The sequence below is a fragment of the Mobula hypostoma genome, unplaced genomic scaffold (assembly GCF_963921235.1).
Source record: "Mobula hypostoma unplaced genomic scaffold, sMobHyp1.1 scaffold_148, whole genome shotgun sequence".
In the NCBI taxonomy this organism is placed as follows: domain Eukaryota; kingdom Metazoa; phylum Chordata; class Chondrichthyes; order Myliobatiformes; family Myliobatidae; genus Mobula; species Mobula hypostoma.
Genome location: NW_026948264.1, coordinates 1,891 through 73,979, shown reverse-complemented (window position 1 = coordinate 73,979; position 72,089 = coordinate 1,891). Strand labels below are relative to the sequence as shown.

Below are 72,089 nucleotides of genomic sequence, written 5' to 3'. Positions count from 1 at the left end.
GTCTATTCTCCTAGAAGGTACTTCACAGCGCTTATAGTCTTACCAGTGCCCTCGTTGTCCCATCACTCCTCTTCTTCCTAAACCCGTCGGTGCGCCCCCCCCCCCCCTACGCAGTCAACTTAATGAGTTCAATGAGTCAACTTTTAGAATTAAATCATAGGTACGCAAGACGATATAAAACGCTCCATCTACAATTTCAAGTTTCAATACCGCTATTGCCATCTAGAACACAGACGATCCCTGGATTGTATCCGTGGACATTGGATGTTCTTTCGCCAGCCATTCTGTGTTCGGCAGTAGCCACTGTGAGGGAGTGTCTCACTGCACCCCCGACCCTCTCATTAACCAGGGATTCGCCCATTTTAACTCAATACCTCACTCCCATCTTTGTGCTCAGTTCTACCATCACTCCCTTTCCAGCAGCCATTTCCAGTGACGTGTCGGCCATTTGGAGTCGTCCTGGGCAACTTCTCGTCCCTAAAGGTCAAATGTGATTGTGAACCGCTGTGGTTCTGAGATCCACCTGTAGCGTCTCTGTGTCACAACCACGGATTCGGCAGAGCAGTAGATACGGCCATTGGGCTTGTGAACATGCACGTGTCAACTAATCATTACTTAATGGTGATAATATTTAATTCCATACTTGTCTTCGTAGTACTTGTTCGAGACATGGACATAGCTACGCTTTGTTATCTGTCTTCCACCTTGCCTGAGAAATTGGGCTCTGGATTCAACTGACTCTGCGGACTAGTGGTATTCGGTTTATTCTTGGTTGATCTTTTCAGCCGCAGTCTAGGCTTCGTTTCCTATTTGAGTGATTTAGTCAATGGCCCTGTCTGGCCGAGCGGTTATTGATTTCTCTTTCCCTTTAACATTGTTCGCATTAAAGTCTGTGAAATATCGACCCGCTCCAGTGTCCCTCACTCCGCACTTGGGCCATGCCCGCTCCGGGTGACGCTCTGCCTCTTCCGCGTCCCTCTCTCTCCTGCGCCCCTGCCTGTCTCAGTGACTTTCCTCTTATACACCGCTCTACGTCTCCGCTGACCTTCTCATGTGTCATTCACTCATTCACTCCTTCTCTGCCGCTCGCTTCAACCAAGGCGTCGCTCTCTCCTTGGTGCCTATCTCATCACAGCCGACGGGGTCTCTTTCAGTCATGGATGTCAGGAAAGCGGTGACACACTGAAATCCAAAGGGAGTGGCGGGTCTACATGAAATGATCGTCAGTGATCATTTCATGTAGACCCGCCGCTCCCATTGGGTTTCAGTGTGTCACCGCTTTCCTGACATCCATTTTATGTCTGTGTATTTTCCATTTTCTGTCTGTGTATTTTCCCTCCGTGGTGACCATTGTCACTGTCCTTCCTAGTGACGATACTAAGTCGACTGGTCACTCTCTCCCTGGTGACAATTTTAAATTATGGCTTTTTCACTCCGTCCCTGGCTCCTACTTTTAATCAGCACATAACTACCTCCATGGTGTTGGCCAGAAGAAACTATGGTCTAATCAAGTACAGGAGACGCAGGCAAACCGGTTGTCTTTATTTCTTACTATTTTGTGGACTCTGAATTGATTCTTGCTTTTGGATTATCTAATCGGAGCAATTCAATATGGATACAAGCAACAAGGTGATGACCTGTTAAATCTGAGGACATTCTCAGAGGAGTAGCTACTTGTTATGTAAAATGCCAGACCTACCAAAGAAGCAATGTGTAATCTCGCGAGACTCTGTCTGGGTCGCCTCATTTAACTGTATTGGACCAGTCAGAGAGTAAAGGCAGAAAGACACAAGGATGAGCAGAATCCGGAAACAGTGTTGGTTGTAGCCCTGTGCAATGACCAATGAGAAGGACACCCAGGTAGGTCAGGTGACCTTGAGCCAATGGGACGGAGATCCAACAGTCCAGTCGCTGAGGAACAGTAGAAGACTCGGGAGCTCCGAATACGCAGGTGCGATAACTCTCCAGCAGCCAGAGACCTACCGCCGTGGATAAGGTGGACCCCACGGACACGTGGTGAGCGGGAAATAATAAAAGTTACTTGTCATTAAATACAGATTCTCTGTACGTCACTGATCCATGGCCTCCCTCCCCATGGCCTTCCTCTACCCTCCTCTTTCTCTCGCTCCCTCACCAGTCTCTGTCCCGTTTCTTTCTCCCCAGTCCCTCTCTCTCGTCTCTCTGGCCGGAGTCGACTCCTTTCCCGGGTAATGACCTTTCTCTTCATTGACTGTTCATGGAGTGTCATGGCGTGAAGATGTCGTGTGAACCTACGAGCTTTATGGTTGAAATAATAGAAGTTACTTGTTGGCAAATACAGATTCTCTGTACCTCACAGATCATTATTAGAAGAGTTGATTCTTGTAACCCTGGCGTCCGTCATTAAAGTTGCCCACCACCAGGACACGCCCTCTGCACAGTGTTACCATCGGGAGGGAGATACAGAAGCCCGAAAGCTCAGGGTCAGCGATTCAGGAACAGCTACTTCCCCGCTGCCACCTGCAACTCAGTTTTTTATCTCTATATTAAATTATCATGTATTTAATTTTTACTGCCACCATAAAGTTAACAAATTTTACGAAATATGCCTGTGATATTCGATCTGTTTCTATTATATGGACTCTGAATGGACTCTTGCTGTGGACAATCTAATCAAAGCAATATACCTGAGACCATTCTTAGAGGAGTAGTTACTTTTTATGCAAAATGCCAGACCTGCAATCGATAATCTCGTTAGACTCTGTCTGAGTTTCCCCATTTAACTGGTTTGGATCAATCAGAGTGTAAAGAAACGAATACACAAGGCTGGGGTGGGCAGAACCATGAAACAATGTTGGCTGTAGCCCTGTACAATGACCAATGAGAAGGTCACCCAGGTAGGTCAGGTGACCTTGAGCCAATGGGACGGAGATCCAACAGTCCAGTCGATGAGGAACAGTAGAAGACTCGGCCGCTCCAAATACGCAGGCGCAATAACTCTCCAGCAGCCAGAGACCTATCGCCGTGGATAAGGTGGACCCCACGGACACGTGGTGAGCGGGACCACAAGCAACGCCCGGACAGCCTAGTCACCTTTTCCCGGGTAATAGCTTTTCTCTTTATTCACTGTTCATCAGGTGTCGGGAATTCTAGTAAAGTGCAAGCAGGGAGATAGTTTGTGAACCCACGCTTTTTAGTTCAGACAATCGCAGGTACTCATCGGCAAACACAGATTCTGTGTGCCTCACTGATCATTATTACAAAGGGTGATTTTTGTAACAGAACTGGCCTCTCCTTGGGGCTGGAGGACAGATCTCTTTGTTCAGCGGGAGAGTCGAGTCGAGTCGGACCGCATAGATGAGGTACAGAGAGATCTGGGACTGGGTAGTGAGCGGTTACTTCACCCCCCCAACCCCCCAAGATGAAGAATTCAGGAAATTTTGCAAAGGACTTGCATTGTTTTGAATGGAGGCTGACTGACGAAAAGTTTAAATAATTACAGAAATCAATAGTAGTTGCTTGTTTAATGGAGGATTTGATAAAAAATACAAGAAAATGCTAAGGCAGAATGGCACGGATGAGAAAGGGAAAAAGAATGTCGACATAAAGCAGAAGCCGAGCGAGAGAGGTTACAACAGGAAGTCCTGGGATATCGGCAAAGCGGTGACGCCGAGCGAGAGAGGTTTGGAGGAGAACACAAAAGGCTCCAAAAGGACGGCGAAACCTTCAGAGAAAGGGTTACTGAGTCACAGGGTCAGAGAGGTACGGGCTGGATGCATATGAACCAGTTTGAGTTAACGTGTGAGAAATTACTTAAAGAAAACAAAACTAAACTGGAGGTCAGTGACGCGCCACCAGCTGACGTGATCGTTCAGTTTACTCTATGTTGCAGTGACGGGTCACTTTGAAGGAGGAAGTGATCTCACTCAAGTTCGAGAAGTGCAATAAAATTAATTTTTAATCTTCACCCTCGATGGTAAAAGTTTGCTTTCATTCATGAAATACCTGAATATATAGCATATTGTTTGCGCGAAGTCACGATAACCTGTCCAGTTCAGGAAACTGTCAATATGACAAATTTGCGGATGAAGGCAATTCCCTGGATGACGTCATTAATATTAATAAGAAAGTTTTTTTCCAGCATAACATGGACATACAATCGCTGGTGGAAAGTGCTGGCACTGCAGGGGGACTCTACGTGCAATCTAATCGCAAAATTAATACTTCCCGTCTGCTGCTGTTCTCCATAAATAATGTCGATATTCTCATGTACGTGTTACGTACCCCGTAACGGGGTTGCCAAACCAGCAGAAATGTACCACTCAGTTGGAGTCTGGATTACTGGAACTAAGAAAGTTTTATTAAAGAAGCAATACAGTATTCTAATAGTAAGGATATAAATGCAACAGGTTAGCAATGAATAAACACACATGTACACAGAACTAGGATAATAGGATCAATCAAGCTCTATCGCAGTCTAGGGCTAAAATGATCAATCACAAGTGACAGAGTTCAGTTTAGTTCAGTTCGCAGTAATCGCCGTCGTGCCGTTGGGGGGAGAGAGAATGAATATGCAAATCGAATTCCAAACACATCTTCGATATTCCTCGCAGTCGGCTTTTGGGCGAGCCCTTTGTAATGTCTTCTGAGGTCACCGACTGTGACCCCTCCGTTCCAGATACGATCGTTCTTCTACGTTGAACCCGGCATCCAGGCAAGGGTGAACACACACACCGGGTTCCCGCCGACCGTATCTTTCCACCCTGTGCGGCTATGGGTGGGCCCGCGATCCGACTACCAAAACTCCCACCGACTTGTGGGGGCGCGCCGCTTCCAGGGTCTCGTAACCTCGTGGTGTCGTGTGTGGTGTGTCTGTTGCCTTAGCGAACCTGTCCCTTTTTGTCTTACTTATATCTCTCTCCTGAAGACAGGTGGCAGATCAACTGATGATCCCACTGGTGATAGCACAGGACAGTTAACATCTTAGTCTATGTGTACTTTTGTAACCCTGTTTTGTCACATACGTAATTAAGAAAAAAATCCCCAGGGCTGAGAGAGACCTTATCCAATGGTGCTGTGTAGTAGGCTGGTTGGAAGTTTCTAAGAACATGGAGAAACACAGCACAGAAACAGGCCGCTCGGCTCGTGTAGTCATGCTGAACTATTCTGCCGAGTCCCGTCGGCTTGAAGCATGACCGTAGCCCTGCACTCCACTCCCGTCCGAGTACTTATCCAAACTCCTGTTAAATGTTGTAAACGATCCCGCGCTCGTCACTTCCACTGACAGCCTGTTCCACTCTCACTACACTCTACGTGGGAAATCCCCTCATGTTCCCCTTAATCATTTCACATTGCACCCTTAACCTCTGACCATTATCCCACCCAACCTCAGTGGGAAACAGCCTGCTCGCACTTACCCTGTCTATACCCCTCAAAATGTTGAACACCTCTATCAAATCTCCCGTTATTCTCCTACGATCCAGGGAATAAGGTGGCAACCTATTCAATCTATGGTAAATTTATCCTCAAGACCTGGAAACATTCTGGTAAAATCTCTATGAACTCATTCAATCTTACTGATAGCTTTCCTTCCGACAGCTGGGCGTAACTGCGGCCTCAAAAACGTCTCATTCAACTCCAACATAACATCTCATCCCCGATACTCAATACCTTGACTTATGAAGGTCTATGTACCAAAAGCTCTCTTTACGACACTGCCGACCTGTGATGCCGCTTTCGAGAGATTATGGATCTCTATTCCCGGATCCCTCTGTTCCACCGCACTCATCCGTGACCGAACATTCAACGTGTAAATCATCCCAAAGTGCAACAGCTCGCGGTTAACTGAATGGAATTCAATCTACCACTTTTCACACCATTTTACCGATAGCCCAATGACTCTAAATGACTGTAATAGATTTTGGGGAAGTCTGGTCAATTTAGAACACAAGCCAATGACATTAGGTCTGTGATAAGTCTGAAAGAACAGGCGTTCCAGAGTTTTAAGTCTATAGATCCCTATAGCTATAATAGCAACGTGTGTGCGCTGTATGTCCCCCGCGTCTCTTTCACATTGAAATCCCGCGACATGTCTGTCCTCGCCATCCCCCATGGTCAAGTTGAGGCTTTAAAAATTAACTACGACAAGTGCACCCCGCGTTGCGGACTGACATTCGCATTTCCACAAAACTAACGTCGATTTTTCAAACTTCAGTTAACATTGAGATTGCAAAATGTTTCTGGATACCTTGGTTTTGATCAGTGATACCCGGGTCACGAGACAAGAGTTTATCTCCAGTCTCCAACAGCGAACTGAGGGTGGCGGGGGTGGGGGGCGGGGATGCACCGGTAAATCGATCAAAGGTGAACGCGACGGTGAACCAGACCGAACAATTCGGTGGCGGCGTCAAGCAGGACGGCGTGGATTTTACACACTGGTGTATCCGCAGCCCAGAGGAAAAGTTCCATTGATGCGGAATCTCGCTCAGTATCAGGTCCAGGACAACGACCATAAGGTCCGCCGCTGCCATGGCAACCAGGTAGCGAGTGACAACTCTGGAGAGACCGCACTTTCCTCTGGACAAGATTAAAGTCGTCACCAGGTTCACTGCGAGGAGCATAGAAAATAATCAGTAGACACACATCAGGGAGCCTTCTCTGTGAAGTCGGCATACAATTAATCAGATTTGTTCTCTATCATGTTAGTAAATCATTGCTCCTCTGGAAGTCTATAGAGAAAATTAACGACTAGATTCAAATCCTAAGTGAAATTAGCGAAAAAATCAAAGGCAAAATTTGCCGACAGATATCACCCAAGAGCGGCAGCAAATAACACAAATAAGGATCACTGATAATTTCTCAACTTCGGGCGTGTTTGGGGAGAAGATGTAACTGGGACATCAAACACGAACTCTACAGAAACGTAAATAACTTTCCGCAACAGCGACTGTTTACATCAACGGCAGGTTTGCGCCACTGATCATTATACCTACCGTCCTACCGTGCAACAGTCTTTGGCAGATATATGTAGCTAGGGAGCCTAAGAATATGACACAGTCCCGTGTTGTCAACGTGGAGTGGAGAACCGGCTTGCAAATCTGGCGGGAGAAAACTATGTTGCAAATTACTGACAATTACAAAATGTCTCCCTGGTGTTTCCCGCGCCCTCCACTCTCCCTCCCGCTTTTCCCAACTATGAGCCCCTCTCCCTGATCCCTTCCCACTCTCAGCCCATAGCAGAGACCCATATCAGAAACAGATTTGTCATCAACATCTTATGTCAAGAAATTAGTTATTCTTGCGGCAGTAGTACAGTGTAGTACATGCAATTACTACGGTACTGGGGAAAGGTCTCCGGCCTCCTCGCTATATATAAAATACTGTCACCGATCATCCGATCTGCAGTAGTCCAGTGAATTCGCTCAATGAGCGAGTGATTCGGAGAAGCGGAATCTATCTAAGTTTCACACGACCCATTGACTGATTCGCAGCTGGTGACCTATAACTCGGAGAAACTGGTCGACTCCCTAGGACACGTTGAGCAGGAGATCTGACTTTGCGGCGGCGGGTGCTATGTTCACAGGCCGAAAGTTAACTGGGATGGTGATATTCCTATGAAATTTTTCCTCCAAAGTTCTTTATCCCCTTCAGTTACTCCTGCCCTTATTAAAGAGATTTTCCTCCATTTCTCTGCATTTATTCCATTCCAGCTGAAATTTTACTTACCCGCAATAATGTCCTCTTTTATCCCCAAAGCAATGCATCGCAGCCCGTTAGTAATTTTTCAGTTTGCGGATTGTTGTGTTTTTCTTTTCGCTTCAGAACACCGACAGAGTTCACAGTCAACTGCAAACATCCACATAGTTAACAGCATTCTGAAAGACCCCACGCATTCCTCATACAAACTCTTCTCCCTCCTGCCATCTGGCAAAAGTCACCGAAGCATTCGGGCTCTCACGACCAGACTATGTCACCGTTTCTTTACCCAAGCCATCAGACTCCTCAGTACCCAGAGTCTAGACTGACACCAACCTACTGCCCTCTACTGTGCCTATTGTCTTGTTTATTATTTATTGCAATGCCTGCACTATTTTGTGCACTTTATGCAGTCCTGGGTAGGTCTGTAGTCTAGTGTCGTTTTGTGTTGCTTTACGTGTTCCAGCCTAGTTTTTGTATTGTTTCCTTTTGCACCATGGTTCCGAAAACTTTGTCTCGTTTTTACTGTGTACTGTACCAGCAATTATGGTCGAAATAACAATAAAAAGTGACTTTACTTGACTTGACTTGAAACGCTGACCATAATAAAATAATTAGTGATGAATGTTTTTGAATGGAATCAGTTTGTACAAAGACTACTCGAAATCACTGAGATCACTGTCAAATGCGCTGGCCGAGAATTAAAAATGAACAACAGTAAGGACATTGGCATTTTATAATAGTGGAGTTCTAATTGTAGAATGAGATCTGATACAGATATCGTTTGGCAGACAGTCAGAGGAGAGCGAATGATCACGAGAATATTTTAACGATAGTATTGTACAAATCGAGATGCCTTTCCTTTTTATTGAATACAATGTCAATGGAATTCAAGGAAGAAATCTAAACCTCAAACGGAATTGCACTATTCAGTCCATACAGACAGCTACATTTTCTGCTGCACAATGTTATTCAGATGAATATTGTTTGAAATGACCACAGAATAAGAGAGTCGGGATTATAGTCACCATAATGTAACTCCTCTCAGGGGAAGACAGATAATGAGCCGTCTCTCTTTATCATTATTATAACCCAATTCTGAGAAAGCCTCAGAGTGACATTTGAAAAGCGAATGAAGGATTGTTTTAAATTACGTGAATTACCACAGGAAAGGACAGAGGTGAAACAATTCAGACATTTGCTGACAAACTCCGGTAATGCGGAGATGGAGCTGCAGCGGGACGAATGCCAGTGGTGAACCGTGAGGAAAGGATCACGGATTCCCTGGACAGCCCGGGAGTTTAGAGCAGACAGTCGGTTCTGGGAGAAGTGGGAAGGCGGGATGTTCAGTTCGATGACGTGGCAGCACGTACGGAGCTGGGCGGGGCTGGGTGCGCGGTGACGTTGGCGGCTGGTTCATCATCAGACCGGTTGTCTGCGAGAATAATCCGCACCTGGAAGTCAGATTGAATTCCGCTGCAAACACAAGGAGAGGAAGCAACTTGATTCAAAAGCCGATATTTTCGAGCGGAAGATGGAGCGAGTGACAGGAAGCAACGCTTCCAGAGGCAAAATATTAAACCTCGTTCATGAACTGATGTGAGCAACGGTTGAACGGAGTTTACCGATTGGATCATTGGCCATTACACCCGCACAATTACAACAGCCACAGTGAAGAGCATCGTTGCAGAATTTGAAGTTTCGGAGATTTCTTACCTGGAGAGCGCGACAGTAGCAATAATTTCAATTGGGTGATAAACATTAGAAAGCAGCTAGGTATTGTTTTATAGTTGAACTTTGGAGAGAGACTCACTGGGAAGAGCAATGATAGCGAGACCGGGGTAGTAAATAACTTGAATGACTTTTAATTTGTGCGCAATTCGAAGATCCAAGGTCAAAGTCGCAAAGATAAATTGAGAGGCCCAGACGATATTCTTCGGAATTTCTGCCACATTCCACTCTGCTGTTCCCGGTCTCTGCTCGATTACGGAACCAGAAAATCTTCCTTCCTCAGACTGCACTCTCTCTGTCCGCTTTGAAGATCAGCGAATCGCTGTGAGTGTCTGAGCGGCAGCTCAGTGAGAACTCAGTGATTCAGATGCTATTTAACAGGAGAGGAAAACTCTCTTGTGACGCCAGAACCCTTCGTGGATATTGGCATTTAATGAAATGACACATGCAGTTAATTATTTCTGCATAGTTCCTGAGCCGCAGGTGTGGTGAGGTGCTGTTAAATAATTTCCAGCATTTCAAAAAAATTTTGTAGATTCAGCGAAAATGAAGCTGAGTAAAATTCAAAGATAAAGATAACTAAAATGTGCAGTTTTTCGTTGAGAGGAAAATGAAATTTGTTTCAAAAGCTTACTTTTGAATATTGTTAATGTGTCATGGTCCGGTCCGTAAAGTCCGCATTCCGGTTCACGGTCCGGTCCGTGGACTAAGGACTCCGGGTCTTCCAGTTGTCCCTTGTTTTGGTTGAGTTAATCATAGGCAACTGATTCCTATCTTGGGGCTTGGAATATCAGCAGTCTTGGGGTTGAGTGTGGGCTGCTGGTTTGTCTTGTCAAGATCCCCTGGGAGCAACCTCCCGGTGGAAGGCCAGAGCGGCCACTTGCCATCTTTAGGCCGCGGTGGGGAACTATCCCCTCATGGAGCCTTGCTGTCAGTAGCCGCAGCTGTCTTTGTGGTATGGATTCGGCCGTTTCCCGGGCCAGCTGAAGGGCCGTCAGCCACTCCGAGCTAGGTAAGGATCCGGCTGTTCCCGTAGCCAGCCGAGGTCGTTGGCCGTAACTGCGACTCGGAGCAACCCCGAAGCAGAGATAGAACTGTCTGTTGTTCTTCGATGTTTGTCTCTTCTTGCCTTCGCCTCCGTGGAGTAAGTCAGGCCGTTCTGCAGTTGCCCTGCGGGGGGATCTGTCTTGTCTTGCCCTCGCCTCCATTGGGTAAATCAGGCTGTTCAGCCGTTGCCCTGCGGGGGAACATGTCTTGTCTTTGCCTCTATTAGGTAAGTCCGGCCATCCTGCCGTTACCCGACGGAGGGACCTGTCCCATCTTGGTGTGGAGATAAAGTTGAGTCCCGGCTTGTCTAAGGATAAGTCCCGGCTCTAAGTTTATGTACTGTCCAGTCTCGTGTTCATGTCGTGTTAAAGATGAGTCCAGGCTTTTCGAAGGATAAGTCCCAGCTCTATGTTGATGTTCAGTTCCCAGTCTGTCTCTGAGCTCCAGCCTCCGAATTATCAGACTCCGCATTCCAAGACCCGAGAACCAGACCCCAGCCTCAAGCCTCGGCCCAGACCCCAGCCTCAAGCCTCAAGACCCAGACCACAGCCTCAAGCTTCAAGACCCAGACCACAGCCTCAAGCTTCAAGACCCAGACCCCAGTCTCAAGCCTCAAGACCCAGGCCCCAGTCTCAAGCCTCAAAACCCAGACCCCAGCCTCAAGCCTCGAGACCCAGACCACAGCCTCAAGCTTCAAGACCCAGACCCCAGTCTCAAGCCTCAAGACCCAGACCCCAGTCTCAAGCCTCAAAACCCAGACCGCATCCTCAAGCCTCAAGACCCAGACCCCAGCCTCAAGCCTCAAGACCCAGACCCCAGCCTCAAGCCTCAAGACCCCAGGACCCCAAGCCTGTCTCTAGGCCTCAAGACCCTAAGACGCCAAGCCTGTCTTCAAGCCTCAAGACCCCAGCCTCCAGTCCTGCAGTCATGTCATGTCCATGCCTGGTTCTAGGGCCCGAGCCCGAGGCAAGATCCCGGTTCTGGGTCCTTGTCCAATCTCTGGCTCTGGGTCCAAGCCCAAGTCTGCGTTCTTGTCCCTGCTTCTTATCTGTATCCTGTCACGTCCCTACTCTGGTCAGGTTCTGCTCCTGGTACTTCAGTGCCTGTGTCTTGCATTTGGGTCCGCCATCTACCAGCGCCTCCATTGTGACAGAATGTAAAAAAGAGTGACATAAGTATTTGGCTTAGAGAGACGGGGAGAGAGGGGGAGACAGGGGGAGAGAGAGGGAGTCAGAGAGAGATACTGGGAGATTTACCCCCACCATACTTCTCACACTCAACGTCACCATTCAGGTGATGGGGGAAAGAGAGGGAGACTGCAGAGAAAGAGAGAGAGAGAGAGAGAGAGAGAGAGAGAGAGACGGGAGAGAGACGGGAGAGAAAGCGCTCTGGGATAGAGAGTCTGGAGGGGGACTGAGAGTCTGGTGCAGACAGACGGGGGTGAGGAGAGAGTGGAGGACCCTGGAGGAAGAAAGCCCTGTCTAATTTCCATCAGCAGATATATTTAAGTGATTCTATTATGGTCATTATTTTATGTTGTTTTTTCTGTGTATGCCTGCAAGAAAATGACTTTTTCGGCACAGCTTTGTAGGCTGAACTGCCTGTATTGTGCTGCAGGTTTTCTATGTTTTGTATGTTCTATGCTTTTAGAATGAATCTCAGAGCTCTATGTGGTGACATGGGTGTACTTTCATAATAAATTTGCTTTTAACATTGAAAGAGACTGTTGGAGAGAGAGAATCTGGGAGGGCGGAGAGAGAACGACTGGGGAGGGAGGACAGTGAGACGGGGAGAAAGGTCAGTGAGGGAGAGGGAGAGAAATCGTAGATGACAGAGCAGCCGGGGTGAGGGAGAGATTTGGGATGAGACCCGGGATACAGAGACGGGGCGAGGAGGCGTGGGAGAGGGAAGAGAGACTGGGGGCCTAGAGAATGATAGAGGGTAGGAAGAGACGGGTGGGACCAAGAGGGGTAGAGAGAGAAAGAGATAGGGACAGTGGGAGAAACGAAATAAAGGGTGGTGAGAGGGGCTGGAGGACAGGGTGGGGAGAGAGAGAGGTGGGGGAAGAGATAGAGAAGGAAAAGGGGACGGGGAAGAGAGGGGAGTGAGGGAGAGAGAGGTTGAGGGAGTGGGTAATGGACGACGAAGAGGCGATGATGGTTTTACTCATCTCGTCTCCCCTCCTCACCTTTTCTTTCTCCCCTCACCTCCTCAATTTGATCCCTCCTTTTCATCCTTCCCTCTGCTAACCAGCCCGCACCGACAGACCTCGCCTCCATCTTCTCCAGCGAGCCCGCGCCGTCTCCTGCCTTTGAGGGGCCTCAGTGACGTCACGTTCCCCACTGCACGGGACAGCCAGAGGGATTCGGGCCGAGCGGCCTGAGGGGCGGGGGAGGGAGAACAGTGAAGGTGGTATTTTGGAGATGGGAAGGGGTGGTAACGGTGCCAACCTCTTCCCGTAGCTACATTCCCCCCCAGTGTTCAGATCCCTTGTTACGAGTCGCCCTGTCCCACCCTCGGCATCCTGTCACCCTTGAAACACTCCGCTCTCTGTCCCCTCGCTCTCCCCTCTATCACCGTCCATCTCACCCTGGTTGGCGGCCATTCTGTGATGGTTAGCATTGACAGCTGCTCCCCCAGCATCGTAGAATGAAGCACACCCTTTTCCTCACCTTCCACTCACTTCCCTCCCTGTTTATTCAAACTCAACCCCTCGTCCCTCCTCTTCTTTCCCTCGATGCCCGCTGTTGCAACTCTCTATTTAACCTTCTGCAGACAGCGATTTTGCGGCAGTGTATGACCCTCCCTCCCACTTCCTCCACCATGAAGTGTGTCACTCCCTCACACTCATCATCTCGTCACCCTATTTCCCATCCCATCACCCGCAAACCCATTCCCGCATACAACTCGCTTTCCTCTCCCCACCACTTCGATGTTGTGCAGGTGCACTTTCTGCTGGGTGGCCGCCATTTTGCGATGTTAATTTCCGCCTCTCCTCGTCGCCCTCTATGTCTCTCTCTCTGTGTTACCCAGTGAGTCACTCCCCAACTCTCCCCGTCACCCCTGACACCCTCCCCTCTCTGTCCCCTTGTCCTTTCTTCCGCCACCCACCACATCCTGGGTGGTGAGCATTTCCATATGGGAAATTTCGCTCCCCCACCCGATCCCTTCCTTCCGTCGTTGAGTTAGTCTCTCCCCTCTCCCTCCGTTATGACACTCAACTCTCCGTCCCATCAGCCCTGACCGCGTCCTGACCCCTCGCTCTCCCTTTGCCCCTCGAGCACACCCCTCCCCTTTTATTAGCGAAGGAAATATCACCACCCACCCTTCATCCACTATTGAGTAAGTCACCCCTCCGCACTCCCCATCCTATTACTCCCCACCCTGTCCTATCAGCCCCCTGCCTCCCTTCAAATTCTATAACTTCCCCTCCTTCCCCGTCCCATCACTTCCTCTCCCTCCTCGTCCCATCACTTCCCCCCTCCCCGTCCCATCACTTCCTCTCCCTCCCCGTCCCATCACTTCCCCTCCCTCCTCGTCCCATCACTCCCCATACGCGTCCCATCACTTCCTCTCCCTCCCCGTCCCATCACTTCCCCTCCCAATACCCGTCCCATCACTTCCCCTCCCAATACCCGTCCCATCACTTCCTCTCCCTCCCCGTCCCATCACTTCCCCTCCCAATACCCGTCCCATCACTTCCTCTCCATCCCCGTCCCATCACTTCCCCTCCCTCCTCGTCCCATCAGTCCCGCTCCTTTTCTGACGTTTCACTCTTCCTCACCTCGTCCTTATCTTCTCCATGTTGGCCACCAGTTTGTGACAGGAACTTTCGCCTCCCCTTTTCGTCCCCTATTGAATCAGTGACTTCGCCACGGTCACCGTCTCATCAGCCCACTCCTCATCCCGTCACTCCTCTTCCTCCCAAACCCCTCACCCTCCTCCCCACAACCCACATGAAAATGTGTATGTGTGAATATCTGAGATATATACATTAGTTTATTCAATGACAACATTATTAGAATTAAAACATATATACAATGCCCAAGACTATATAAAACACAAATTAAAACACTGTTATTACAATCAATAAGACACTCGATCCCGGGATTGTATCCACGGGCACCGCATGTTCCTTCGCCATAGATTCTGTGAGCGACAGTGGCCATTGTAAGTCAGTGTCTCACTCCATCCCTGGCGGCCACATTAACCAAGGATTCGCCCATTTTAAATCAGCGCGTCCCTCCTTCTCCTGTGCTCACTTCTACCAAAGCCGTCACTCCCTCCCCAGCAGACATTTCCAGTGAAGCGTCGGCCATTTGAGGTGTGGTGAGCAGCAGCAATAATTGCAGAGTTCAGCACCGACAGTCACTCTCGAAATTGCATTCAGCACCAGTGATGGACAAATACCCAGTATGCAGCTTATTGAAACTTCCCCCCAGTGTGAACACGGTAGTGTGTCACAAGGTTAGATGACTGAGCGAATCCCTTCCCACATTGAGAGCAGGTGAACGGCCTCTCTCCAGTGTGAACTCGCTGGTGTCTCTGTAGGCTCGATGACTGAGTGAATCCCTTCCCACAGTCTGAGCAGGTGTACGGCCTCTCCCCAGTGTGAACTCGCTGATGTACCTTCAGTTCAGATGAGCAAATGAATCCCTTCCCACAGTCTGAACAGGTGTACGGCCTCTCCCCAGTGTGAACTCGCTGGTGTGTCACCAGATCGGTTGACCAAGTGAATCTCTTCCCACAGTCTGCGCAGGTGAACGGTCTCTCCCCAGTGTGAACTCGCTGGTGTGTCAGCAGATGGTATGACTGAGTGAATCCTTTCCCACAGTCTGAGCAGATGAATGGCCTCTCTCCAGTGTGAACTCGCTGATGTACCTTCAGTTGAGATGAGCAAGTGAATCCCTTCCCGCAGTCCGAGCAGGTGAATGGCTGCTCCCCGGTGTGAACTCGCTGGTGAGACATTAGGTCAGGTGATCGAGTGAATTGTTCCCGACAAGTTCAGCAGATGACTAGCCCCTGCCCAGGGTGAACTGACTGGTGTGTCCACAGATGGAAAGACCGACTGAAGCCCTTCTCACACACAGAACAGGTGAATGGTCTTGTCCAGTGTGAACTTGCTGATGTACCCTCAGTTGAGATGACCGATTGAATCCATTCCCACTGTCTGAGCAGATGAATGGATTCCCCCCTGTTTAAAATTACGGGCCCGCCAATTGGTCTGATGGTCGAGAGAATCACTCCCCACAGTCTGAGCAGGAGGGATGATTGAGTGAATGCCTTGTTCCACTTCTTCCACTGTATGGTGAAACTGTAACGAAAACCAATTTCCCCCGGGATCAATAAAGTATGACTATGACTATTAAATATCTGGACAGAGACAGCAAAATTGGCGTGTTGTGTTCGAGATTCCAGCAGACAAATTCCTTGTCATTTTTAACCTGCAAAAAGATTTACAAAATCCATCAATGGGTGTAGGAAAACCTTTCAGATGAGATCACTTGAGTTGTCAAAGTGTGATCTGGGATTACACTGTTACAGTGAAGTTCAACCCAAGTTGGAGAGCAAAATCATCTTCTAACAGGGCACAGTGCTGGTATCTGGAATGACCATTAAACTCTGTGATGCTCTTCCTGTCTCTATAAGAATGGGGCATTTCTGCCATCTCCAATCTGTGAGCTGGCTCAGTTTGACTCTCTCCATTGGTATTATTCCCTGTTCCCACTGAGCTGCATGGGCTCCTGGCCCCACAGTAACTGAAACACTCTCACACAAATAGCCGGCAGTGCATTCCACACACCCACCACTCTCTGTGTAAAAAACTTACCCCTGACATCCCCTCGGTACCTATTTCCAAGCACCTTAAAACTATGCCCCCTCGTGTAAGCATTTCAGCCCTGGGTAAAAACCTCTGGCTATCCACATGATCAAAGCCCCTCATAATCTTACACACCTCAAAAAGGCTCAAAACATAAAGAAGGAAATTATACATTGCTTTGAGAATTTGTTACAAGTATACAAAATTATGAGGGTATAAATAGGGTAAATGCAAGCAGTTATTTCCACTGAGGTTGGGTGGGATAACAACCAGAGTTCACGGGTAAGTGGGAAAGGTGAAAATTTAACAGGAACATTGAGGAAAGCTCTTTACTGAAATGGTCATGAGTGTGTGGAATGAGTTGCCAGCACAAGTAGTGAGCATGAGCTCGGTTTCACCATTTAAAAGAAGTTTGGATGGGAGCTGGATGATAGGGGTCTGAAGGCGAAAGTCCCAGTGCAGGTAGTTGCAGTAGAGACTTTAAATGTTTTTTCCAGCATTGACTAGATGGGCCAAATAGCCTGTTTCTGTACTGAACCTCTGGGATGCTCTTCGCCCCTCTAATCTCTGTTCTGAGAAGCATGACATTGGTAGTTAACCTCCTTAATTACGACTCATTTCCACGTTATGGGTCATTTTCCCTGCTTCTAAAGGGTTGTTAGAAAACACCACTGTCCTCTAAAGACTTTGTCCCAGTGCAAAGGTTCTAGTTGCATTAGACAGCTTAAATGCTATTTCAGCATTGACCAGATGGGCCAAATAGCCTGTTTCTGTACTGAACCTCTCCATGTTCCTATGACAGAGAAGCTGGACAAACTTGTTCGGAAAGGAAAACTGGTAGGAGTGACAACGAAGCAGCAATGGCTGGAGTTTCTGGGAGCAATTCGGGAGCTGAGTGATCGATACATCCCAAAGAAGTGGAAGCATTGGAAAGGCAGGAGGACACAACTGTGGATGAAATGAGAAGCCAAAGCCAATATAAAAGCTAAAGAGAGGGCAAACAAAAGAGCAAAAACTATTGGGAAACTTTTAGAAACCTGCAGAAGACGACGAAAACAAAATGTCGGATGAGCTCAGGGTGTGGAATTATGATATTGTGGTCATTAATGAGTCTTGGTAGCACCCAACAGTCTGAGGCATTTAGAAGAACAAAATATCCGGGGACTCAATATCTCTTGAAACCCAAGGTTCCCTGCACCAGTTACCTTTCAACTTTAATTTTGGCAGGCACGTACAATCTCTGCACCCTCAAAATTTCACTTCTGAAGGCCTCCCACTTACCAAGTACTCCTTTGCCAGAAAACGCCTGTCCCAAACCACACTTGTCAGATCTTTTCTGATACCATCAAAATTGACCTTTCTCCAATTTAGAATCTCAACCCGTGGTCCAGACCTCTCTTTTTCCATATGTACTTTGAATCTCATGGCATTATAATCACTAATTTCTGTCAGCAGCCCTGGATCATTTCCTAACAGCTTATTGCACACTTAAACGTGAGGAATTCCACGTACTGATTAAGGGCACATTTGACAAACTCTACCCCATCTAGTCCTTTTACAGTATGGGAGTCCCAGTCAATATATGGGAAGTTAAAATCACTTACTGAATCAACCTTTGTTTCTTGGCATGGTCTGTGATCTCTCTACAAATTTGTTCCTCAAAATCCCTCAGACTGTCGGGTGCAAACAAGTCCCAATAATGGCTACAATATCATAATTCCCTGTCCTGAGCTCATCTGGCTTTCCTACGATGCTTCTTGCATTGTGATATACACAGCTCAGCACATTCATCGCACCATACTCAACCATTTGATTGCTGACTCTATCTGAGGTCTGAACAACATCTGACTGGGGTCAAGAAAACAAACTCTCCCTCATTGTCACAAAAACAAAGGAGCTGATTGTGGACGACAGGAGGAATGGAGACAGGCTAACCCCTGTTGACATCAATGGATCTGGGGTTGGGAGGGTGAACAGCTTTAAGTTCCTCGGCATAAACATCACCGAGGATCTCACATGGTCTGTACATACCGGCTGTGTTGTGAAAAGAGCACAACAGCACCTCTTTCACCTCAGATGGTTGAAGAGGTTTGGGATGGGGCCCCAAATCCTAAGGACTTTCTACAGGGACACAATTGAGAGCATTCTGACTGGCTGCATCACTGCCTGGTATGGGAACTGTACTTCCCTTAATCGCAGGAACCTGCAGAGAGTGGTGCGGACAGCCCAGCTCATCTGTAGATGTGAACTTCCCACTATTCAGGACATTTACAGAGACAGGTGTGTAAAAAGGGCCCAAAGGATATTGGGGACCCAATTCACCACAACCACAAACTGTTCCTGCTGCTACCATCCAGGAAACGGTACCACAGCAAAAGGACCAACAGGCTCTGGGACAGCTTCTTCTACCAGGCCATCAGACTGATTAATTCATGCTGATACAATTGCATTTCTATGCTATATTGACTGTCCTATGTACGAACTATTTATTATAAATGACTATAAATTACACATTGCACATTTAGATGGAGATGTGACGTAAAGATTTCTACTCTTCATGTATAGGAAGGATGTATGTAATAAAGCCAAATCAATTCAATTCACCCTCCCCACTATCTGTTCTGTCAGTCTGGCTCCCATTCCCCCTACAACTTATTTTAACCTCATCACCCCTCACCCCACACTAGAAGCATTACCACTAGGATATTAGTCCCCTGTTGTTCTGTTCCCCTAACTAGTGAATCTCCTATCACCCCTTTGACTTTCCTCTGCCAGGTAATCCCCCCAGCAGTTTCTAAAGTGGTCCCACCTGTTCTTGTGCAGGATAGCAGCAAGAGTACTCTGCGGTGGCTTTTTAAACCCATTCCCCTTCCTGACTCTCACCCAGTTTCCTGTGTCCTGCACCTTGGGTGTAACTCACCTCTCCTAATGTCTTATCAATCACCCCCTCCAGCTCCTGGATGATCCGGAATTCATCCATTTCAAGTTCCAACTCCATAAAGTGCAGGGTTACATCTTGTAGGTGAGGGCATCAAGGACACTGGAGGTCTCCCCACCTTCCCAGCAATGTCCCCTCTCATTTGTAATGACCAGTGTGCACATAAATCTTGTATTGTGCATTTATTTAACCCAGTGACAACATGTGCACAGTGAATTTTACCTGGAGAGGTATTTATTTTAACAGCCGGCAAAGCACTGTTGATAACAACTTTCATCTCCTCTGGGTTCGATCGAGTTCATCTGCACTCTCACACAACCTATGTAGCAGGCCTGTAACAGGTTATGAAGTATTTTCTCACCACAGCTTTTGCACATTGTCCATATATGTTTTGCTTGCTAAATTACGCTTTAAAAAGGTCAGATTTCCAAATATCACTCCACTTCTTCCCACTTGTAAATTCTCCAGCAACTTTTGCATCGCCATAATACATACAGGTAAAACCAGTTTCTATATTGAACATAAATATTTCCCCTGGACCCTCCTGAGGAATTGAGGATGTATTTTATAAAATCATTTTGAACCTTTGTAACCTTTGGATAAAAGAATAATTGAGACTGAATTGGAATTTTTGAACTGGAGTAAACTCTGTCTTCAGCGGTTAGCTAAGACAGGCTCATTACCAGTTCTCTGCAGCTTGCAGAGAGACACACTGTGAGCTGATAACATTACACCTTGCACCCTCTTTAGCTGATAACATTACACATTGCACCCTCTTTAGCTGATAACATTATACATTGTACCCTCGTTTGAGTAAAGGGAGGAGGACTCACCGATAAGGACAGGAATCAGCATCTGTCTGTAATTAATCAGGGCCTTGCGAAGGGAATAACTGGTAAGGACTGGACAGCACATCCATCTGTAATTTAAACCTTCATTTTTCGAACTCTCTTATCTAAGCAATTATGTTTTGCACCAACAGACTTGGTGGGTGTACCAGTTCAAATAACATCTTGCAATAGTAATGTATGGGGCTTACTATGTGTAAATATACGGCTGTAACCTGACTAAGTCCGTCCACTTGTCAGATGGTGGCAGTGCTTACGTGCCTTCCCTTTGACAACTGGGTCTCAAACTCCTGCAGGAGAATGCGCTATCAACTGTGGGGACGATAAGAAGCTGGTCTCCCATGTTTTATTCAGATTCAATGTTAACATTTGGCATCATGAACAGGATCCCAGTATCGGGAGAGCCAAGCAGACGGACTGAAGTTTTATTCAGATACAATGTTAAAATTTGGCATCATGAACAGGATCCCAGTACAGTGAGAGTCAAGCAGACAGACTGAGTTTTATTCAGATACAATGTTAACATTTGGCATCATGAACAGGATCCCAGTACAGGGAGAGCCAAGCAGACAGACTGAGTTTTATTCAGATTCAATGCTAACATTTGGCATCATGAACAGGATCCCAGTACAGGGAGAGCCAAGCAGACAGACTGAGTTTTATTCAGATTCAATGCTAACATTTGGCATCATGAACAGGATCCCAGTACAGGGAGAGTCAAGCAGACAGACTGAGTTTTATTCAGATACAATGTTAACATTTGGCGTTATGAACAGGATCCCAGTACAGGGAGAGCCAAGCAGACAGACTGAGTTAGTGTCCGGACCACTCTGGGGACTGCGGAGACCGACCGGGCGCCCAATAGGTATTTTACCTTTTGTCTCTCTCTGTTAGTAACTCACCTCTCTTCATCTCACATGGAGGTAGAACAAAGGTGATTTTCTCAACAGCTGATGTAAAAGATTTTGTTCCCTCGGAGGGAAATGGAAATAAATCAGAGAGCAGACATTTACTTTGGGACTTGTTCAGCTTTGACGGAGAGAAGGACGCCGAGGGAAGGAGATAGAGTGAGAGGGGGGACGAGAAAAATGTCAGAGACAGACAGGGGGAGAGAGAGTGTGGGAGAGAAGGGAGACAGTTGTGAGGGAAGGATGAGAGAGGGAGGGAGAGAGAGAAAGAGACATAATGAGGGGGAAAAGAGAGAGAGACAGAGAGATAGTGAGAAACAAAGAGAGAGAGAGAGAGACAGTGGAGGGGAAGAGGAGGGAGAGAGAGAGAGAGAGAGGGAGAGAGAGAGAGAGAGAGAGAGGGAGAGAGAGAGAGAGAGGGAGAGAGAGAGAGAGAAAGAGAGAGAGAGAGAGAGAGAGAGAGAAAGAGAGAGACAGAGAGAGAGAGAGGGAGAGGGGGAGAGGGGGGGGACTGAGGCCGGACAGAAAGAGGAGGGGTACCGTTTATGGCGGTGAAAGGTTTGGGTAGAGACGGTGGGGAGGGACGGAGAGGGGGAGAGGGACAGAAAGAGGAGGGGTACCGTTTGGGGATATGATGGTGAAAGGTTTGGGTAGAGACGGTGGGGAGGGACGGAGAGGGGGAGAGGGACAGAAAGAGGAGGAGTACCGTTTGGGGATATGGAGGTGAAGGGTTTGGGTAGAGACGGTGGGGAGGGACGGAGAGGGGGAGAGGGACAGAAAGAGGAGGGGTACCGTTTGGGGATATGGAGGTGAAAGGTTTGGGTAGAGACGGTGGAGAGGGACAGAGAGGGGGAGAGGGGCAGAAAGAGGAGGGGTACCGTTTGGGGATATGCCGGTGAAAGGTTTGGGTAGAGACGGTGGGGAGGGACGGAGAGGGGGAGAGGGACAGAAAGAGGAGGGGTACCGTTTGGGGATATGCCGGTGAAAGGTTTGGGTAGAGACGGTGGGGAGGGACGGAGAGGGGGAGAAGGGGGTGGCAGGTGGTCGGGACAGAAAGAGGAGGGGTACCCTTTGGGATTTGCCGGTGAAAGGTTTGGGTAGAGACGGTGGGGAGGGACGGAGGGGGTAGAGGGGCAGAAAGAGGAGGGGTACCGTTTGGGGATATGCCGGTGAAAGGTTTGGGTAGAGACGGTGGGGAGGGACGGAGAGGGGGAGAAGGGGGTGGCAGGTGGTCGGGACAGAAAGAGGAGGGGTACCCTTTGGGATTTGCCGGTTAAAGGTTTGGGTAGAGACGGTGGGGAGGGACGGAGAGGGGGAGAGGGGCAGAAAGAGGAGGGGTACCGTTTGGGGATATGCCGGTGAAAGGTTTGGGTAGAGACGGTGGGGAGGGACGGAGAGGGGGAGAAGGGGGTGGCAGGTGGTCGGGACAGAAAGAGGAGGGGTACTGTTTGGGGATATGGTGGTGAAAGGTTTGGGTAGAGACGGTGGGGAGGGATGGAGAGGGGGAGAGGGACAGAAAGAGGAGGGGTACCGTTTGGGGATATGGAGGTGAAAGGTTTGGGTAGAGACGGTGGGGAGGGACGGAGAGGGGGAGAGGGACAGAAAGAGGAGGGGTACCATTTGGGGATATGGAGGTGAAAGGTTTGGGTAGAGATGGTGGGGAAGGACGGAGAGGGGGAGAGGGGCAGAAAGAGGAGGGGTACCGTTTGGGGATATGGAGGTGAAAGGTTTGGGTAGAGACGGTGGGGAGGGACGGAGAGGGGGAGAGGGGCAGAAAGAGGAGGGGTACCGTTTGGGGATATGGCGGTGAAAGGTTTGGGTAGAGACGGTGGGGAGGGAGGGGATATGGCGGTGAAAGGTTTGGGTAGAGACGGTGGGGAGGGACGGAGAGGGGGAGAGGGGGGTGGCAGGTGGTTGGGGCAGAAAGAGGAGGGGTACCGTTTGGGGATATGGAGGTGAAAGGTTTGGGTAGAGACGGTGGGGATGGACGGAGAGGGGCAGAAAGAGGAGGGGTACCATTTGGGGATATGGCGGTGAAAGGTTTGGGTGGAGACGGTGGGGAGGGACGGAGAGGGGGAGAGGGACAGAAAGAGGAGGGGTACCGTTTGGGGATATGGAGGTGAAGGGTTTGGGTAGAGATGGTGGGGAGGGACGGAGAGGGGGAGAGGGGCAGAAAGAGGAGGGGTACCGTTTGGGGATATGGAGGTGAAAGGTTTGGGTAGAGACAGTGAGGAGGGACGGAGAGGGGGAGAGGGACAGAAAGAGGAGGGGTACCGTTTGGGGATATGGAGGTGAAAGGTTTGGGTAGAGACAGTGAGGAGGGACGGAGAGGGGGAGAGGGACAGAAAGAGGAGGGGTACCGTTTGGGGATATGCCGGTGAAAGGTTTGGGTAGAGACGGTGGGGAGGGACGGAGAGGGGGAGAGGGGCAGAAAGAGGAGGGGTACCGTTTCGGGATATGGAGGTGAAAGGTTTGGGTAGAGACGGTGGGGAGGGACGGAGAGGGGGAGAGGGACAGAAAGAGGAGGGTACCGTTTGGGGATATGGAGGTGAAAGGTTTGGGTAGAGATGGTGGGGAGGGACGGAGGGGGGAGAGGGACAGAAAGAGGAGGGGTACCGTTTGGGGATATGCCGGTGAAAGGTTTGGGTAGAGACGGTGGGGAGGGACGGAGAGGGGGAGAGGGGGGTGGCAGGTGGTCAGGACAGAAAGAGGAGGGGTACCGTTTGGGGATATGGAGTGAAAGGTTTGGGTAGAGACGGTGGGGAGGGATGGAGAGGGGGAGAGGGACAGAAAGAGGAGGGGTACCGTTTGGGGATATGGAGGTGAAGGGTTTGGGTAGAGACGGTGGGGAGGGACGGAGAGGGGGAGAGGGGCAGAAAGAGGAGTGGTACCGTTTGGGGATATGGCGGTGAAAGGTTTGGGTGGAGACGGTGGGGACGGATGGAGAGGGGGAGAGGGACAGAAAGAGGAGTGGTACCGTTTGGGGATATGGCGGTGAAAGGTTTGGGTAGAGACGGTGGGGAGGGACGGAGAGGGGGAGAGGGACAGAAAGAGGAGGGGTACCGTTTGGGGATATGGCGGTGAAAGGTTTGGGTAGAGACGGTGGGGACGGATGGAGAGGGGGAGAGGGGCAGAAAGAGGAGTGGTACCGTTTGGGGATATGGCGGTGAAAGGTTTGGGTAGAGACTGTGGGGACGGATGGAGAGGGGGAGAGGGGCAGAAAGAGGAGTGGTACCGTTTGGGGATATGCCGGTGAAAGGTTTGGGTAGAGACGGTGGGGAGGGACGGAGAGGGGGAGAGGGACAGAAAGAGGAGGGGTACCGTTTGGGGATATGGCGGTGAAAGGTTTGGGTAGAGACGGTGGGGACGGATGGAGAGGGGGAGAGGGGCAGAAAGAGGAGTGGTACCGTTTGGGGATATGGCGGTGAAAGGTTTGGGTAGAGACGGTGGGGACGGATGGAGAGGGGGAAAGGGACAGAAAGAGGAGTGGTACCGTTTGGGGATATGCCGGTGAAGGGTTTGGGTAGAGACGGTGGGGAGGGACGGAGAGGGGGAGAGGGGCAGAAAGAGGAGTGGTACCGTTTGGGGATATGGCGGTGAAAGGTTTGGGTGGAGACGGTGGGGTGGGAGGGGGAGCGGATTGTGGGGGGCGGGGTGAGGGAGAGGGGGATGTGTTTAGATGTTGGGGGAGTCTGTCCTCACTCCGGGACCGACCGGGACATCCTGCGGGCCCGGGAAGGGTCTGGTTATTCCTCGTATCGAAACACACGGACACCGGGAACAGCAGCCGGCCACTCGGCCCCTCTATCACGTCCTGTCATTCAATCAGACCCGGGTCCCCAACACCGCTCCCGTCCCCACTTTGTCCGGACCATCGGCCCCGCTTGCAGGGCAACAGTCTGCCGGTGTTTGCCCCCCAATGTGGTGAATCCCTCTGCTCGCCACCACCGTGGGCTCAGACATTTCCACAGATGAGCCCCTCCTGTCCCCACCGGGACAAACATCCTGTCCGCCCCCTCTCTCACCGTCTTCATCCTTTCAATAAAATCCCCCTCTCCCTCCCCGGGGAACCGGCATCAAACCGACGGGCCGAGCGGTCTCCTCCTACCTCTCAGCGACACATCAGACTCCGGCCGCAGGAGACGCTTCACAAACGCCCCAACTTCCCTCGGAGGGAAATGGAAATAAATCAGAAAGCGGACATTTACTTTGGGATTTGTTCCGCCGTGACGGAAAGTTCGGGAGACGGTGTCAGCGGGGGTAACGCCTTCTCGGCTAGTCCGCCTCCGCTATTGGTTGTAACCGGTGATTGACATCGGTTCGCACCAATGAGAAGAGCGCATCTCCTGAATCCTCTGTGACAGCTGTGGGGGCGGGGCCGGTCACGTGAATAGTACCTCAGCCGTTAAACCGACAAAGCTCGAGCTCTCCAGCGCGTGGGTGACGTAAGACACCGCGCACGTGAGGAGAGATCCCGGTGTTGGGAAATCATATGTGACGTCAGAGCGTGGGTACGCCTGTGTGACGTCACCTGTGGGGGAGCGCTGGTATTTAAAAACACCTGAATGGACGTTTCTGATGATTTCAGTGGGACAACAACATTAATCCCGGGTTTCATCACTGAATCCAGTGTTGTGAGATGTAAAGTCCCCTGTTATGTGTCCGGCTGTGCCGTGTTGTTGGTGGAGTGGGCAGCGTGGTGTTTGTCTCCATTCGGGTCACAACACCAGAATTGCCAGCGGGGTCCACACACAGTGTATTAGTCAACAGAAAACCTCCCGTCCCTGCAGTCTCTGTCTCCTGGTAAACTCAACACCCTGACAATGTGGACCATAGACACCCCTTCCTCTCAGAGTCAGGGAATCACTCAGACAGCTGATCGCTGAGAGGAATTATATTTATTGGTCATTAAAGTTCACCCAGATTCGTGTGGACGGATTTGATGTGGAGTTCGGGGTGTCACAGTGAAAGGGCCGGACGGCCGAACTCTCTCCGTTGTCCAAACATCCTTCCAGGTGAGGCGACACTTCACCTGTGAATCTTCCGGGGTCGCCCGTTGTGTCCGCTGCTCCCGATGCGGCCGCCTCGACACCGGTGACACCAGATCCTCCGCAGTTGTGCGGGGTAGGGTTGTTTTTTTTTTGGGGGGGGGGTTCCCATTTGTGCGGGAGGGGTGGGTTTTGGGGGTTGATGATCGGGATGCCGTTCTTTTTTATACGGGGGTGGGCTGGGAGTTTGAGTTTTCTCTCTGGACATCTTTCATGTTCTTTCTTTGTTTCGTGACTCTGTGGGGGAGAACAGAAACTCAGTTGTTCATAAATACCTGCTTTGATAGTAAATTAACCTTTGAACTATCCGCTTCGAGCGGTACTTCCGGTGTCCAAACATTTTCATTCCGATTCCCATTCCTGTTGCGACGTGTCAACTCATCGCCTCTTCTTGTGCTAAAATGAGGCCACCCTCAGGGTCCAGGATCAGCACCTTATATTCCGTCTGAGTACCCCCTCTCCCTACTCGGGGCGGCTGGAGACTCTCGCTAAAAGGAGAGAGCGCGGGTGGGGTCCAGAATGAAACAGACGCTGTGTATGTTTGTATTTTTTTTATCAACAGTTTTCATCATACGATGTTACTGCGGAAGAGTGAACAGTAAATAGTCATAGTCATGGTTAACCCTAGTAGGACTCTGTCTTCATTGGTTCCGGTTTAACTTGGTGTTTAGTCGGAGTTTCAACACACTGCAGGAGAACACTACAGTGAAAAGGCGGAATCATTAGATGTTTCGACAAGTGGTACGATGGCTTCGCGATCAAGCACCGAGTCGCTTGCACTCAGCGCCGAGAGCAGTCGGACGTGGACAAGTGTGGCTGCCCTCGCAGGAGCTGAAGCAGAAGCCGCCAAGGTGCGAGCGTCATACGCTAACCGAGAAGCAAAACTGAAAATGGAAAAAGCTGCCGGAGAAGCGGAAAACCAGAAGGAAAAGGCAAGGATAGATACAGAGTTAGAAGTGCTGACTCTACAACGAGAAGCTGATGCGGTGAAATGCACGTTCTAGACGAGGCAGGAAAATCTGTGTCAGAAAGGGCCAAATTGGAACGCACCAGAGAATATGTCCAATCTCAAATTGACCTGCAGATTCATTCTCCCTCTCCATACTTGCCTGTGGCGTCCCATCTCGTGTGGAATCACAGGGAAGCTTCGTTGCATTGCGTCCACCTGGGGAAGACAACTCACAGTATGAAAGGGCTGACTACGAATACTTCCCGACACCAAACTTACCAGATCCGGCGGGATCAGAGACAAAGGCTGAAGTCAGAACATCAAATCCCATCATGAACGTCCACGCTCAGTCATATGTTCCCCAACATATTCCCCCGGCTAGCACACCACCTGCAGCAGAACCCTTGGCACAGTATTTAGCGCGACGAGACCTCGTCAATTCAGGACTGTACCAGTTTGACGATAAGCCTGAAAATTACCGTGCGTGGTACTCCTCATTCACCAGTGCCAGCGGCGGAGTCCAGCTCACGGCAACCCAAGAGTTGGACCTGATGACTAAATGGCTGGGAAAGGAATCAAGTGAACAGGTGAAACGCATACGCTCAGTGTACGCCAGCAACCCCAAACTAGCCTTACGCAAAGCATGGGAGAGACTGCGGGAGTACTATGCGGCTCCCGAAATTATTCAGAGGGCGCTATTTCAACGGCTGGACAATTTTGCTAGGGTGTCAGCCAAGGACCACACTAAATTACGAGAACTCGGAGATTTACTCATGGAGATTCTTTTAACTGGTTCAGCGTGAATGAACGCACAGGTCATTATTTAAAAGGAACAGCTTGGTGACAGAGCCTCCGGTCCACGTAATCCAATCCCCGTTACAGTCCCGCCACGTCAGAGGCCAAGATGGAGAACATTCCTCTGTTGCGAGAGGGTATTTCTAAAACAAGGAGCACAAGTTGCACACGATACTCCGGTTTCTGCCTCATAATGTCGAGACGAAGTTGGAGTTGGAAAACCTTTTTCTGACAGTGGGATAAAAGCTTCGTACTGAGACTATCAACGGACTATTTCTTACTTAACTGTTCACCGCATTTACACTTGAACAGTCTTCCAGGCGACCTGACAATTTATACAAGAGAAATTTCCAGGATGTTAAGCAAATCGCTATTCAGGTAACACTTTGCCTTTCATTTTCCTCTATAAATTACTTTTAAACACGTTATCTTTTATTTACCATGGATTATCTCGCACAACGAATTTCATTAAATTGCATTGGATCATCCTGGCGTCCTCCCCCTCCCAATTCCCCAATTCGCCCAATTTCACTTCGCAGGGAATGGCAGAAAATAAAACCCGCCCTCATAATTCTCCCCATCGCCCAGTTTCACCTCGCGGGGAATGCGAAATAAAAAAATAAAACCCGTACTCATAATTCTCCACATCGCCAAATTTCACCTCGCCTGGAGTGCCAGTAAAAAAATGCACCGCGCGATCCCGATACTAAAATAATCGATGCAGTCTATATCATGACAGACAGGGCTCCATTCTGTGCGGGACCACACATGGAATTGCTTGCTTCCCTGAACAGGAGTAATATTGCCAATAAATATTAGTAAATGTTGGCAATATTTGTATTTCTTCTCTGACAACTCGCACATCACTGTCTTTACCACGTAGGAATTTATCATGCTAAATCTAAAAACCATGTCACACTAGTTTGTACCATTTTCCAGTTACATCATGAAAAAACTCAGCATTTCCTTTCCATGACTCCAGACCCTGGCAGAGTAGATACTTCGAAATAACTTATTATTACATACTTTATTGGGGATTGGAGAATCGTTCCTGTTATTGCTGGTGGACTAGACTGTTTAGTTTGCCCTTGACGGTTTCTTTACGTACGCTGTATTCACCAACAGTTGATATATTTGAAATGTTCTGCTATTTGGTTAGAGCGTCCGACTCACGGTCTGAAGGTTGTGGTTTCGAGTCTCGCCCAAGGCAGCGTGTTGTGTCTTTGAGCAAGGCACTTAACCACACACTCCAGTCCACCCAGCTGAGAATGGGCACCGGCAAATGCTGGGGGTTAACCTCGCGATAGACTGGTGTCCTATTCGGGGGGGAGTCTCGTACTCTCAGTCGCTTCACGCCACGGAAACCGGCATAAGCACCGGCCTGATGAGCCTCAAGGCTCGGGACAGACTTTAACTTTAACCCAAATGGAGCCGACTAAATTCACAACCCTTTGCAGCTTCTTTCGGTCCTGTGCAGAGGCTCTTCCCCCCAATACCAGACTGTAATGAAGGTGGCAGAATGTATCCCCCCGTCACTCACCCCTCTCCCATTCCAGTTTCTTTCTCCATCTGTCCCACTCGCTGTCTCTCCACCTTCTCCCTCTCCGCCTCTCTCTCTGGCCTCTTTATCTCTTCTTCTCTCTGCTTGCCCCTCTCTAACTCCCTCTCCCCTTTCCATTTTCTCTCTCTCTCACTCACCCACTGTCTCTCTGCCTCTCACCCTCTCCGTTTCCTCTCTGTCTCTCTCGCCTCGCTCTATCCTCCTCTCCCTTTCCTCTCTCATTTTCCCTCACGTATCTTCTCTCTCGCTCCCTTCTCTCTATTCCTCCTCCCTCTCACTTCCCACTTTCACTCACCTCCCTCATTTCCACCTTCCTTCTCCCCTCTCCCATTCCATTTCCCCTCACCCTCCCTAACCCCTCTCCCTTTTGACTTTCACCCTCTCTCCATCACTCTGTCTCTCAACTCTCTCTCTCTCTCTCTCTCTCTCTCTCTCTCTCTCTCTCTCAAACACATACCTTTCTCTCTCACTCAGCTTCATATATACCTTCATATCAGGCTGTTCTCGCTGCCCCCGCATTCAACAAGTTCCCTCTGGGATTCCTACTCTCTGGTCTACGGAGTACTGGGTTAATAGTGCTGGTCCCCGGCATCTGATCTGTCGGGAAGCTCTGCACTGGTGAATACTGGAGCAAAGCATTCATTAACGACCTCCACTGCCGCCCCCGACTCCAGGCACATGTTTCTTTCCTCCTGTATCCCTCGTCGTTTCTACGCTCTCGTCCTCCTGGTCTCCTCCTCGCCAATGCACACTCCTAACACTAAGGTCCACTGTTTGGCTCCTTCTTGGCGACCTTGTAACTCTCCAGAACCCTCTCTGATGATTTCGGCTTCTTAACCCTTAAGCATGCTTCTTTCTTCCTCCGGAATGGATATTCCTCATCTCGTCACAGCCGTGACCCCTTCCAGTTAGCATACTTTCCCTACCTCAGCGGGACAAACCTGCCCAGAACGCCAAGCAAGGGCACCCGGAACAACCTTCACATTTCTGTTGGGCATTTCCCTGAACAGATCCGTTCCCAGTTCACATCCCCAGGTTCCTGCCTCAGAGCGTCATGATGGGTACTCCCGCAAATTAAACACTTCCCAATATATTCTGCTCATATCCTTGTCCATGGCTCTGTAAAAGTTCAGGGAGTTGTCGTCAGTATCTCCAAAATACTCGCTGAGCCTCGTATATCTTAGTTGAGCTTATTCTCTTCAAGCATCGGCTTTCTAAATTATTTCTAAACTTAACAATACTACGTCACTGTTTGCATTCTTTTAGCGCTCCCTCTCTTGTTTATTTATTTATTGTTTATTTCGGTGCTTTTGGACGTATTGCACTGCACACACATTTCACGGCATTTACTGGAGACAGTAAACGTGATGCTGGTTCCGATTCTGATAATGGAAATGAGGAGCCAGTGATGATCCATAATATGCACCGTCATTTACTGAGACCTTATTCGGAGCCGGAAAACCCGATGCACATTCGGTATCGGTGATATTTGTCACAGAGGTTATTATAGAGATTTTTAACCTTCAATGTCAAAAAGCGGGAATTACTTCAATACATTTCGTGCTGCCCTTGTCAATCTTGCCCGCACACTGGGCTGCTGAGTTCACTGTGACTGAGGAAGTATGGACAAAGTTGGAATAAGGTGATGGAATCCGTGTGGTCCACAATGACACTGGGCAAATAACGCAGACTGTGCAGGCCCGCTGTAAAGTTCATATGTGGGATTGGTTTCAGGATAAATTGTGAGATCGCTCAGAGCTAACATTTGCTTTGAGAGATATGGAGCGAGATATCATACAATTAATATCAAACAAAATGAATGTGAAGGCAACAATAGAAGTAGATACGAGAAAATCTGCAGATGCTGTAAATTCAAGCAACATACATAAAATGCCGGTGGAACGCAGCATGTTGTGTGTGTTAATATAAGTAGGTGATAGGTCATGACTGACATTTCAATCCGGAGTGCGGGGAACAGCTTTAAAAACTTTCTGATTGTCTACTTTACGAGACGGTGTTATGGACTGAGCTGTAAGTATTCCCTGCGGTGCCGAGAGAACACAGAAGTAGAAACGGCGCCTTGTTTGTTAACTGACTGTAACTAACCCGAGTTATTGTGCAACCTCTGTGTTTTTTTCACCGGGGTATAGATTAATGTATAAAAGGGCAGCGAGGTCAGAACGCAGGCGAGTGGCTCTCAGTGCTAGCAGTGCGGTACATTTTGTACAACACCCGAAAATGGCTCTACCGACAATCCGGCATGTGAGCATTGTACTTTACCCTATTCTCGCAGCTTTCGGTGTTCCGGGTAAGTCGACACATCCTCTGTCTGAAATGTTAGGGACGGACTTCTATTAACAGTCATTTCACCGGGTGTTGTTTACCGGCGAAACCGACCCAGCGCGGAGACACGGCAGACTACCGCTGCTGAACGGTTCATCTCCGCTCCACACGCTGATGCAGGGTCAAGTTCACTGTCACCCCGACCCCCCATCCCGCCCCCAAAGTTCATCATAGACGATGCTGCTGAAATTCAGGGAGATCAATCCTCTCTGCTGTTCACCACTGTCAGCGTAAATCTGATACCGGGATTGTTGCAGATTGAAATGTATTTTGTGACCTAACGTTTGGTGAAGGAGCAGTAGAACAGTACGACTTGTGGGAACGTTGCGGATTGTACCAACTGCCGCCGGAGTTGAATTAATTAATTAATCAATTTATTTATTTATTTATTTATTTATTCTCATTTTCTCTCTCTCTCTCTCTCTCTCTCTCTCTCTCTCTCTCTCTCTCTCTCTCTCTCTCTCTCTCTCTCTCTTTCTCTCTCTCTCTCCTTCCCTCCCCTCTTTTTGGATTTCCGATCAAACCTTTCATTATCTGTCTGTCCAGCAAGGGATTTGAATTAATTTCTCCCTGTCGCACCTTTAAGATGATAATGAATGTGATCAAAAATGGCGGATATATTCAAGTAAGAACTTATTTATTGATAGACGTTTCGGAAACTATTCGAGTTTAAGCTAGATTGCATACAAGCGACACAAGACGAGTCAGTGAAGTCTGATTCTGTTCACCGGGCCCTGCGCTCTTTCACTGACTAAACGGAGGGAACGAGGGCATCGGTTTCACCCTGGGGCTGATGACCGATAGCGGGCACGGCCCCACTGACTCCGGGCCTGTACTGGCTCAATAATAGAGTTCCGTTGAGTGGATTCTGTCGCTGCACATCAGCGGAACCTCCTACAGCTACTGTGTTCAGCTCTGTCACGGCTCTCATTCACTACGGCTGGTGTCTAAATGGGGCTTCGAGGGTAAGAGCAATTGAAATGACGATCCTACGGGTAGGGAATGTAGGGCATAAGGGAGGTATGGGAGAAGATGGTGATCTCCCCTATTTTTCTGGGTTGTGATGGCGAATGAGCAGCAGTGCTGCCCCCTCTCGGTTACTTCGCCAAGGTGACATCGAGAGCACGTCACCAGCAACTTAACCAGGAGCAGTGCTGCCCCCTCTCGGTTACATCGCCAAGGTGACATCGAGAACACGTCATCAGCAACTTAACCAGGAGCAGTGCTGCCCCCTCTCGGTTACATCGCCAAGGTGACATCGAGAGCACGTCACCAGCAACTTAACCTGGAGCAAATGCGCAGTTCGGCTGCAAACCGTTTTAGTTCACTGAATGAGGAGTTTTGATTCTCTCTTGGAAAATATTTCCCCGGTAATTTTGCCCATCACTGTCGGAAAAGTATTATCACATTGAATTCCAAGAACGCTTCTCCTCGCCCTGTTTGTAACTCACAATTTGTGACTCTTTCCCTAGCGAACCTATTGACAACGGTGGTCCTCTTCCGAGGGAATTGCGGCCTTTCCAAATGTATATCGCTCTACATGGCTTTCATGGCAATGGCAGATCTCCTGGTGATGATCCTCTGTGTAATTGCGTATCATATCGTCATGTACCAGTTTCCAAAATCCTTCCTGTCCTATACATCCGTCTGTAAGGTCGTCCTGTACTTCAATTCGACCTGCCTGCAAACCTCGGTCTGGTACACTGTCCTGTTTACAGCCGATCGGTTTGTAGCGATCTGTTGTCAGAAGCTTAAAACGAAATATTGCACGGTGAGGACAGCTGTTGCCGGCATTATAGCCGTTCCGCTCCTGATGCATTTACAGAACGTCCCGTATCTATTTCAGTATAAACCTGTGCGTGTAGTTAACGGTATTCAATGGGGCTGTCAGCCGAGCTCGTGGTTCATTACGTCTCTTGTGGGCGTCGCATTCTCCTTTCTACAGAGTATTTTAACGGTTATATTACCTTTTGTTCTGATAACCCTGTTTAACTGTCTGACGGTAAGGCGCATTTTATTAGCCAGTAAAGTACGCCGCGGACTGCGTGGTCACAGCAGTCAAACACAGAAGGATCCAGAGATGGAAGGCCGCCGGAAATCCATCATTTTACTCTTTAGTGTATCCGGCAGTTTCATTCTGTTGTGGCTGACGGTCACTGTGATCTTTCAGATCACCCGACTCACAGCAACCGTGCATTACGAAGGTGATTACACCGACTCTGCCTATGTCGCCACTGAAGCCGGCTACATGATCATGTATCTGAGTTCCTGCACGAACGCCTGCATTTATACAGCGACCCAGGCTAAGTTTAGAGATGAAATGCGGCTGGTGTTAAAATACCCTTGGACTTTATTTTTAATATTGGTTAAAAAAACACAGGTAAAGCAAAGCACATATTCCTAAAGGTCGAATGTTCATTAACTACTAATTCTCCGCATCGGGAATCTGTTATTGGGTCGCGATGTACATCTGGGTTTTATGTGTTTGAGTATAATACGTCTCGCTATTAAATTGACATGAAATGATATAACACTCCATTTCCGTGTAGAAGCGTCCTTGATAGCCGTGACGTCATCAACAATCCTGGTATCCGATCGCTCAGTTGATTTCATTCACTCGTTGCGTTTGACAGCTCCGTTGACACTCAGGGCTCATTTGGCCGCTGGGTAACTCGGGTAAAGGTGGAGCCATCGGAATGTCTTTTACACTGGCAGTGGAGATTCGCTGCGGTCAGCGCTGTGACAGAGCTACCTTCTTGTAGATTGCAGTGCGGAATCAATATTGCATAGATTCTGCCCCAGCTCTACTATAGCGACCTATGCCAATTCCCAGAGCCATAATCCAGCCCGTATCCCTCTCTACCTTTGTTAACCAAGGTTTATCCAGGCACGTTTCCATTGTTTTATTATCACCTGCATCCAGCACGTCTACTGCATACATAACCACGCCGCACTGGGCGAGAAAAAGAGAATGTCTTCAGATCTGCGTATAGATGTGCCACTGCTGACATAGGAGAAGACAAATTTGTTGGCTATCTGTACAATATACACCTCCTCATAATTGTATAAATTTTACAAGGACCATTCATTTTATTTGCTATTTCAGACAATCAAACTTCTCCTTTTGGTTTATCCCCTTCCTCACAGTCCAGGAAACAATCTACCATAGCTCAGTTCTTACAACATCCTTCCCATGGCGTGCAATCAGAATTGCACCCATTGCTCTCAGTCTGTTATCACCAGTGCTCCGTATCGCTGTCAGACCGAGTCCGAATTCTTCCACTCAAATCCTCGGTGAACAATGCAAGAATAACAAAATCCACTTTCGCTGTACTGTCCTCCTGCATTCAGAAAGGTATGGCCTAGCATTGAAAGGTTACAACTAAAACGACCCTCCAAAGGTCTATATGGTCTCCCAGATTTTTATTTCACAATGTGGATAAGTCTCATTTTGTTTCACATCCTCTTTTACAAACAATAAAGGATCCAGCGTCAAATCTACAGCTCGCCGCTTATTGCCGGCGTCCGGGAGGAGAGACACGCTCGCACACTGCCATTCGCATCCATTTACCACGCTAATTGTGTGACTAGTTTGCCAATTCATCTCCGCGTCCCTGTATCTGTCATGGGTGCCTTGTTAGAAACATTACTGAAGGCCATCCAAACTCTATCTACCTTCCTGCTTCGTTAAATCGTCGAGATTGTTCCTTTAAAAGCACAATCATATTTGTGACACTTGACGCCGCCGGCACAAGACCACACGGCTACGGTGTAGGGATCCGCATAGGCTCTGCGTATGGGTCGCGGCGACGCCGTACCTACGGCGTCGATTTGACGCAGAAGTATAAATAAGCCTTGTCTCCTTATTCGCTTCGTTGAACTGCCTTCCGAGCTGTATATACATATATTCTGTTAACCGGAATTTTCTGCCATGCCATTCCCATACCGATATAAAGAGAGCTGATCTCAATATTCAGGAAATGAAGTGATAAGGGGAGCGATGTGGAATCAGTGATGAAGGGAGAAAAATATATTTAAGGAGGCACAGACGGTAAACGACGTTTGGGGGATAAATTGAAGACGGGTGTTTGCATAACTAATGACACAACTAAATCGAGATGGCTGGGTTTATAATTTTATGCACTTGTATCCAAATCACTGCAAGGTCCCGTCCAAATCAGTCCCATGATCCCAGAGTTCAGCGCTCTTTCAGTCATGCCCGCACGGCCCTCCCTCCACCGCGGACGTCCATCCTTCAGCTACCCGAGGTGAAATTTCCGCAGTCCCATCCGTCGGCTCAGTAGCCTGTCCATTCCTTCCACTTTTGAGCATTCTCTCAGTGGAAAACTGGGCGAGATACGCATCCCGTCAACAACTCATCCACACGAATGCTCCAAGCCGTATGGTAATGGACACGTAACTGAAAGTGTTCCAGGAGAACGAAACGGGGCAAATAGAGCAAAGCCTCCTGGGTAATAACTGGGGAATAGCGATCACACTGTGAAAATTCGCGGCAATCCGGGTGGGCATATGAAATACAACAAGAAGCTATTCCTTAATGAGACATTATCACGACTAATATATTCCCACGAAGAAGTATTTCCTTTTTCCGCATCTAATCTCATTGATTTATATAAAAAAATGAATAATATGAAGTATTTCAAAGACTGAGCCTCCGCAGAACTTCAGGTGAAAAGCTGCAAGCGTTCACTCCATTTCCTGAAGGGTATTCTCCCCGTCACATTTCCAAATTATCCTGTTTCTTAACGCCACACCTGGGAAAAAATCCCTCTGTCCTTTCTTTTGTATCCTGTCGTCAGTGTGGAAGTTTGAGTGGAGCTCCTCAGCTCCGGCCTCCTGCATCCATTCCACACCCTCACACTCCTCATTTGGAGCTTCATTCCATAGAAACATAGAAACATAGAAAATAGGTGCAGGAGTAGGCCATTCGGCCCTTCGAGCCTGCACCGCCATTTATTATGATCATGGCTGATCATCCAACTCAGAACCCAGCCTTCCCTCCATACCCCCTGACCCCTGTAGCAACAAGGGCCATATCTAACTTCCTTTTAAACATAGCTAATGAACTGGCCTCAACAGTTTGCTGTGGCACAGAATTCCACAGATTCACCACTCTCTGTGTGAAGAAGTTTTTCCTAACCTCGGTCCTAAAAGGCTTCCCCTCTATCCTCAAACTGTGACCCCTCGTTCTAGACCTCCCCAACATCGGGAACAATCTTCCTGCATCTAGCCTGTCCAATCCCTTTAGGATCTTATACGTTTCAATCAGATCCCCCCTCAATCTTTCTAAATTCCAACGAGTACAAGCCCAGTTCATCCAGTCTTTCTTCATATGAAAGACCTGCCATCCCAGGAATCAATCTGGTGAACCTTCTTTGTACTCCCTCTATGGCAAAGATGTCTTTCCTCAGATTAGGGGACCAAAACTGCACACAATACTCCAGGTGTGGTCTCACCAAGGCCTTGTACAACTGCAGTAGTACCTCCCTGCTCCTGTACTCGAATCCTCTCGCTATAAATGCCAGCATACCGTTCTCCTTTTTCACCGCCTGCTGTACCTGCATGCCCACTTTCAATGACTGGTGTATAATGACACCCAGGTCTCGTTGCACCTCCCCTTTTCCTAATCGGCCACCATTCAGATAATAATCTGTTTTCCTATTTTTGCCACCAAAGTGGATAACTTCACATTTATCCACATTAAATTGCATCTGCCATGAGTTTGCCCACTCACCCAACCTATCCAAGTCACCCTGCATCCTCTTAGCATCCTCCTCACTGCTAACACTGCCACCCAGCTTCGTGTCATCCGCAAACTTGGAGATGCTGCATTTAATTCCCTCATCCAAGTCATTAATATATATTGTAAACAACTGGGGTCCCAGCACTGAGCCTTGCGGTACCCCACTAGTCACCGCCTGCCATTCTGAAAAGGTCCCGTTTATTCCCACTCTTTGCTTCCTGTCTGCTAACCAATTCTCCACCCACACCAATACCTTACCCCCAATACCGTGTGCTTTAAGTTTGCACACTAATCTCCTATGTGGGACCTTGTCAAAAGCCTTTTGAAAATCCAAATATACCACATCCACTGGTTCTCCCCTATCCACTCTACTAGTTACATCCTCAAAAAATTCTATGAGATTCGTCAGACATGATTTTCCTTTCACAAATCCATGCTGACTTTGTCCGATCATTTCACCGCTTTCCAAATGTGCTGTTATCACATCCTTGATAACTGACTCCAGCAGTTTCCCCACCACCGACGTTAGGCTAACCGGCCTATAATTCCCCGGTTTCTCTCTCCCTCCTTTTTTAAAAAGTGGGGTTACATTAGCCACTCTCCAATCCTCAGGAACTAGTCCAGAATCTAACGAGTTTTGAAAAATTATCACTAATGCATCCACTATTTCTTGGGCCACTTCCTTAAGCACTCTGGGATGCAGACCATCTGGCCCTGGGGATTTATCTGCCTTCAATCCCTTCAATTTACCTAACACCACTTCCCTACTAACATGTATTTCGCTCAGTTCCTCCATCTCACTGGACCCTCTGTCCCTTACTATTTCTGGAAGATTATTTATGTCCTCCTTAGTGAAGACAGAACCAAAGTAATTATTCAATTGGTCTGCCATGTCCTTGCTCCCCATAATCAATTCACCTGTTTCTGTTTGCAGGGGACCTACATTTGTCTTTATCAGTCTTTTCCTTTTTACATATCTATAAAAGCTTTTACAGTCCGTTTTTATGTTCTCTGCCAGTTTTCTCTCATAATCTTTTTTCCCCTTCCTAATTAAGCCCTTTGTCCTCCTCTGCTGAACTCTGAATTTCTCCCAGTCCTCAGGTGAGCCACTTTCTCTGGCTAATTTGTATGCTACTTCTTTGGAATTGATACTATCCCTAATTTCTCTTGTCAGCCACGGGTGCACTACCTTCCTTGATTTATTCTTTTGCCAAACTGGGATGAACAATTGTTGTAGTTCATCCATGCAACCTTTAAATGCCTGCCATTGCATATCCACCGTCAATCCTTGAAGTGTCATTTGCCAGTCTATCTTAGCTAATTCATGTCTCATACCTTCAAAGTTACCCCTCTTTAAGTTCAGAACCTTTGTTTCTGAATTAACTACGTCACTCTCCATGTTAATGAAGAATTCCACCATATTATGGTCACTCTTACCCAAGGGGCCTCTCACGACAAGATCGCTAATTAACCCTTCCTCATTGCTCAAAACCCAGTCCAGAATAGCCTGCTCTCTAGTCGGTTCCTCGACATGTTGGTTCAAAAAACCATCCCGCATACATTCCAAGAAATCCTCTTCCTCAGCACCTTTACCAATTTGGTTCACCCAGTCTACATGTAGATTGAAGTCACCCATTATAACTGCTGTTCCTTTATTGCACACATTTCTAATTTCCTGTTTAATACCATCTCCGACCTCACTACTACTGTTAGGTGGCCTGTACACAACTCCCACCAGCGTCTTCTGCCCCTTAGTGTTACGCAGCTCTACCCATATCGATTCCACATCTTCCCGGCTTATGTCCTTCCTTTCTATTGCGTTAATCTCTTTTTTAACCAGCAACGCCACCCCACCTCCCCTTCCTTCGTGTCTATCCCTCCTGAATATTGAATATCCCTGAACGTTGAGCTCCCATCCCTGGTCACCCTGGAGCCATGTCTCTGTGATCCCAACTATATCATAATCATTAATAACAATCTGCACTTTCAATTCATCCACCTTATTACGAATGCTCCTTGCATTGACACATAAAGCCTTCAGGCACTCTTTTACAACTCTCTTAGCCCTTTTTAATGCTTGCCCTGGATTTGTCGGCCTGCCACTTTTACTTTTCCCCTTTGTACTTTTTGCTTCTACGCTCACTTTACACCCCTCTGTCTCTCTGCACTGGTTCCCATCCCTCTGTTGTGAACTAACCTCCTCACACCTAGCCGCTTTAATTTGATTCCCACCCCCCAACCATTCTAGTTTAAAGTCACCTCAGTAGCCCCCGCTAATCTCCCTGCCAGGATATTGGTCCCCCGAGGATTTAAGTGTAACCCGTCCTTTTTGTACAGGTCACACCTGCGCCAAAAGAGGTCCCAATGATCCAAAAACTTGAATCCCTGCCCCCTGCTCCAATCCCTCAGCCACGCATTTATCCTCCACCTCATCGCATTCCTACTCTCACTGTCGCGTGGCACAGGCAGTAATCCCGAGATTACTACCTTTGCGGTCCTTTTTCTCAACTCCCTTCCTAGCTCCCTATATTCTTCTTTCAGGACCTCATCCCTTTTCCTACCTATGTCATTGGTACCTATATGTACCAGGACCTCTGGATCTTCACCCTCCCACTTCAGGATATCTTGGACACGATCAGAAATATCCCGGACCCTGGCACCAGGGAGGCAAACTACCATCCGAGTCTCTGGACTGCGTCCACAGAATCGCCTATCTGACCCCCTTACTATCGAGTCCCCTATCACAACTGCCCTCCTCTTCCTTGCCCTACCCTTCTGAGCTACAGGGCCAGACTCTGTGCCGGAGGCAGGGCCACTGTCGCTTCCCCCGGGTAAGCTGTCCCCCCCAACAGTACTCAAACAGGAGTACCTGTTGTTAAGGGGCACAGCCGCCGGGGTACTCCCCATCACCTTCCTTTTCCCCTTCCCCCTCCTAACCGTGACCCACTTGTCTGCCTCCCGTGGCCCCGGCGTGACCACCTGCCTTCCACTCCTCTCTATCACCTCCTCACTCTCCCTGACCAGACGAAGGTCATCGAGCTGCAGCTCCAGTTCCGTAACGCGGTCCCTTAGGAGCTGCATCTCGATGCACTTGGCGCAGATGTAGACGTCCGGGAGGCTTGGAGACTCCAGGGCCTCCCACATCCGACACCGAGAACAGCAAACTGCCCTCACAGTCATAATGCCCCTCTCCTCAAATAGCAACAGAAAATGAATGTCAAACCTTCCTCGCCTCACCCGCTTCCGCCTAAGCCCGGTGAGCCGAAGCCCTTAAGTCTTCACTCTGCTCCCGGCTCACTCCGCCGCCCGCAAACTACGCTGCCCGCTCTATGAGGCTCTGTTCCTTTTAAATCTGCCGCGCTGCACTGCCCTACGTCACACGCCTGCGCAGTCCCGCCTCTCAGAAAGCCGTTGGAGAAAAAAAAATAACGAAAATTTCAAAAATCTCTTTTTCGGCACTCCCACTCAGACTCTCAGACTCCTTCTTCGAATCAAATCCGAAGCAGGATGTCTGCCCTTTTAAATCTGCCGCGCTGCACTGCCCGACGTCACACGCCTGCGCAGTCCCGCCTCTCAGAAAGCCGTTGGAGAAAAAAAAATAACGAAAATTTCAAAAATCTCTTTTTCGGCACTCCCACTCAGACTCTCAGACTCCTTCTTCGAATCAAATCCGAAGCAGGATGTCTGCCCTTTTAAATCTGCCGCGCTGCACTGCCCGACGTCACACGCCTGCGCAGTCCCGCCTCTCAGAAAGCCGTTGGAGAAAAAAAAATAACGAAAATTTCAAAAATCTCTTTTTCGGCACTCCCACTCAGACTCTCAGACTCCTTCTTCGAATCAAATCCGAAGCAGGATGTCTGCCCTTTTAAATCTGCCGCGCTGCACTGCCCGACGTCACACGCCTGCGCAGTCCCGCCTCTCAGAAAGCGTTCTCACAGTTCCCATGTCTCCGCTGTACTTTTCCAATGTTGGAAGATTCTCCACACAGGTTTCTCTGAAGTTCCGTCCATCTGCCAACGGAGAGAAATTCCTTTCTGCATCTCAGTTATTTCCTCTGCATGTTCTCCCGACACCTCTCCCGAATTCAGCACGGTGAGATCCGCCTGGTCTTCGTCCTCTTCAATTTCTATTAATCAGCAAGATTCTACCAACCTTAACAACTCTTTTTTTTGATTTTCTCTGCCACTCCACGTCTTTCAGCATTTTGAAGGGAACATTTTTTACGTGATTTTCTGAAGTCTTCGGCCCTCGCCACCATTATGTCCTGGTCCTGGATGAGACACATCCACTGTGATCCAGGGACACAGAGCTGAGCAAAACAGCGGGCTGAGCGCTGGCGAAATTCTTGGCCGTCTCTGGAGTAGGTCTCTCTGCTGTGGGCCGAAGGGCCTGTAATGTGCTGTCAATATCTATGTTCTGTTTCAATCTTTTTATTAAGTTTCAAAATTAAACATAACAATAATAGTAACGATACACAGAGATCGGAATTACAATAACAACAGTTAGCATGTACAAGCACAAATTCCAAGTAGCAAATATAGTTTAGCCTCCCAACCTCATAGTAATTCACCATGAAAAAGATATTTTATAAACAGTGAAAAAGAAAACCCCCTAAACTAAAAAGAAACTAAACTAAACAAAAACACAAACAAAGCTTGGGCTGTCATATTACATCGGCTAAACATATTTGTTGTTAACTCCGCTCCCCTATACATGAACAAAAGAATTACTACAAAGGATTCAGAAAAGGTCAACTTACATCATATGAAAACATTGAATAAATGGCCTCCAAGTTTCTTCAAATTTAACCGAGGGATCCATAGTACCGCTCCTATTTTTTTTCCAAGTTTGGGCATGCTATCGTTTGGGAAAACAATTGAAATGTAGTGGGGGAATTAGAATCTTCCCATTTACATAAAATAGATCTTCTGGCTATTAATGTAACAAATGCAATTAGACTGACATGGATAAACGACTAGAGTCTATCACTGGTAGTTCAAAAATTGCAGTAGTAGGATGAGGTTGTAAATCAATTCGTAGAACTACTGAAATAATATCAAACATATTTTTTCCAATATTTTTCTAAAAGAGGACAAGACCAGAACATATGTGTCAAGAAGGCTACCTCAGAATGACATCTATCACAAACAGGATTTATATGGCAATAAAAACGAGCTGACTTACCCTTGGACATATGAGCCCAGAGAACCACCTTGAACTGTATCAAGGCGTGTCTGGCTCACATTGAGGAAGTATTGACTAATGTTCTATGTTCACACAGTTTTCTCACTCCATCCAGAGACAACAGTAATGGAGAGGTACAGCTGTTAATTTTGTGTACTTCATTGAATGTTTAAAGACACGTCGCCTGTGTTTTGGACAAACGACAGGCGGATCAGTAACCGCTCCTGCTTATCGCCGACCTTTCTGTTCCTGCCACTTTAATTCCCTATTCCTTGTAGGTTCTGATCTTTGTGTGTCTGACCACATACTCTGATATACAGGTGAAACACCCTGGTTTCCTTGGCTGCGTGAGTCTAAGGAAAACACTCTCAATTCCCGCCAAACTGGTGAGACTGAGATGGCTCGATCCCACCCCAAACCCCGGGTTGTGTGGGTGCTGTGTAATTTACTATCCTGTGACAAATAACAGACTTTACACTGCATACGATTAAAGGAATTATGCTTATGAATCTTAACTTAACTGAAAGGTTAGTGAAGAATAACAAAAATAAACTGCCCAATTCCAATCAAACAGTCACACGTGCACACGTTGGAACTCATCTGGAACTTCTCTGTCGCTCAGGCGCTGGGTCCTCGGTCAACGTAAAAGCTCACACCACCTTCCGAACGTCGCTCACAATCCATCTCGAACAAACGGGTCTCCCGCCGGATCCTGTGCTTCGACCGGTTCTCCACAGCGTCTTCTCTCCCCATCTCCCGCCGGACAAAACCCAAGCCCAACCTGAGTGTCCCTCACCAGAGAAACATCCCCTTAATTCAACCATCCTAATTGGATAGCACACATTTCTCCTCATCTCTTATGTTCAACCATCAGCCAAACCAGCTGAAAACAAGCTGCTTTTACAGAACTGCCAATATGAAATACATACAGAACAACAGTAAAAGTAATAACAGAGCATTACACTCTCCCCACACCAAAATAGTCATGTCATCATGATTGGAAATAATTTGTCATCTCATATTAATAACACCGCTTTCAATGGAATTTCGTGATGTCAGCAACTCCAATCCATTTGTAAAAGGTCGTGACATATCTCACTAGGGGGATAGTCGGAGCATTCTGTACCCTGGTCCTACATAGGCAAGCTGATTCTTTGAGACCTCCTTACCCTATCAACTATTTCTTCAGTTTCAGTCACTCCTTGGGATACCTCTGGTGTAGATGACGAGGGTTCTCCCGGTCTATCACTCGTGGCTTCCTGCAACCTTCCCTCAACTCGGCTTCATTCCCAGTTACTCTGGAGCCTAGACCCGTTTCCTGGTCCAGCTGCAAGCCTGCCTGAGCACTGCTAATTCCCCACACAACCGCCACCCCAACCCCCCGCCCAGGTCACCTGCCTCAGTGAGAGAAAGGCTGAAAACCCGTTCATTAATTTTGGGGAGTTGGTGAAAGGCAGCATATACCACAACCCCTTTACCTCATCCTCCGAGTCCTTCAGTCTCTCCACGTTGCGGCAAGGTCCTCTTACTAGGTGTAGGATCCAGGCCAGGCTCTGGGGTAACACGCACCTCTTGCCCCAGAGGTAGAAGGTGGTTCTGGTGCAGAATCCTGACAGGTCCATTCCCATCCTCTGGTATCACTCATAAAACTAGTACGTTTGGCATTTGACTCTCCATTACATAGGCCGTAGCCTCCCAGCGGTCAGCCAACTTATACTTCCCTGTTAGAGCCAACTTCATTATGAGGACTCGGTTTCCAGGCATGCACTGGGAGAACCTAACTTTTTGATCATCTTCTCCATGTGCCTTGCGTGTTACACGTTTGGGCGATCATGGCTTTCCACGTCACAGCATCAATGATATCTCGCACATTTAGATCTGATCTTTCACAGTGCCCATATATCTTCTTCCTTGCCTTCCTCTTCCGCGTTTCCCAGGCATACGGCCTTGTAATGTAAGACATTCTATTTCTCCCTTTCTGTAGACATGGCCCAGGAATTTAAGTTTCCTCTCATTTAATGTTCTCATTAAAGATCTTTCTGTATGGTCACATTGGAGTACTATCTCATTAGTTACCATATCCCTACATGATATTTTCAGCGTTCTTCTAAGAAACCACATTTCTGTTGTTTCTAAGTTACTTTGGAGTTCTGGTGTTATAGTCCATGTTTCGGAAGCATACAGCAAGATTGATCAGATGCAACATTTTAGTAGCCTAAGCCTTGTTGTCAGAGAAATGTGTCTGTTGGTAAAAATGGGTTTCATTTTTTGAAAGCTGGTTTTGGCAATGGCAATTCTTCTTTTTATTATTTCCACTTTAGTTCCAGCATCTTGTGATATAAAGCTACCAAGGTAATTAAAGCCGGTCTTTTGTTCAATCTCTTGGTTACCGATGTATAATTGGCAGTCGGGGGTATCCTGTTGTTTTGATTTTACCATACATTTGTTTTTTTACAGTTGATGGTTAGACCAAGATCTGCACTTGTTTGTATTAATTTGTCCAGGAGAATGCGTAGGTCTTCTGCAGCACTTGCTGTTAGGGTGGTATCGTCTACATCTCTTATATTGCTGATGTTAACACCTCCAATTTTTATCCCATCTATGTCTTCTATTTCTCTGAGAATCACTTCATTATAGATATTAAATATTTCCGGTGAGGCAACGCATCCCTGTCTAACTGCTCTTTTAATTTTAGTCCAACTGCTTATATTATCATCAATTTTTACCTCCGCTGTTTGATTCCAATATAAATTTTGAAACAGTTGTTGGTCCCTTCAGTGTTTAGTTTAGCGAGAATTTGAAATATTTTATCATGTTTCATTTTGTCGAATGCTTTAGTGAAATCGATAAAACATAAAAAGACATCATTTTCATATTCAACTGCCCTTTCGGAAAGCATTCATAGTATGAAAATTGTGTTCCTATTTCCTCTATCCTCAATAAACCCATATTGCAGTTTAGAATTTTCTGTCTTAATTTGTTTTTAATTCAACTCAGAACAATTCTCAACAAAATCTTTATTATGTGACTTATAAGACTGATTGTTCTGTAATTTTCGCTGTCAATGATTCTAGGAATTTGTGGCAGTTATAAATACTGATTTCAAGAGATCGTCACTTTTCAACATAATTGTATAAGGGCTAAGTGAGTTGTAAAAGAGCGCCTGAAGGCTTTGTGTGTCAATGCAAGGAGCATTCGTAACAAGGTGGATGAATTGAAAGTGCAGATTGTTATTAATGATTATGATATAGTTGGGATCACAGAGACATGGCTCCAGGGTGACCAGGGATGGGAGCTCAACATTCAGGGTTATTCAATATTCAGGAGGGATAGACATGAAAGAAAAGGAGGTGGGGTGGCGTTGCTGGTTAAAGAGGAGACTAACGCAATAGAAAGGAAGTGCATAAGCCGGGAAGATGTGGAATCGATATGGGTAGAGCTGCATAACACTAAGGGGCAGAAAACGCTGGTGGGAGTTGTGTACAGGCCACCTAACAGTAGTAGTGAGGTCGGGGATGGTATTAAACAGGAAATTAGAAATGTGTGCAATAAAGGAACAGCAGTTATAATGGGTGACTTCAATCTACATGTAGATTGGGGGAACCAAATTGGTAAAGGTGCTGAGGAAGAGGATTTCTTGGAATGTATGCGGGATGGTTTTCTGAACTAACATGACGAGGAACCAACTAGAGAGCAGGCTATTCTAGACTGGGTTTTGAGCAATGAGGAAGGGTTAATTATTAATCTTGTCGTGAGAGGCCCCTTGGGTAAGAGTGACCATAATATGGTGGAATTCTTCATTAAGATGCTTATATTTCATTAAGCAGTAAGTGCAGAAAATGCCAAGAGAAACCAGACACAATCCTGTAGCAGTTTAACTCAAACTGATTACTTACAAAGGGACAATCAAATGGCATATATCATTCACTAAAATCTTGCTTTAAAATACAAACTCATGAATGCCCTCTATCACATCATAAAGGCACCATAAATTCAAGCCTGATCCAGTTTTACAGTCAAAATATTAACAATTATGTGATAATCAATACAAGCAGGATCAACTCCCTCAACAGATAAAACCATTCCCAACCAACAGATGTTCCTCAATCAGTGGAGCACATCACCACGGGTCTTGTTTGTGTCATCAGTCAGTAAACCGAAAGACTTTCTCTGCCAGTCAGCTTCCAAATGTTGCTACTTTGTCATTCATTGCCACGCCCCGCTGCTGATTCCCTTCTCCTCATCATACATTCTTACCCCGACCATCATCCAGAGCCCCAAACTCTGCCCTGTGCAGACCCACCTCTGGTTTGTGACCCTGCTCCATCTGCAGAGAATTCAAGGGAAGCCTCTTCAATTAGAGCAGGAGAGAGTAATACAGTGACAGCAGGCCTGAATAGGGATCTTGACGGGATGAAAGCCTGGGCAGACGACTGGAATGTCACTTTTGAGCCTACTAAGTGCAAGGCGATGATGATGTCCAGGAAGAGAAGTCCAACTAACCCCGACCTGTATTTTGGGAACTGCAAAATCCTTGGTGTCAATATTGACAGCACGTTGGTATGGGATAAACACGTTTCCACTATTTCATACATGGCTGGACAAAGGCTTGGAGCTCTGTGGAAAGTAGCATCCAAATTAGACAAAGAGGGCAGAGCCACGGTTTACAAAGCCCAGGTACAAAGTATCATGGATGAATGCCTCACAGAGTGGCCTCAGCCAGTTTGATTCCATTCAGAGAAAGGCTCTCAGGATTATAGGTGTAGATGAAAATGCACAATGCAGAATATACAAAATGCACGCCAGCCACAGCCCTGCAGACCCTCACGCCATGCTGCCTTCATCTTATGAGAGACGGCGTACCAGACAATCAAGTTTGTCTATGCCTGCACAGGCTGTTTCTATGCCTGATGCGAGAACCCACACACTGGATAGAAGCTTCCTTCACTGTGCTATCAGAATTTGGAACAGCCTTCCAGATGCTGTGGTTGGAAACATCTGCGACAATGGGGTGCAAGCATTCAAGAGTCGAGTGCACAAACACCTATCATCTCTGGCAGGGAAGTCATATGCTTCTTCATAAGCTATCATGAAGGGGACCAGGATGGCAATGCTTGGTTGTTGGCAAGTAGGGTTAATACCTGACTTTCAAGAGCACTTGTGACTTATCTTCCGGCTGGACTTAGTCCTTAAACTGCTGGAGAACAGTGCAGAAAGAACAGGTGCTGTTTCCTCCCGGTAGGGATTAGTTTTTAGTTCCAAGTGCTCCTGTTACATTCTGTCACCCTGCAACCTTATCCGTCAATCTCTTTGAATTATGGAGGGCAGCATGTGTATATATATGTCTCTGTCCAGCAGATTTCATCATGATCATCATGACTCCAGTATTTATACTATTTTTAATTTCTCTTACCTGTACATATTAATTCAGAAACAAAGGTTCTGAACTTAAAGAGGAGTAACTTTGAAGATATGAGACGTGAATTAGCTAAGATAGACTGGCAAATGACACTTAAAGGATTGACAGTGGATATGCAATGGCAAGCATTTAAAGGTTGCATGGATGAACTACAACAATTGTTCATCCCAGTTTGGCAAAAGAATAAATCAAGGAAGGTAGTGCACCCGTGGCTGACAAGAGAAATTAGGGATAGTATCAATTCCAAAGAAGTAGCATACAAATTAGCCAGAGAAAGTGGCTCACCTGAGGACAGGGAGAAATTCAGAGTTCAGCAGAGGAGGACAAAGGGCTTAATTAGGAAGGGGAAAAAAGATTATGAGAGAAAACTGGCGGGGAACATAAAAACGGACTGTAAAGGCTTTTATAGATATGTAAAAAGGAAAAGACTGGTAAAGACAAATGTAGGTCCCCTGCAGACAGAAACAGGTGAATTGATTATGGGGAGCAAGGACATGGCAGACCAATTGAATAATTACTTTGGTTCTGTCTTCACTAAGGAGGACATAAATAATCTTCCAGAAATAGTAAGGGACAGAGGGTCCAGTGAGATGGAGGAACTGAGTGAAATACATGTTAGTAGGGAAGTGGTGTTAGGTAAATTGAAGGGATTGAAGGCAGATAAATCCCCAGGGCCAGATGGTCTGTATCCTAGAGTGCTTAAGGAAGTAGCCCAAGAAATAGTGGATGCATTAGTGATAATTTTTCAAAACTCGTTAGATTCTGGACTAGTTCCTGAGGATTGGAGGGTGGCTAATGTAACCCCACTTTTTAAAAAAGGAGGGAGAGAGAAACCGGGGAATTATAGACCGGTTAGCCTAACGTCGGTGGTGGGGAAACTGCTGGAGTCAGTTATCAAGGATGTGATAACAGCACATTTGGAAAGCGGTGAAATGATCGGACAAAGTCAGCATGGATTTGTGAAAGGAAAATCATGTCTGACGAATCTCATAGAATTTTTTGAGGATGTAACTAGTAGAGTGGATAGGGGAGAACCAGTGGATGTGGTATATTTGGATTTTCAAAAGGCTTTTGACAAGGTCCCACACAGGAGATTAGTGTGGAAACTTAAAGCACACGGTATTGGGGGTAAGGTATTGGTGTGGGTGGAGAATTGGTTAGCAGACAGGAAGCAAAGAGTGGGAATAAACGGGACCTTTTCAGAATGGCAGGCGGTGACTAGTGGGGTACAGCAAGGCTCAGTGCTGGGACCCCAGTTGTTTACAATATATATTAATGACTTGGATGAGGGAATTAAATGCAGCATCTCCAAGTTTGCGGATGACACGAAGCTGGGTGGCAGTGTTAGCAGTGAGGAGGATGCTAAGAGGATGCAGGGTGACTTGGATAGGTTGGGTGAGTGGGCAAACTCATGGCAGATGCAATTTAATGTGGATAAATGTGAAGTTATCCACTTTGGTGGCAAAAATAGGAAAACAGATTATTATCTGAATGGTGGCCGATTAGGAAAAGGGAAGGTGCAACGAGACCTGGGTGTCATTATACACCAGTCATTGAAAGTGGGCATGCAGGTACAGCAGGCGGTGAAAAAGGCGAATGGCATGCTGGCATTTATAGCGAGAGGATTCGAGTACAGGAGCAGGGAGGTACTACTGCAGTTGTACAAGGCCTTGGTGAGACCACACCTGGAGTATTGTGTGCAGTTTTGGTCCCCTAATCTGAGGAAAGACATCTTTGCCATAGAGGGAGTACAAAGAAGGTTCACCAGATTGATTCCTGGGATGGCAGGACTTTCATATGAAGAAAGACTGGATGAACTGGGCTTGTACTCGTTGGAATTTAGAAGATTGAGGGGGGATCTGATTGAAACGTATAAGATCCTAAAGGGATTGGACAGACTAGATGCCGGAAGATTGTTCCCGATATTGGGGAGGTCCAGAACGAGAGGTCACAGTTTGAGGATAGAGGGGAAGCCTTTTAGGACCGAGATTAGGAAAAACTTCTTCACACAGAGAGTGGTGAATCTGTGGAATTCTCTGACACAGGAAACTGTTGAGGCCAGTTCATTGGCAATGTTTAAGAGGGAGTTAGATATGGCCCTTGTGGCTACAGGGGTCAGGGGGTATGGAGGGAAGGCTGGGGCGGGGTTCTGAGTTGGATGATCAGCCATGATCATAATAAATGGCAGTGCAGGCTCGAAGGGCCGAATGGCCTACTCCTGCACCTATTACTATGTTTTCTATGTTTAATCACTAAGTCTTCACCGCCCTCTGTGGTGGGGATTTACAGACATTCACCACCCTCAGAGTGGAGACAGTCACTCTCGAAATTGCATTCAGCAATGGCGACAGACAAATATCTAGCATGAAGCTTATTGAAACTTTCTCCCCGGTGTGAAGCCAGCAGTGTGTCACAAGTGTAACATGCTGTAAGGTTTCACTGTTCATGTAATGGCCTCTCTGCAATGTATCACTGCTGAGGTAATGGTTTCTCTGTAGCAGCAATGTTTAGGTTACGAATAGAGATAACAGGGTTTTGGAGTGCGGGGTATCCAATGACAGAAATGTTCTTCCTTGTGAGTCTGGAAGAGAGATTTTCGTGGTCTTTTGCTGGGGAGAGATGAGAAGACGCGGATGGAGAGAGTGGACCCTTTTTCTTGTTTTCTTCACTAACCCAATAGTCAAAGTAAGAATTATGAAGCTCAATTGTTTAATCACATATTGTGTACTGTTTGTTATTTCGGGGTACTGATTTTGTAACAGGGGACACATTGCGCAGCATCCACCCAAACGAGATTTCTTAAGTCTGGCCGAGCTGGGGAGCTATCACCCCCTATATTAAGCTGCTAGCCGAGGGAGAGTTACATAAGGTTAGATTATTGAGTGAATCGCTTCCCACATTCACAGCAGGTGAACACCCCCTCCCCGGTGTGAACCTGGTGGTGTGTCATAAGGACAGATAACTGAATGAATCTGTTTACGTACACGTAACGGTCTAAATGAACCAGCAGCAATAGAGCACACCTGGAGTCTGGTTTTGATATTAAAAAACACTATATATTAGTATCTAGTTAATATAGTAACTTAATCCAGGTAAATCAAAAGTTAGTAGTGTTATGCATATATATGTATGTAAATATAATTCCCAAACACACTCAAGCTCGAGTGGCAAGAGTTAAAGTCTCACGATAGTGATGTAAGGAAGTTCAGTTCAATCCACGGAATTGGTGTGTGTGAGGAAGGTATTTGTAATCCAAGGTGAAAACCACACTGGGAGAAGAACGAGTAAACAGGTCCCGTTGATCTTCCATCCTCAGGCTCCGAATCCACTCTCGAGTTAGCCAAACGCAGGTTATCACTAAGGGGACCATCTTCGAGGGTAAACTACCACCCAGGCAAGGGTAGACACACCGGTAGCCTCCACAGGGTCAGCCCTTCCACACACCATGACAGCCACTGATCAATTCCCCTGATCGATCCTCAACCCTCGCTTGTGGGCACTCGAAAGTTCCACCCAGTGACTCCTCTGTCACTGGCCTCCTTTCACTGACTGGTCGCCTTAACCGGTGTCCCACTGTGTGTCTCTGGGAGTGTCATCTGACCTTGCTTAAATAAACACGCTACGAAGCAACTGTGAACATCGAACTGTCCATCACATAACTCCCCCTCTCTCTCACCATGGCAACCAAGAAGCAACTGTGAACATCGAACTGTCCATCACATAACTCCGCCTCTCTCTCACCATGGGAACCGAGAAGCAACTGTGAACATCGAACTGTCCATCACATAACTCCGCCTCTCTCTCACCATGGCAACCAAGAAGCAACTGTGAACATCGAACCGTCCATCACATAACTCCGCCTCTCTCTCACCATGGCAACCAAGAAGCAGGCAGCAGTACTGCAGACAGTTTTTCTCTCTCATTTAAAGGCACAGTCCATGTCCACCGTAAATACTTCACCACGTTCATAGCAGGTGAACGGCCTCTCCCCAGTGTGAACTCAGTGATGCACAATTGGTTGATTTGGCTGAGAGAATTTCTTCCCACAGTCTGAGCAGCTGATCGGCCCCTTCCCAGTGTGGACTCGCTGATGTTCCTTCAGTTGAGATGACTGAATGAATCCCTTCCCACAGACAGAGCAGGTGAACGGCCATTTCCCTGTGTGTCAGCAGGTGAAATGACCAATTGAAACCCTTCCCACAGACTGAACAAGTGAATGGTCACTCCCTGGTGTGAACTGACTGGTGTCTCAGTAGATGAGATGAGCAAGTGAATCCCTTCCCACAGTCTGAGCAGGTGAATGGCCTCTCCCCGGTGTGAACTCGCTGATGTACCTTCAGTTGAGATGAATCTACGAATCCCTTCCCACACACTGAGCAGATGAATGGCCTCTCCCCAGTGTGAACTGACTGGTGTCTCAGTACAGCAGATGACTTTGTGAATCCCTTCCCACACACTGAGCAGGTGAACGGCCTCACCCCAGTGTGAATTCGCTGATGTACCCTCAGTTGATATGACTGAGTGAATCCCTTCCCACAGTCTGAGCAGGTGAACGGCCTCTCCCCAGTGTGAACTCGCTGATGTGTCAGTAGGTGAGCGAACAGTTTGAATCCCTTCCCACAGTCTGAGCAGGTGAACGGCCTATCCCCAGTGTGAACTCGCTGATGTACCTTCAGATTAAATGAGCAAGTGAATCCCTTCCCACAGACTGAGCAGGTGAATGGTCTCTCCCTGGTGTGAACTCTCTGATGTACCTTCAGTTGAGATGACTGAATGAATCCCTTCCCACAGTCTGAGCAGGTGAATGGTCTCTCCCCAGTGTGAACTCGCTGATGTGTCAGTAGGTGAGTGAACAGTTTGAATCCCTTCCCACAGTCTGAGCAGGTGAACGGCCTATCCCCAGTGTGAACTCGCTGATGTACCTTCAGATTAAATGAGCAAGTGAATCCCTTCCCACAGACTGAGCAGGTGAATGGTCTCTCCCTGGTGTGAACTCGCTGGTGTGCCTTCAGATGAGATGACTGAATGAATCCCTTCCCGCAGTCTGAGCAGGTGAATGGCCTCTCCCCAGTGTGAACTGACTGGTGTCTCAGTAACTGAGATGATACAGTAAATCCCTTCCCACAGTCTGAGCAGGTGAACGGCCTCTCTCCAGTGTGAACTCGCTGATGTACCTTCAGTTTACATGATTTAGTGAATCCCTTCCCGCAGTCTGAGCAGGTGAACGGCCGCTCCCCGGTGTGAACTCGCTGGTGAGCCATTAGGTCAGATAACCGAGTGAAACATTCCCCACAAATTCAGCAGATGACCAGCCTCTGCTCAGTGTGAACAGACTGGTGTGTCCACAGGTGGGAAGACCGACTGAATCCCTTCTCACACACAGAAAAGGTGAATGGCCTTGTCCCAGTGTGAACTTGCTGATGCACCTTCAGCTGAGATGACCGACTGAATCCATTCCCATTGTCTCAGCAGGTGAATGGGTTCCCCCCTTTGTTGATGTACAGCTGGGATTTTCTTTGATCTACTGTCAATATAAAGTGCCACAGTTTTAAAGCCATGAAAACATCTTCTGCCCAGATGAATGGTTGGTCTGCACAGCTGTTAAAAGGAATTAAATGAATATTAATATTATTTCATGTTCTTGTCACAGAGTCATAGAAAAGTACAACACAGAAACAGGCCCTTTGGCCCATCTAGTTTGTGTTGAACTATTTAAACTACCTACCCCCGTACCCGTACCATCCAGGTACCTATACAAACCTCTTACATGTTGAAATTGAGCTCGCATGCACCAGTTGGACTGTCTGCTCATTCCACACCTGGATGACCATCTGTGTGAAAAAGTTTCCCCTCATGTTCCCCTTCATGTTTCAATGTCACCCTTAATCTGTGGCCTCTGGTTGTAGTCCCACCAAATCTCAGTGGAAAAAGCCAGCTTGCATTTACCCTAACTATAACCCTCATAATTTTGGCACACCTGCATCAAATCTCCCCTCAATCTTTTACATTCCAAGGAATAAAGCCCCATCCTGTTCAATCTCTCCTTATAACCCAAGTCCTCCAGACCCGGCAACATCCTTGCGAATTTTCCCTGAACTCTTTCAACCTCTTTCACATCTTCCTGCAGGTTGGTGATGTGACAAAGGTGTGCATAGACTGAGATGTTGACTGTCCTGTGCTATCAGCAGTGGGATCGTCAGTTGATCTGCCACCTGTCTTCAGGAGGAGAGATAAGTAAGACAATGGAGCAACATTTGGAAATGTTAATGAAGAGACGAGAGAGTTTAATGGAAGGAGACACCGGTCTGAGTATTGTCAAGACCGGCTGCTTTGAACCCTGAACTTTTTGAAGTCTGATGGACAGGCGATACCCCAATAGGGGGGATAAAAAGGGACAGGTTTGCTAAGGCAACGGACACCACTCACGACACCACGAGGTAACGAGACCCTGGAAGTGGTGCGCCCCCACAAGTCGGTGGGAGTTTTGGAGGGCTGGTCACGGGACCAGCCATAGACACACAGGGTGGAAAGTTACGGTCGGCAGGAACCAGGTGTGTGTGTCCGCCCTTGCCTGGGTGCTAGGTTCACCGCAGAAGAACGATCGTGTCTGAAACGGAGGGGTCACAGTCGGTGACCTCAGAAGACATTACAAAGGGCTCGCCCGAAAGCTAACTGCGAGGAATATCGAAGGTCTGTTTGGAATACGATTTGAATATTCATTCGTTCTCTCTCTCTCTTCAACGGCACAAAAGTGATTACTGTGAAATGAACTAAATTGAACTCTGTCACTTGTGATTGATCATTTTACCCCTAGACTGCGGTAGAGCTTGATTGATCCTATTATCCTAGTCCTGTGTACATGTGTGTTTATTCATTGCTAACCTGTTGCATTTATATCCTTACTATTAGGGTACTGTGTTGCTTATTCCTTTAATAAAACTTTCTTAGTTCCAGTAATCCAGACTCCAACTGAGTGATCCATTTCTGCTGGTTTGGCAACCCAGTTACGGGGTACGTAACAGTGACCAAAACTGGACCCAACACTCCAAATTAGGTCTCACCAATGTCTTGTACAACACCAACATAACATCCATCTCTTGTACTCAGTAATTTGGTTTATGAACGCCAATGTCCCAAAATCTTTTTTTCCATCCCTATCAAACTGTGACACCACTTTCAGTGAAATATAGACCTGTATTCTCAGATTCATTTCTTCTACAACACTTCTCGGTGCCCTACCAGTCACTGTGTAAGACCTACCCTGGTAGGTCCTACTAAAGTGCAACACTTCACACTTGTCTGCATTAAATTCCATTTTCCATTTCTCAACCCATTTTTCCAGTGGGTCCAGATGTCACTGCAAGATATGATAGTCTTCCTCGCTGTCCACTACACCACTAATCTTGGTGTCATCCACAAATTTGCTGATCCAGTTAACCACCATATCATCCAGATAACTGATATAGATGACAAACAACTAGTCACAGGCTTCCAGTCGGAGGGGAAGATCCATCTGCTTCCATACTCTGGTGATGAAGTTTTAAGGGGATTGGGTGAAATAAGAAATGATTCTTGGACTCTTGTAAATAATGGGTTAAAATTTAAGTGTGAAATTATGTGTGCTCTGTTCTGGATAGTGTGCAAATTTCTGTTTTGTCCTTCACTGAGGAATCTGCTTGCAGCTTGTTTAGATTAACGACTCACAGATGTCTCTTGGGAACATTACGTAGAGTTGAGTTCTCATGAGACACGAATTGAACTAAGTTCCCTCCCATGTCTAACAAAAGAGAATAACTGATAAGGATTGGACAGAACGTTCATTTGTTATTAAAACCCTGATTTAGTGGACTCTCTTATCTCAGAAATTAAGTTTTGCTCCAACGGACAAGGTGGGAATACCAGTTGAACTAAAGTCCTCTTTGTTTTGCTAGTTCTATAAATTGTAACATTTCTGCATGTTAGACAAAGGTTCGTCACGAGCCGCCAGAGGGAGAGGAGTTCTGTCTCTCTGATGCTCGGCTCTGAGCTTCTCACCGGCTCAGTTCAAACAAATAAACTGATGAAAAGGATAAAGTAAAGAACTGTTTGTGGTGTGGTTATTGGTCCGGCCAATTTAAGTTTATACCATAAAGAGTATCCAGTATCCCATCCAGATACTTCACACCTTTGTACGGCTACTCTCTTCTGTTGACTTCAGGAAACAGCAGAGAACTGTGGACACAGCTGAGCACATCATGGAAACAAGCCTCCCCTCCACGGACTCACTCACTCACTCGAGAGACTTTGAACTTTTTACTGAGCCACGGACTGTTCTTCATCAAGTTATGGTATTGTTGCACTGTTGTAACTATATGTTATAATTACGTGGTTTTGTTAGTTTTTTCAGTCTTGGTCTGTCCTGTGTTTTGTGATATCACACCGGAGGAAATACTGTTTCATTTCTTAATGCATGCATTACTAAATGACAATAAAAGACGACTGTGTGTCTTCATAATCTAATAATCCAATTAAACATTCCCAGAACCCCAGACCAGACATTCTTCATTCTCAACCACCCCTCGGGTCGAAGATAAATGAAAACGAAAAAACAGAAAACATACCCCCAGACCTAGGGATATTTTCCATTCTGCTGTTATAAGCAAACTGAATATTCCTCAGCATTATAAGGTAGACTCTTGACTTCATAATGTAACTAGATGTGACCTTGCACCATGTCTACCTGCAGTGGATTTTCTCTGTAACCACATTGCTTTGTTACACACTGTTAATGTTTTATCATAATCTACTGTTGTAATGTGTGGATCTGAGATGATGGTTTGCAAGACAAGATTTTCATTGAACCTCGGTACATGACAATAATAAACGATTCCCCACTTTAATTGTGTGGAAATATTAGACAGACTGAGCTTCTCATCTGGAACTTCTGGAGGGAGATTTCACTGAAGTGTACAAATGTTTGAGAAGCCCAGAAAAACAGAAACGGCTTCCTTCTTGGAATAATAGGGCTATATACCTCGAAACATTGGCGACACTTCGGCAATTTGTAACAGTGGAATGGAGTCAATGAATAAAAAATGCCCACCCACAATGAGAGGACGTGACAGATCTGGATCTCACTCCCTTGTCTGAATGGAAGAAAGATTAAACTAAACAACCATGAGAAACAAACCCGCAGACGTAAGGAAGTGGACGTGACGTCAGACCCCGGTGTAGCAAACCCATGCGTGACATCAGGCATTGGAGGGGGGAGGGAAGGGGAGAGGATAAGATTTTTGGTTCCATGGCTGTCTTCCAGGGAAGGTGGGACCTGCACAGAAGGGACCACAACAAGACAGAAGGTTCTTTGGAAACTGAAGATCTGAAGGCAGAAAAGCTACCTGGGTCAGATGGTTTACACCCAGAGTTCTGAAAGAGGTGGCCGGAGAGATCGTGGAGGCATTAGCAATGATCCTTCAAGAATCACTAAATTCAGGAATGGTTCTGGAAGACTGGAATATTGCAAATGTCACTCCACTCATCAAGAAGGGAGAGAGGCAGAAGAAAGGAAACTACTGGCCAGTGAATCTGACAGTGGTTAGGAAGATGTTGGAGTCGATTGATAAGGATGTGAGTTCAGGGGACTTGGAGGCACAAGATACAATAGGCCTGAGTCAGCATCGTTTCCTCAAGGGAAAACTGCTGTACTCACTGTACACCCACGATTGTGTAGCCAAGTTTCCATCAAACTCAATATATAGGTTTGCTGATGACACAACAATTGTAGGACGTATGTCGGGAAATGATGAGTTTAAGTACAGAGAGGAAATTAAGAACCTGGTGGCATGGTGTGAAGACAATAACCTATCCCTCAACGTCAGCAAGACGAAGGAGTTGGTTGTTGTCTTCAGAAGGCGTAGCGGACTGCACGACCCAATTTACATCGGTGGTGCGCAAGTGCAACAGGTCAAAAGTTTTAAGTTCCTCAGGGTCAATATTACAAATGACCTGACTTGGTCCAACCAAGCAGAGTTCACTGCCAAGAAGGCCCACCAGCGCCTTGACTTGCAGAGAAAACTAAAGAAATTTGGCCTGTCCCCTAAAAACCTCACAAATTTTTATAGATGCACCGCAGAAAGCATTCTTCTAGGGTGCATCACAACCTGGTGTGGAAGTTGTCCTGTCCAAGACCGAAAGAAGCTGCAGAAGATCGTGAACACGGTGCAGCACATCACACAAACCAATCTTCCATTCGTGGACTCACTTTACACCGCACGCTGTCGGAGCAGTGCTGCCAGGATAATCAAGGTCACGACCCACCCAGCCAACACACATTTTGTCCCTCTTCCCTCCGGGAGAAGGTTCAGGAGCTTGAAGACTCGTATGGCCAGATTTGGGAACAGCTTCTTTCCAACTGTGATAAGGCTGCTGAACGGATCCTGACCCGGATCTGGGCCGTGCCCTCCAAATATCCGGACCTGCCTCTCAGTTTTTTTTACACGACCTTACTTCCCATTTTTCTATTTTCTATTTATGATTTATAATTTAAATTTTTAATATTTACTAATTTTAACTATTTTTAATATTTTTAATATTTAATAATTGTAATCCAGGGAGAGTGAAGCGCAGAATCAAATATTGCTGTGATGATTGTACATTCTAGTACCAAATGAAAGGGTTGACTATTCTCTAAATGGAGAGAATGTACAAAAAATCTGAGCTGCAAATGGAGTTGGAAGTCCTTGTGCAGGATTCACTGAAGGTTAATTTGTGGGTCGAGTCTGTGGTGAGGAAGGCAAATGTGATTTTTGCATTCAGTTCAAGGAGACTAAAATATAACAGTGAGGATGTAATGTTGAGACTTTATAAAGCTCTTGGATTGTTCTCAGCAGTTTTGGGCCCCTTATCTCAGAAAGGATGCACTGACACTGGAGAGAGTTCAAAGCAGGTTTACGAAAATGAGTGCAGAATTGAATGGCCTGTCATAGAAAGAGCATTTGATGGCTCTGGACCTGTATTCAGAGGAATGAAGGATGATTTCATTGAATCCTATTGAATGGTGAATGGCCTTGATGGAGTGGATGTGGAGAGGATATTTCCTGTATTGGGAGAGTCCACGACCAGAGGACGCAGCTTCAGATTAAAGGGGGTAGAGGGGCGTTCTTTTAGAAAGGAGATAAGGGGGAATTCTTCAGTCAGAGAGTGGTGAATCTGTGGAATCCTTTGCCACGGGCAGCTGTGAAGGCCAGGTATTTATGGATATCAAAGGCAGAGGTTGCTAGATTCCTGATGGGTGACGGTTTACGGGGAGAAGGAAGGAGACTGGGACAGAGGAAAAATGGAACAGGCATGATTAAATGGCAGAGCAGGTGCGATGGGCCAAATGGCCTAATTTTGCTCCTACAGTATATTTTATGGTTTTATGTAGGGGCAACAGAATGACGTCACATGTGGGTGAGAGTTTGTATTCAAAAACTTTTTGATGGACATTTTTTATGATATCAGGGGGTGAACAAAGGAAACGACGGTTTTCATCAATGAATCCAACATTGTGTGACTTAAAGTCCCCTGCAAGATACCCTACTCTGCCATGTTGTCCGTAGAGTGGGCGGTGTGGTGCTTGTCTCGAGTTGGGTCACAAAACCCCACCGTTTCTGAGGAGGACTTTCCGGGGTGATCTGGTCTGGGGTGGGTCAGTCAGTGCAGTGTCTTGTTGTTTAGTATTTTCAGAAACAACAGTTTTACTGATATAAACCGGAATTGCCAGCAGGGTAAAGACAGGTTCGTATCAGTTAACAGAAGACCTCTCATCCCTGCAGTCCTTGTCTCCCGGCAATCTAAACACCCCGAAAGTGTAGGTACCCCTTCCTCTAAAGTGAGTGAATCATTCACGATAGCTGATCGCTGAGAGGAATGATATTTGTTGGGCGTTAAAGTTGGTCCAGGTTTGGCTGGATGGAGTTAATGCAGAGTTCGGGGGTGTCACAGTGAAAGAACCGAACAGCCAGATCCTCGACGTTGTCCCTCCGACCTCCGGCCACTGGTGGCGCCGTGGGGACCTCCTGCAAATCACAGCACAGGGCCGACCCCAGCTGTTGCCGGCGGTTCTCCTGGTTGGGCGGCGATGAGGAAGGGTCTGATCTCGGGTTTGTGTAAATCGAAGAGCGGTTGCAGTGGGAAAGGGCTGGGACCGAGCCGGACAGCTGGACAGTCTGGGCTGGGAATGTAGGATCAGTTAGTTGTGGTCCCCAAGCTGTGAGAGTGGATGTCGGTGACGTGGATCTGTTTACGTGTACGGGTGTGGGGTAAATGGTGGGAAAGTTGTGGGGCTATTGGCGGGGTGGAGGGAGGTTGGAGATGTGTGGGTTATCAGACACAGTGTGACCCAGGAGGAGTGGTCCTAGGCAGATTAAGTTGGAAGCAAGAGAGGATCTCGTCCGTTTCATCAGACAGCTTTCAGGAAGCAACAAATCTCTCTTTATATTAATCACTGTCTAATCTTGCTGCTAACATTGTGTTTGTCACAGAGCCCAGAGTCTAGGAACAGCTAGATGGTAGGAAGCAGATGGTGATGATGGGAGGCTGGTTATTGGAGTCCAGGTCCGTGTCTCATAGAGCTCCCCAGGGTTACACCCATTGTTAATTGTCATCTATGTCAATAATCTGGTTGAGAATGTACAGGGTATGGGGAGTGAGTTTGCAGCAAGTAATTTCAAACAATTACTTCTTTTTGCAAGATAGTAATATAAACACCCCTCTTTCCCTCTCCACACTCAGAACCGACCAAAAGCTACTTCAGAAGATGCAAGTTCTTTAAATGAGCAAACACTGAGGGAATGTGAGTGAGTTTAAAGAGCTGGGATACTGACAGTACATTACCAGACCTGGAGTGATTGCAACTGGGTCTGACAGAGGCGTAACTGGTATTTCTGGGCACATTCAGTCTCACCACAACTATTCCCTACCTTATTTTGTACAGATATGTAATGTCTAAAGGACCAGTGTTTGAGTAAATGAGACTCACCGAACTTGCTCCGGACTGAATCAATGGAAACCCTGAGTCAGAAGGGTTCTCTCCAGTTGATGCTCTCAGTCCTCGGGCTGGTTCATTTGCTGCTGTTCCCTCATCTTCAGTCGTGGTTTGCTTCCAGTTGTGGGCTTTTGTTCCAATAAATCTCTCACCACAGGTCTAACTTCAAAATGAAAGATAATGAAACATGTTAACAATACAAAGGAGAACAAAATATTTCTGCTCACTGAAATCTAAACATTGAAGACAAATATAATGATCTCAGTGAACAAATCTGTAATTATCCCTGACACGTCACAAAACCTGATAAGGGATAGGAAGGAGTCATCATTCAGTCATGGTAAGATATAAGACACAGGAACAGAATTAGGTGATTCGATCCATCGAGTCTGCTCCATCATTCAACCACGGCTGAGATTTATTCCAACACCATATTCCCGCCTTCCTCCTGTAACCCTGAAGCTACTTAGCAATCATGAATATTTTAATCTGCCCTGAATATACCCAAATGACAGCCTCAGCCACCCTCTGTGGCGACAAATTCCACAGATCAGCCATCTTTTGGCTGAAGAAATTTTTCTCATCTCAGTTTTAAAGGGAAGCATCTTTATTCTGAGACTGTGCTGTCAGATCACAGACTCTCCATCTAATGGAAATATCCTCTCAATGTCCATTGTATCCAGGCTTTTCAGCATTCAGTAGGTTTACTTAACCACCTCCCCTTTCACCACCCCGTCTGAACTCCATTCAGCACAGCCCCATAACTATCAAATGCTCCTCATACATAAAACCGATCATTCCTGAGATTATTCATGTGAACCTTGTATGCAACAACTGCACTGAACACATTCCCAAGTACAACAGACAATCAGGAAATTTAAACCTTTCCAGAGTGAATGTAATAAAAAGAAACTGGAATCACCAGAATCGCTCAACAGGTAAGGAACTGCTGTGGGGAGAGCAACAAATTTAATGATTCAGGTTCACAATCTTGCCAGGATGGATTCAGAATTTAGTGCAGATCTCCAGCAAATTGAGTTTCTGTTTGATTTCCACTGTCCGACAGACAGGTGACAGTGAGGAAGAATTTCCAATCACAGTTCGAACACTGAACCCCCCAGGTCTATTTCTACTGGTGCAAACACAGAACAGCCCATTTAATCACAGCCTGTCCTTGTGAGGGATGGAATACAAACTCATTCCCTCCTCAGATCAACAGCATGGCTTCCAAAGGAACTCCAGAAACATACATTTGATCCAAGATGGGAAATACATGCTCAACACCTCAGAAACCCTGGCAGATTGATCCCTGGGTCCATTTTACTTGGATCTAAAACTGTGATATCCCAGGACCCAACCTCACAGGGTCACACAGCTGAACCTGTCACTGACCAACCCTCAGAGCCTCACATATCGTCCCCACATCTCAGACTGGGTGGTGCTATCTGGGATTTCCCCACAACCAATGTCCAGCTGCTCGAAACTTCTGCTTCATTGCAGAAGGATGAACATCCAGTCCCATCTGTAGAAGCACTAACCAAAGTCAAATCCAGAACACCGACAGTACCATATGCCTGGAATGCCGATCACAGGATTATAGCCCAAGCACCAACTCTCCCAGTACTCTTTGCTGACAGGAAAATGCTGCAGTGTGTCAGCCAGTCACAGTTCAAAAACCAGCACCTCCACACCAATGCACAACACAACTGGTACCTGATGACCCTCTGGCATTCCAGCTAACAAAAACTGATTCTGGAAATAACTCAGCGAGGCCAAACGTGTAAAAAAACACTTCACAATGCAGACAAAGTTTAGAAGAAAGATTGCTGATATATAACATTGAGGAGGTGGGACACAGGGTGGACTGAGGTTGACCCAGATGGTTGATGCATATCACTGAAGTGGGGAGGGATGGGGAGACAGGACAAAGGTTGAACAAGATGGGCAGGGAATGAGCAGAGGGAACCATGTGGGGAAGAAATCTAGGATCATTACTGATGATCCTCTAGCAATACACATATAGTGAATGAATAGTACATACTACTGCACCAAAGATCCTAAAATGACAAAATTAGAACAAACAATAAGAACTTTGGCATATGAAATTTGGCCCTCACCAATTTTTAATCACCACACCATAGAAAGTTTCCCAACCGGACACTTCACGCTTTTGCATGGTAATTACTCTGCCCGTGACTGCGAGGAACTGCAGAGACCCTTGGATACAGATCAGACAAACCCCCTCCCAGCCTGGGAACCACAACGAACGGATCTCACAGCCCGGGCTCGGGCGCAAAGCTAAAACCGGGGCTGCGGGACCGGAGAGCCCGGAGCCTTCAGCCGTCCGGGAGAACACGGTCCCAGGCCTTTCCCACTGCAGCAGGGTTCCAATTCACACAATACCGGGATCAGATCCGTACTCACCGCTGCCGGCGACAGCTGCGGTCGGCACGCAGAGCGCTACAAATCACCGCCGGTAGCCGGAGGTCCACACAGCTCCACCAGTGGCCGGAGGGCCACACAGCGCTGCCAGCGGCCGGAGGACGAAACAGCGCCTCCAGTGGCCGGAGGCCCGTGGGACAATGGAGAGGTTAATTACAACCACGAGAAAGTCTACAGATGCCAGAAATCCAGAGCCACACAAAAAAAATGCTGGCGGAACTCAGCAGGCCGGGCAGCATCTATCGACAATGCCGTCTTGGACAATGTCTCCCATCCACTACATAAAGTACTGGTTGGGCACAGGAGTATATTCAGCCAGGGACTCATTCCACCGAGATGCAAAACTGAGCCTCATAGGAAGTCATTCCTGCCTGTGGCGATCAAACCTTACAACTCTTCCCTTGGAGAGTCAGACGCCCTGAGTCAATAGGCTAGTCCTGGACTTATTTCCTAGCATAATTTACATATTATTATTTAACTATTTATGGTTTTATATTGCTATATTTATACTCTATTATTGGTTGGTGCAACTGTAACGAAAACCAATTTCCCTCGAGATCAAAAAAGTATGACTATGACTATGAAAAGAGTCAACAGTCGACGTTTCCCCTTGAACCTTCCTTCAGAACTGAGATGGAATGGGGGAAATATTTGAATAAAAACGGAGCGGGTGAGGAAGGGGTGTCTATGGTCCACATGGACAGGGTGTTGAGTTTACCAGGAGACAGAGACTGCAGGGACGAGAGGTTTTCTGTTGACTAATACACTGTGTGTGGACCCCACTGGCAATTCTGGTGTTGTGACCCGAATCGAGACAAACACCACGCTGCCCACTCCACCAACAACACGGCACAGCCGGACACATAACAGGGGACTTTACATCTCACAACACTGGATTCAGTGATGAAACCCGGGATTAATGTTGTTGTCCCACTGAAATCATCAGAAACGTCCATTCAGGTGTTTTTAAATACGAGCGCTTCCCCACAGGTGACGTCACACAGGTGCACCCCCCCCACGCGCCTGACGTCACACACGGGTTACCCTGACTGGGATCTTCCCTCACGTGCACGGTGTCTACGTCACCCACAAGCTGCTGTGCTCGAGCTTTGTCGGTTTAACAGCTGGGCTACTAATCACGTGATCATCCCTCCCCGTCACTGAAATCCAACGCTCAGCTGCGCTATTGCCATTGGTGGGATATAATGCCAATCACTGGTTACACCCAATAGCAGAAGCGGACCAGCGGAGAGGGCGGTACCCCCGTTGGTTCCGTCTTCCACGCCGGCGCCGATCTCTCCGTCAAAGCGGAACAATTCTCAGAGTAAATGTCCCGTTTTCTGATTTATTTCCATTTCCATCCGAGGGAAGCCGGCGGCGTTTGTGAAGCGTCTCCTGCGGCCGGAGTCTGATGTATCGCCGAGAGGTAGGAGGAGACATACGGAGGCGTCAACTCGGAGACCTGGGCCTTCACCCGGCCTTGCGTGTCTGGATCCTGTCAGATGTCTGGCAGGTGGTCAGAGTGGCTCCCTCACCTCTGTCTCTCCGACCCTCAGCACACACACACACCCTGTCCCCGTCACTCTCCGTGTGTTCACCCGTGACACACACACACACACCCTGTCCCCTTCACTCTCCGTGTGTTCACCCGTGACACACACACACACACCCTGTCCCCTTCACTCTCCGTGTGTTCACCCGTGACACACACACACACACCCTGTCCCCTTCACTCTCCGTGTGTTCACCCGTGACACACACACACACACCCTGTCCCCTTCACTCTCCGTGTGTTCACCCGTGACACACACACACACACCCTGTCCCCTTCACTCTCCGTGTGTTCACCCGTGACACACACACACACCCTGTCCCCTTCACTCTCCGTGTGTTCACCCGTGACACACACACACACCCTGTCCCCTTCACTCTCCGTGTGTTCACCAGTGACACACACACACACACCCTGTCCCCTTCACTCTCCGTGTGTTCACCCGTGACACACACACACACACACACACACACCCTGTCCCCTTCACTCTCCGTGTGTTCACCCGTGACACACACACACACCCTGTCCCCTTCACTCTCCGTGTGTTCACCCGTGACACACACACACACACCCTGTCCCCTTCACTCTCCGTGTGTTCACCCGTGACACACACACACACACCCTGTCCCCTTCACTCTCCATGTGTTCACCCGTGACACACACACACACCCTGTCCCCTTCACTCTCCGTGTGTTCACCCGTGACACACACACACACCCTGTCCCCTTCACTCTCCGTGTGTTCACCCGTGACACACACACACACACCCTGTCCCCTTCACTCTCCGTGTGTTCACCCGTGACACACACACACACACACACCCTGTCCCCTTCACTCTCCGTGTGTTCACCCGTGACACACACACACACCCTGTCCCCTTCACTCTCCGTGTGTTCACCCGTGACACACACACACACCCTGTCCCCTTCACTCTCCGTGTTCACCCGTGACACACACACACACACCCTGTCCCCTTCACTCTCCGTGTGTTCACCCGTGACACACACACACACCCTGTCCCCTTCACTCTCCGTGTGTTCACCCGTGACACACACACACACACCCTGTCCCCTTCACTCTCCGTGTTCACCCGTGACACACACACACACACCCTGTCCCCTTCACTCTCCGTGTGTTCACCCGTGACACACACACACACCCTGTCCCCTTCACTCTCCGTGTTCACCCGTGACACACACACACACACCCTGTCCCCTTCACTCTCCGTGTGTTCACCCGTGACACACACACACACACCCTGTCCCCTTCACTCTCCGTGTGTTCACCCGTGACACACACACACACACACACACCCTGTCCCCTTCACTCTCCGTGTGTTCACCCGTGACACACACACACACACCCTGTCCCCGTCACTCTCCGTGTGTTCACCCGTGACACACACACACACACACCCTGTCCCCTTCACTCTCCGTGTGTTCACCCGTGACACACACACACACACACACCCTGTCCCCTTCACTCTCCGTGTGTTCACCCGTGACACACACACACACACACCCTGTCCCCTTCACTCTCCGTGTGTTCACCCGTGACACACACACACACACCCTGTCCCCGTCACTCTCCGTGTGTTCACCCGTGACACACACACACACACACCCTGTCCCCTTCACTCTCCGTGTGTTCACCCGTGACACACACACACACACACACCCTGTCCCCTTCACTCTCCGTGTGTTCACCCGTGACACACACACACACACCCTGTCCCCTTCACTCTCCGTGTGTTCACCCGTGACACACACACACACACCCTGTCCCCGTCACTCTCCGTGTGTTCACCCGTGACACACACACACACACACCCTGTCCCCTTCACTCTCCGTGTGTTCACCCGTGACACACACACACACACACACCCTGTCCCCTTCACTCTCCGTGTGTTCACCCGTGACACACACACACACACCCTGTCCCCTTCACTCTCCGTGTGTTCACCCGTGACACACACACACACCCTGTCCCCTTCACTCTCCGTGTGTTCACCCGTGACACACACACACACACCCTGTCCCCTTCACTCTCCGTGTGTTCACCCGTGACACACACACACACACACCCTGTCCCCTTCACTCTCCGTGTGTTCACCCGTGACACACACACACACACCCTGTCCCCTTCACTCTCCGTGTGTTCACCCGTGACACACACACACACACACACCCTGTCCCCTTCACTCTCCGTGTGTTCACCCGTGACACACACACACACACACCCTGTCCCCTACACTCTCTGTGTGTTCACCCGTGACACACACACACACCCTGTCCCCTTCACTCTTCGTGTGTTCACCCGTGACACACACACACACACACACCCTGTCCCCTTCACTCTCCGTGTGTTCACCCGTGACACACACACACACACACCCTGTCCCCTTCACTCTCCGTGTGTTCACCCGTGACACACACACACACCCTGTCCCCTTCACTCTCCGTGTGTTCACCCGTGACACACACACACACACCCTGTCCCCTTCATTCTCCGTGTGTTCACCCGTGACACACACACACACACCCTGTCCCCTTCACTCTCCGTGTGTTCACCCGTGACACACACACACACACCCTGTCCCCTTCACTCTCCGTGTGTTCACCCGTCACACACACACACACACACCCTGTCCCCTTCACTCTCCGTGTGTTCACCCGTGACACACACACACACCCTGTCCCCTTCACTCTCAGTGTGTTCACCCGTGACACACACACACACCCTGTCCCCTTCACTCTCCGTGTGTTCACCCGTGACACACACACACACACCCTGTCCCCTTCACTCTCCGTGTGTTCACCCGTGACACACACACACACCCTGTCCCCTTCACTCTCAGTGTGTTCACCCGTGACACACACACACACCCTGTCCCCTTCACTCTCCGTGTGTTCACCCGTGACACACACACACCCTGTCCCCTTCACTCTCCGTGTGTTCACCCGTGACACACACACACACACACCCTGTCCCCTTCACTCTCCGTGTTCACCCGTGACACACACACACACACACACCCTGTCCCCTTCACTCTCCATGTGTTCACCCGTGACACACACACACACACACCCTGTCCCCTTCACTCTCCGTGTGTTCACCCGTGACACACACACACACAGCCTGTCCCCTTCACTCTCCGTGTGTTCACCCGTGACATACACACACACACACACACACACACACACTCACACACACCCTGTCCCCTTCACTCTCCGTGTGTTCACCCGTGACACACACACACACACAGCCTGTCCCCTTCACTCTCCGTGTGTTCACCCGTGACACACACACACACACCCACCCTGTCCCCTTCACTCTCCGTGTGTTCACCCGTGACACACACACACACCCCGTCCCCTTCACTCTCCGTGTGTTCACCCGTGACACACACACCCACCCTGTCCCCGTCACTCTCCGTGTGTTCACCCGTGACCGTATCGCCACCCACAGCTCCAATCTGCGGGTTAAATCCGCTGACTGACCGGCCTCATCTCCAATAATAACGGGTCAGCCGGCAGAGAAGGAGTCATCACCCCGACACAAGGAAACGATCTCTGCCTCCCGGTGACAGAAACAACGGAGCTGGTTGTGGGTGACAGGAGGAATGGAGACAGGGACCAAATTCAACATCTGCAAGTCTGTTATTGATTCTTTATCCTCCAAAATATTCCGCATGGAATTTAAACTGGAGGAGGCGGGGGTGGGTTTAAGAAGGAGATTTTTCCAGAAGAAAAGCTGCCTTAAGTTTAATTGGGTTTGGTTGTGTGACTGTGTTAGGATGACGAGTATTCCTCGCTTTAATTGTGCGGGGCAAAATGAATTGCTGTACACATCTGATTTGGTAGTTAGTATTTCACACTGAGTTGAGTGCCCTCTTCTGCTCCTAAAAGGTTTGGGTTTGATGTGGGATTGGTAGTCTCTGTCGAGTTGACCATTTAACATTTTGTAAAGACAGGTCACATCTATCTTGGAGAGAGTTCCACTTTAATGAATTTGAAGGTTGAGTAACACTGGCTTCTCTCTCATAGGTATTTGTGACAAATCGGGCTGCCTGTCTTTGGACTCGCTCGGTGGAAGTAGTGTTTTTGTTTGTGTTTGGGTCCCAGGCAGCAACTGCATATTCCAAATGTGGCCTAACAGTGGTGAGGTACAACTTCTCCTTAACTGAAGCTGAACAATGGTGAAAATTTAGGGCTCCTGTTGCATTCACTGTTGCATGATGTGTCTGACTATTCCAGCGTAGATCATTACGGATTTTGACCTGATATTCTTGGTTTCTTCAATGGTGACACCTAAATTGACACAAAATGCACCTTTCAATATTGATCATGACACAATGTATTTTATATATTGTTAATGACATAAAGCATATTTATAGATTGTTACTGACAGAGAATCGTATAATTTGTGTTCTGTGTGTTATCTGAATGTACTTGCCTGTGATGCTGCTACAAGTCAGTGTTTCTCTGTCCCTGTACCTTCCCGTACTTGTGCACTTGGCAATAAATTCAACAGGACCTGAGACAGCTCAGTGAGATTTGATTAGTCATGGCAGCTCGGTAGGTCGAATGTCTGAGACAGGACACTGTTAAATGCAAAACCCTGAACGGTGTTGATGATCAGAGGGATCTTAGACTCCAAGTTCATCGCTCCCTGAAAGAGACTGCACAGATTGATCGGGTGGTTAAGAAGGCAAATGGCGTGGTTGTCTTTATTAGTTGTTGCATTGAGTTCAAAAGCCGGGAAGCTGTGTTGAAGCTTTATAAAACTCCAGTCAGGCCACATCCGGAGTATTAAATACTGTTCTGATCGCCCCACTCTAGGAAGGATGCCGGGGCTTTGGAGAGGGCGCAGAAGAGGTTTGCCTGGGTTAGAGGGCATGAGCTGTAACGAGAGGCTGGACAAACTTGGGTTGTTTTCTCCAGAGCGGCGCAGGCTGGGCTGAGACTGGATGGATGTTTATAAGATTACGAGAGGAATTGATGGAGTGGACAGACGATCCAAGGTGGTTGAAAAGTCGAATACATTTATGGTCAGAGGAGATGTGAGGGGCAAGTTTCAGTGAGTTTTGTTCTTAGTAACATGAAGCAGAAATGTTTGTTTCTCCTTTTTATTGTTAATGTGCTTCATTATCTTTCATGTTCAAGTTAGACCTGCGGTGAGAGATTTATTGGAAGAAAAACCCCAACTGGAAGCAAACCACGACTGAAGACGAGGGAACAGCAACAAGTGAACCAGCCCGAGGGTTGAGAGCATCAACTGGAGAGAACCCATCTGACTCGGAGATTCCAGTGATTCAGTCAGGAGAAAGTTTGGTGAGTCTCATTTACTCAAACACTGGTCCTTTAGACATTACATACCTGTACAAAGGAAGGTAGGGAATAGTCGGAGTGAGACTGAATGTTGCCAGAAGAACCAGTTATGCCTCTGTCAGACCCAGTTGCAATCACTCCAGGTCTGGTGATGTGCTTCCAGCAGCCCAGCCCTTTAAAACCACTCCCATTCTGTGGAAGTCGAATCCGGATAAAGTCACTCAGAGACGGTATAAGTGCAAACTCTTTAGCCCAAGCACTTGACCTTTACTCAGTTAGTCACTCAAACAGGAACAGTGTATGACTGTTCCCGCCCAATCCACTAACTGACTAACAATTCCCCTTACACCACAGATATATCCGTCCAGATACCCCCAACACAAGACAGGCTGGAGCCAAAGTTATTTACTACATGACAGCCCCTAAAGACAAATTACAAAATAGTCATAATGGCTTACACACACAGAACAGACTGAAGCTGTCCTATCTCTACACATGAGTGCACAAGGAGATAAGCATCCTGAAACCCTAGCTAGCCACCCTCAAGAAGAAATGTGGCTCAGCATGGCTTAGCACATCTGTTGATCATCAGCAGTTTCTTTCAGAAAAACAGACTGCTATTGTTTAACTAAGAGTTAACCCTTTTACATATTTTATCATTAGATGAGATTAGATTCAACTTTATTGTCATTGTACCGAGTACAAATACAAAGCCAATGAAATGCATTTAGCATCCCACCAGAAATGCAAAGAATATGATGAGGTTGTCTCAGGCATTGGTGAGGCAGAATCTGGAGTATTGTGTTCAGTTTTGATCACCAAATTACAGGAAGGATATAAATAAGGTTGAAAGAGTGCAGAGAAGGTTTACAAGGATGTTGCCGGGACTTGAGAAACTCAGTTCCAGAGAAAGGTTGAACGGGTTAGGACTTTATTCCCTGGAGCGTAGAAGAATGAGGGGAGATTTGATAGAGGTATATAAAATTATGATGGGTATAGATAGAGTGAATGCAAACAAGCTTTTTCCACTGAGGCAGGGGGAGAAAAAAACCAGAGGACATGGGTTAAGGGTGAAGGGGGGAAAGTTTAAAGGGAACATTAGCGGGGGCTTCTTCACACAGAGAGTGGTGGGAGTATGGAATGAGCTGCCAGACGAGGTGGTAAATGCAGGTTCTTTTTTAATATTTAAGAATGAATTGGACAGATACATGGATGGGAGGTGTATGGAGGGATATGGTCCGTGTGCAGGTCTGTGGGACTAGGCAGAAAATGGTTCAGCACCGCTGTGTAGGGCCAAAAGGCCTGTTTCTGTGCTGTAGTTTCTATGGTTCTATGGTTCTAATGGTGTTATTTACAGAATAACTGCAAACAAAAAAAGTGCTACAGCACACAAATATAAAAGCACTGAGACAGTACAATACGGGTGCAGTACTGCTTAGCGCTGTGATGTGAGGTTCAGCAGGGTCACAGCCTCAGGGAAGAAGCTCTTCCTGTGCCTGCTGGTGCGGGAGCGGAGGTTCCTGTCGCGCCTACCGGATGGGAGGAGAGTAAAAAGTCCATGGTTAGGGTGAGATGCATCCTTGATAATGTGTTTAGCCCAGCCCAGGCAGCGTTTATGGTAGATGTTCTCAATGGTGGGCAATTGGCTGCCGATAATCCGCTGGGAAGTTTTCACCACACGCTGGAGTGCTTTGCGGTTCGATACGGGACAATTTCCATACCACACTGA

At 47.7% G+C, this 72,089-nt stretch overlaps 2 protein-coding genes across 3 annotated transcripts; one reads left to right on the top strand and one right to left on the bottom strand.

The window, feature by feature from the left end:
• The first annotated feature begins 31,558 nt into the window (after positions 1-31,558).
• LOC134342262 (probable G-protein coupled receptor 139) lies at positions 31,559-43,257 on the top strand. The gene is made up of 3 exons (XM_063040228.1): positions 31,559-31,628; positions 33,136-34,043; positions 43,234-43,257. Exons 1-3 carry the CDS (start codon positions 31,559-31,561, stop codon positions 43,255-43,257), a joined length of 1,002 nt encoding a protein of 333 aa, XP_062896298.1.
• A 7,807-nt stretch (positions 43,258-51,064) lies between these two features.
• Positions 51,065-63,530, bottom strand: LOC134342260 (zinc finger protein 227-like). Of its 2 annotated transcripts, none has more exons than XM_063040225.1 (3): positions 63,461-63,530; positions 61,031-61,199; positions 51,065-53,628 (listed from the first exon to the last, which is right to left on the bottom strand). In XM_063040225.1, the coding sequence occupies exon 3, from the start codon at positions 53,289-53,291 to the stop codon at positions 52,251-52,253; it is 1,041 nt and encodes a 346-aa protein (XP_062896295.1). In that variant the 5' UTR covers positions 53,292-53,628; positions 61,031-61,199; positions 63,461-63,530; the 3' UTR covers positions 51,065-52,250. The 2 variants fall into 2 exon arrangements, with proteins under 2 accessions (XP_062896295.1, XP_062896296.1); XM_063040226.1 differs by lacking the exon at positions 63,461-63,530 and adding an exon at positions 63,154-63,185 and having other exon boundaries at positions 61,031-61,195.
• Positions 63,531-72,089: the final 8,559 nt, after the last annotated feature.

Coding starts and splice junctions, on each gene's coding strand:
- LOC134342262 (XM_063040228.1), top strand. CDS start 31,559: ATGGCTCTACCGACAATCCGGCATGTGAGCATTGTACTTTACCCTATT. Junction 31,629..33,135: donor CGCAGCTTTCGGTGTTCCGG/GTAAGTCGACAC, acceptor CTCTTTCCCTAG/CGAACCTATTGACAACGGTG. Junction 34,044..43,233: donor TATTGGTTAAAAAAACACAG/GTAAAGCAAAGC, acceptor TCTGTCGCTCAG/GCGCTGGGTCCTCGGTCAAC.
- LOC134342260 (XM_063040225.1), bottom strand. CDS start 53,291: ATGGCTCACCAGCGAGTTCACACCGGGGAGCGGCCGTTCACCTGCTCA.